Genomic DNA, 61,204 nt, shown 5'->3' with positions numbered 1-61,204 from the left:
AGATGTAAGAAATACAAACAAAAATAGCAACATCAAATGACTGACAATCAAAACAACCCTATTCCTACGTAGCCAATTAAACAAATGGTCGTGAGAGATCAGCAGCAAGAACGAGGGGAAATAAATGAAGGAGATTTATCAGTTTCAATGTTCTTGATGCCTGTAGCAGCGTCCATGCGTTCCAATATAGTGTATCCAATTTTTTGGGATGAACAATTTTTAGATAAGGACAGATTGAATCAATTTGATAATTAATACTCTAAATTCTACGGGCTATCTCACGAGAATCCAAAAACACATACCTCCAGATTTGTTAAGAATTGTCAGAATTGTCATGCTTCAGGGGTTAATAAAGATGCTATCAAGTTACAGTTAGTTCCATTTACGTTGCGAGATGCTACATTAGAGTGGTTAGATGTCGAACCTCGTGGAAGCATTACTACATGGAGATTATTGACTATAAAGTTTTGTAGCAAATTCTTTCCACCGGCTAAGGTAGCAAAAATCAGATTGAAAATTTATACCTTCCAATAGAGAAATGGGGAGAGCTATCACGAGACATGAAACAAGTTCAAGGAGCTAATGAGGAAGTGTCCAAATCATGGGATCACCATTGAAAATCAAGTACAGTATTTCTATACCGGACTTTCTCCATTGTCAAAATTTCAAGTAGATTCCTTTGCTGGCTGATTGATCATAGGAAAATCAGTGCAGCAATGCATATATTTGTTTGAATTAATTGCCACTACACATTCAATGTTATCGTCAAAAAGAGTGGTATCACCGAAAGCAACTGGAATGTATGGATCAGACATCACAACTCCACTAATGCACAAATTGCTGCTTTGACAAAGCAGGTAGAATTACTTGTAAAATTGCAAACACATACACCAAATGCAGTGATGTCCAGTTTAGTTTGTAAGAATTGTGGGAGAAGTCACGTTACAGAAAATTGATTGATGCTTACTTCTTCGGAGGAATAAGTAAATTTTATTCAAAATGGTTCCCATAATTTCAACACATAAGTGAATAATTTCCAACAAGAGTGAAGACCAAGTTTGGGGGAGATGATTTATTAAGATGTACAGAACACAGAAAAAGTATTCCAACATATTGATATTAATTTTCAAAATCAACAAGTATCTATCAAGAAGTTGGAAACGTAGATTGAACAAATAGCTCAACAACTTCCAATGCATCCATAGGGATCATTGCCAAGCAATACAATGACAAATTTTAAGAAGCGGATGATAGCAATAAGAGTAGTGGAAAATGATCTGCCTCAGGCCCCCGTAAATATTAAAGCATATGTACCCCCACTTCCATTTTTCCAAAGACTTCAAAAGAAGTCAATAGAGCAGAATATTTATGCTATAACTACAAAGGATGAGATACATTCGCTAGAGATTATTGCAAAAAGATCATAAAGAAAAGATGAACGGGAAAAATTTGATAAAGCTACAATAGAAGGAAAATTTGTACAATTCTCAATTGAAAATGAAAAAAGTATAGAAACATCTACTACCAAGGCACCGAGTCCAGTCAAAGCTTACGTCCCTCCCATTCCCTTTCCTCAAAGACTCAAGAAGAATAAACAAGATACTAATTATGAAAATTTTCTCGGTGCTCTAAAGAAGCTCTAGATCAATCTTCCATTGGTTGATGTAGTATTACAAATTTCAAGCTACGCGAAATTTTTTAAAGAGATGTTGACAGAAAAGAAAGCTTTGGAAGTTTCAAACTGTGGCATTAACTGAGGAATGTAGTGCAAGAGTGCAGAACAAACTACCTCCCAAATTGAGAGATCCAAGGAGTTTTACTTTATCAATTTCAAAAGGAAATTTCTGTTCTATTAATGCATTGTGTGACATAGTTGCTAGTATAAATCTAATGTCATATTCCATTTACAGGAAATTGGGACTGGGTAAAGTCAAATCAACATCAATAACGCTACAACTAGCTGATAAAATAATTTCAAGGTCACGTGGCAAGGTTGGGGATGTACTCATAAATGTAGAAAATTTCATATTTCTTGTGGACTTCATTGTTTTGGACATATTAGAAGATTGAGACATCCCAGTTATATTCAATTGGTCATTCCTAGCAACGGGATGAACCCTGATTAACATGGAGAAGGGTAAGCTAATATTGATGGAAGATAAGTAAAAAATATTCAATATTTACACCCAATATGAGCAACCTCCCAACATTAGAAGTTGTTGTAGAGTTGATGAAGAAGAGTCACTTGATCAATGAGGCTATCAGGAAAAAATCAAATTTTGGTGGATTTCTTAGTAGGGATGCAAATGAAAATATCAGAAACTAGAGAGCAAAGAAAGGGTGCATAAATGAGAATTGTACAACGTGCAAGTATGACATAATTTGGTTCGAGCCACCATAATCAATCGTGACAACAAGTCAAGCTAATGACTTTAGAGAAGCGTTTCTTGGAAAACAACTCAAGCTCTATCATTTTCTTTATTATTACTACTTAGTTTTTAGTTTTAGGATTGTTTAATTTATAGTTATAACATTCATTGGTGTGTTGTTTGTAGGAAGATTCTCAAGTACATGCCAACAATGTAATTATCCAGCTAACCAGGATCCATCTCACTAAGGCAATGGTGATGACACCAACTGGTGATTTTGGGGAAGTTTATACCTCCTTTGAATTTATTTCCACAATGGGGACAATGTATGTTTTAAGTTTGGGGGGTGAATCATTTAGATTAATTGCTATTGTCTTTTGTTTAGTAGTTTTGTTTGTGTGATTGGGTGATATTGTTGAATTTCGTGTGAATTTATTAAAAAAAAAAATTTGCATGCTTGTGTGAGTTAGATGGTTTTGTCAGCTATGATGAATATATTTAAGAGCATGTATTAGTTTGTGGACTGTGGAGGATTTATATGCTTAAATTGAGTTTTTATCGATCTATTTCAAGCAATACAATTTTTATGCACGATTATTAAGTTTAGCGTTGTACAAGAACAAGAGGGTTCATATGCATAGGACCTCTTAACCTATGATTCATAAAATTTCCTTAACCATATACATAATAATTTGAGGCGTTATAACCGATGAAAGAAATAATTTAAGACCGTGGTAATTCCATGCATGTAAAAAGATCGTGTGGAGTTTCTTTGACTTTCTAGTATAAGATTGGTAATGATCAAATGCTAGGAATCTAATCCCTATAAATTTTCCTTCTATTTTATAGAAAAGAAGAATTGCTTATTCATCTATGCCTCAAGTCTGCACCTTTTTTACCCGAGTTATTAAGTTCGTAGGGGTATCTTGAAACATGGTACCAATTGGTATCCAAAAATCGAGGAGATACTGACTCGGCACTCGCTGTAAGGGCCGAGAAGAGGACAAAAGGGTGAAGTGATAGCCGAAAAAATTGTATACAAGTGCGTAAAAGAACTGATCTTGAGGGCCTAGATAACTAGTGTGTCTGAATCACTTAGTATAAACTAGATTGTTGAAACATTTATAACTTGGGAGAATCTTCATATGAATGAATTGTTGAAGTCACTAGTTGAACTAAACCAAATTAGAGCGGAGTGAAAAATTGATAAGATTAAATTTTAGAATTATGCTATTGTGAGAGAATAAAAGAAAACAAGTTTAGGGGTGTGTGAATCTCACAAGCGAAGAAGTGAAATAATTGATCACCGAGACTTGGAAAGTGAATCAACTTGTGAATGTACGACATTGCACTTGATTCTTCAACACACATACACACACAAAATTGTTTTGCATTGAAAAAGTGGAAGGTTAGTTGTTGCATTGCGATCTTGAAACCATTCATGATTGTCATTAATGTTATCAATCCCTACCCAAAAGGCAAGCCATTTGAATGAATCACTGTTTATGTCCTTAGTTATTTTCTTTTTTCTTGTATTTGTTCGAGGATTTGCAAACTCTTAAGTTTGGGGATATTTGACGAGTGTGTTTTACTCACGCGTTTATGTTATTTTTAACTTGATTGTAAGCTATATTTTAAGAGTATTGAACGTTTTTAATGTGTTTATTAGTGTTGTTTTATATGAATGTTGAGATGGTGAAAGATTCGAAAAAGTTCATCTAATAAAGCTATTGACATGGATTGAGAACAAATTGTGAATAAAGGGGCAAAAGAGGCAAAGCAAAATAATTGGACGAGTGGCGTTGCGACGGCGAGGAGTCACGAAAGGAGGAAGAAACAGAGACTTGGCACCCCGACGCCTCTTAGCGTCGCGGCGCCATCCCTCCGGCATTGCGGCGCCACCTTCTGATACTAATTAGGGCGCAGTTTGGCCTGTTTTGAAGTCTATGAAAATCCTACTTTTGACACAAGCGTGAAGGCACCTATAAATACAATTTTTTTCACACTTTTGAGCGGATTCCACACATTGAGAGACAAGAACACAAATTGAGAGTTAGAGATCAAACTCAAGAGGAGAAAATATAATGATTCAAGGGTTAGAGATCAAAATTTGGAACGAGAAAAAGAAATTGGCACAAGATTCATCCACTCCTTCACATCTAAATTCAAAACCCGGTGATGGACTTCACTATTGTTATTTGTTTTTCTTCCTTTATTATGAATAACTAAATTTCTTGATAGGGCAATTTAAGATTCTTGTTCTTTATTAGTTTATGTGTTGATTTTATTATGAGTGTAACACATTGAATTACTTGATCACTAATTTGATAATTCTGTGAATCTTTTACCAGTCAAGAGGTGAGTTTAGGATTTTAGGATTTAGACTATATAATAAAATTTGGTAAATTAGTATAATGTATAGAGATACTTATACTAATTAATGCGATCATAAGTAAATTCCTAGAACCAGTATTTTGTTTAACTAAGCTTGATTCGCATAGAAATATGAAATTGAATTAGTTAAATAGGCCCAATGAGAACTCGAAATAGGTAAATTGAATCAATAAGTGAATTCGACTGAACACTACATTAGATATGAATCTTCACTTAAAATGTAAAGGTGATTATATTTGTTTATTATTTAATCTCTAAACCAATCTTTGTGCACATCCACGTACTATTACGCATTTAAATTAAAACTCAAAACATACAAATTTTTATTTGCTTCTATGGAATTGTAGTTAGAAAGAAAGTAGATTAAGTTTTAAAATATAGTTCTTGTGGAAACGACAATTTGTCTCATAGATCCGTTACAACAATAGGACATTAACTTTTGATGCCCAGATTTGAAGTACAAAAAGCATGGAATGACGTTGTAAATTTCGAGGGCAGACACAACTTCTTCTACCCTAACCGAGAGACGGTCCAGTGCATCTACAGGTTGCCAAACTGCTGGCAGTGCCAAATTATTTCGGGCTCTTAACTATTTCCTTCCTAGGAAATCCTTGACTGTCAGAATCTGGTTTTAGGACTTGAATATCATGAATCTTGGTTGGAATGACTTAAAGTCTCTCGAGCAGATATCAGCTACTTACAACATTATCCCAAGTTTCTGATGAATCTTCATAACCATCTTCTAGCCGGTAGAACCCATTCCGGGCCAATCTGCTCATCTCTGCAAGACCTGAAAGGAGACCAATATGGATCAGCTAAAGAAATTCACAAACGTGCTTTCTGTTTTTATAATAATTACGAGAAAGCACACTCTGTTCTTAGAGTTGAAGAAGCTCAGAGCAAGAATAAGTTCTCTTCTACTTGGACTATATAACACAAAAATTTGAAAATATGATTAAATTCAATCTAGTCCATATCTAGATAACTTCAGAAAAAGAAGCCAGTATTTGAGGATGTTTGGAGGAGTAAAAGAAGCATTGCATCGAGTCTTTATTTATGAATGGAAGAAATGCAAGACGATATTCGTGTAGAAAATTTAAATATCACCTTCAATGACTCTGTAGAGAGCTGACCACCAATTGTCTCTTGGAACATTGACATGATGTAGAGTCTCGTTGATCACACAGTCATGTCTACCCTCCAAAACTTCGGACAAAGTTACTATTGCATCCTTTGTTTTGTTGAAGATATTGTTCCCCTCTTCAAACTCTAATACTTGAAGGTCCTTTACTGAAGAAGTAATATTGACTGCAAGAGCAAACTGTGTAGCGGCATTCCATTGCGAAGATAATCGCCATCTCATTTGCTCATTGATATGCATACCCCCTCCATTTTTGAACTTATTCTCTTCGATATTTCTTAATACTAAACTGCGCAAGTACTGAGCATTTGCAGTCCCTGTACTCTGAACCATTTTATAGAAAGCACCTCCTTCCTTTTGAAGAAGTTTTTCTGGAGTATCATATTCAACAACCTGCAAAAGAAAGATTATGAACTCACACTTACAAACAGAAATATTAAATTCTCATCAGTTTTCGATTGTTGATTCTAGCATTTGGATTCAAACTTTGTTAACCAAACAGAGATTTCAAGTGGAGAAGGGAAGTAAACCACAATGTTACGGTGACATACCTGACCAGCATCAAGAACTAGAATCTGGTCACTGTCGATGATAGTATTTATTCGGTGAGCAATGATCAGCATCGTGCAAGATTTGAATTCTTCTCGAATGGTTTTCTGTATAAGAGCATCAGTTCTAAAGTCAACAGCTGCTGTTGCTTCATCAAGAACGAGGATCTTTGATCTTCGTAGTAATGCTCGAGCTAGACTTAACAGCTGCCTCTGTCCAACACTGAAGTTCTCACCTCCTTCTAAAACCTTGAAACAGCCAAGAAAAAAAAAATTCAGCAATCAAAAGCTTTTGAGTTTTATGCTACATTTACTTTTCCAAATACGAGAAGTGGAAATGACAAACTAACTAATTATTTGGATCATCCTGGCATATTTTATAACATAACAATTATAATCCCCTGATCAAACTGGTTGACGTAAGAGAATTTATTGTTTTACCTCAGCATCCAAACCGAAGGCATTCCTTTTGATGACATCCTTTAAATGTGCCCTCTCCAAAGCCTCCCAGAGATCAGGATCATTGTGTTCACAGAAAGGATCAAGATTAAACCGAACACTTCCTATATACACAACGCATAAAGCATTGTTGAGCATAGTTTTCTTTGAACACTTTTGCGGGACATAATTTCACAGTACTTCACTTAAAGCAATTATATTCAGGATGTCTACGAACAAAAAATTGACAAACATAAAAAATATGATATTATAACAAGCCATATGTACCTGAGAAAAGAACTGGAGATTGTGGTATGATACCAAGAACCTTACGTAGATCCGTCAATCCAAACTTCGCAATGTCACAATTATCAACCAAAATTCTTCCTCTTTCAAGCTCCACAATCCGGAACAATGCATTAAGCATGCTAGATTTACCTGCACCAGTTCGTCCAACTATGCCAATCTTCTGCCTTGGGGATATAGTGAAGGACAGGCCCCGCAGGACAGGAGGAAGTCCAGGTCTGTAACGCATAAAAACATCTTCAAATTTGATCAATCCAGACAAAGGCCATCCCGGGGGTGGACGGCTGCCCTCAATGACATCTGGAGCCTCAGAGTGTAAGTCCAGGTACGTGCCCACACGTTCAACAGCATTTAGACTATTTTCTGCTCTGCTTGCTTGTCTAAGGACGTTACTTAGCAAATTTGTGATATTCAATGAATAACTTAGGAGCAGGCCCATGGTAGATGCAATTGCAACCTGATTTTCCGCTCTTTCATTTTGCATTACAGCAAACGTTGCTATCAACCAAATCATGATGCCTCCTAATGTTTCCAGCCTTATGGTAAGCCAGCGATTTGAACTTATGTTAGCTAAAGTAAACCTCACATTATTGTCCATAGATTTCCCATTAACATTTGCCATCCTATCGTATGCTTTATACGCACGAATTGTCGACAAACCATTCAGTGCTTCTCCAAACTGGGCATATACGGGAGACATGGTAATGGAATTCAGACGTTTTACTTCACGGGATGTGCTCTGTAATTGATTTGTTTGTGAGTATATGATCAACAATCAAACATTGAAACATATCATGTCAAAAACAATTGAGTTATTACTAAGCCAAAGAAAATCGTGCTAATCTCTGCATTTAACAGGACATGTATGGATAAAAGGAACTATGAAAACAATTCCCTGCTTGCCTTCCATAATGGTAATCAGCTAAAGAGAAAAATTAGAAGATACATGGATGAGGAACAGATGTTAGACACACATAGAAACCGAACATGTAGGCTAATTTTCTAGGGTGCCGAAACTTGAAGAATTTATCATTATTCGAACTACATATATTCACTTTCTTTCTAACCAACATCATTAACAGTTTCCTCAAGGTCAAACACCATAATTCTAATTACAACCCTTGTCTTTTTTCCTTGGCTATAAAGGTATTTCATACATCCATATGCACTAATCTTTTACTTTATGGAATATTGTCAGCTCAAAATCCATACTATCACTTGTTTTTGTTCTTAAAGCTAAATTCTAATCATAAATCCTGCAATAAAAACTTGTACTGACAAACACATGCACAGAGAGAGAGAGAGAGAGAGAGAGAGAGAGAGAGAGAGAGTTTGAAGAACCTGATAATAGAGATAGGCTGCATGAAATAAGATGAGAAGGGGCATTATGCCCCAGAGAGATATAGTGCTCACGAGACCTATGAGCACAAAAGTTGAAAGCAGCTGCCACATTTGGCTTAGAAACGCATTAACAAGGTTGGCAACATTGCGGTCAACATCACCAAGATCCTTGGAAAATCTATTGATGATTCGTCCAGTTGGATTGGTTTGGAAAAATATCATTGGAGCTTTGAGTATGGAATGTAACATTGAATCGTGAAGTCGTTTTGCAGCACTAAGGCTTGACATGATCAACCAAAAGGAGTTTACCAATGTCACTATCACCTGCATATATGACTCTTAAGATGAGACGGAAATGAATGAAAAATAGACATCATGAAATATTATTATAGATGAAAGAACAACAATATTAACAGAAGAGAAACATATATGTAGAGAATCAGAAGCCTACATGTATGGACTAAAAGAGTGAAATTTTCCAGACCCTCTGAATATCTCTCTACAGCTAAAATTAACAATCATGGCATGCCAGTAGAAAGTTTATAGCATAACTATCGGACATAATAACACATCTTACATATGTACAAATACTATCTTTACCTTCCATCCAGTAAAAATCTTAAAAAATTCCATAACTAAAATAATAAAGAAGATCTCAATCCTTTTCATCAAGTAAAAATGGTAAAAACTAAAAAAGGAAAGACAGACAAGGTTTCACAGTTACGAAGGATATTAACATAAAATTTTCAAATGAAATAACAATTTACAGTAATGTGGGGTTTTCAAGCCAGCAATCATCAGGAAGCATACCTGCCCGGAGGACAAAATTGCATAAACCAGAATATAGAAACCAGGTCCATAACTCCTTGAAGTGCTCTTTTTCGTCCAGACACTCAACCATGTGCTACTTGAAACTCGCAGAACTTCAGTCAATATGTAACACAAAAACAATATTATTACAACCCATGAGCCTCCTAAAGCACTTGTGTACCTGAACAAAGCGGAAAACCAAAAGCATGAATCCAATGCAGTATCATGGGGATTCTATTTAATATGTCATGCTATGAAAAATATAGGATTAGTTTAAAATGACCAAAATAGTCCATGGACGATCTACCAATCTCTGTAAAATGTCATAGAATCAAAGTTTGGACAAGTTCAATGGTAATTGAAAGTGGACACTAGATTTTGTATCCCATCTCAGTATCCCAACTCCAGAGAAGTATTGGTGGCCTATATTATTAGATTTGAGACATAATTTTGGTTATGACCTCATCAAAACGTTCCAACTGACAATGCCGGTCTCTCTCTCTTCCTGCTTGATGAGAACAGATTTGCCTTCTTTCCTTTTATTTGTCAGGATTGCATCACTTGGCAAATCATATAGCACACTATTAGAAGGAAATTGTGAATGTCCAATGGCAAGATTCTTCCCATCTCCATTTTCATGTATATGGTCTTCCATTTTCCCCATATTCTCCATTAGGTCCTTAAAAAGCGTACCATTTTTTGAAAGCTCCTCAAAGGTGCCCTCCTCTTTTACCATACCTTCAGAGACCAGAATTATTCTATCAACTTGAGGTAGAAAATGTAGCTGATTTGTGACAAGCACTCTTGTTTTTCCTTGCAATTCTTCTCTAATGCAATTGTTAAAAACCTGGACATATATAGTAGGAAATTCAGACGAGAATCTAAATATTTACAATGGATTATAGGGGAATAGGCAATATGAAGCATACAAAAGTTCTCCTACATAATATAAAACTAAGTTCAAATTCTTGGTTGAGCATAAACCAAAATTTATTAAGCATAAAAAACATCTACATAGATGTAGGCTTTAGATAAGTTTTCATTAGGTAAATTTCTGGAAGTTAATGGTTAGGATTTTTACCTATAATATGTCCCATCAATGTACGATATATCCATTCATTAAAAAATAGCTTAAAAGTGTAACTAGGAAGTAGAATTGTAGAAACATACGCGTACTATTATTATCACGTAGTCCACAGATTTGAGCTCTCAGAAGTTACAAAAACCAACGTAGAAATACGGTAAAAGATGTTATCCCAGGATATAAGAAGCATGCTTAGTTAACCATAAAATGTTCATATATAAAGAAAATAAGTAAGTTTTGAAATTTATAAATTTTTATTTGTCAATAAGTTGAAAATAAGTAGTTACTTACTTTGACATAGAACCAAGAGTTACTTTTGAAATAAGTACTGTTTTACTTAAAGACTAAAGCCCCTATCAGAACATGTTTGATAACAACAATATAGCCAAACACGCTAAAGGCCAACAACAATGGCTATCAGTTATCAGGAGGTATCTATCCTACCTTTCTTTGCACAATTACTTTCAACATGAATTTAATTTCTTCTCGGTAATACTGTAAGGGCATAAGTAGTTTTTTTTTTGGATAAGTAATCAAATATTTTATTAATCATGGAATAAGGGTATAAGTAGTTTTAACATTCAGTAAGTACCTGCTGGCCAACATGAGCATCTAGAGCACTTAGTGGGTCATCAAATATATAAACATCAGAGTCGGAGTACACAGCCCTCGCTATGGAAACCCTTTGCTTTTGTCCTCCACTAATATTAACTCCCCTTTCACCAATCTCAGTTAGGTCATGACCCTGGAATTGAACCAGAAGTCTAGTCACAGATATGATAGAATAAAGAATGTAGTAAAAGTCAATTGCGTAGAACATGAATATATGACATTCCAACTCTTACAGGAAGTAATTCAAGGTCATGGTGTAATGCAGTGACACCTATGACTTTCCAATATCGTTCTGCATCAAAGCAAGATCCAAATAATATGTTTTCACGTACCTGTGGACAGCCTTTGAGAGTAAGACATTCACAATCAAAAATCAATTGCTAAAATTCACAATGTTTAAAATCATTGAGTTTCCATATGCTTGTGAGTGTTAAAATTATGAATGACAGAACTGTGAAGGTGAACTTTTAACAACTAATTTAGTAATGGGCATATTTAAAGAATATGGACACATAAGCTCACCGTTGCATTAAAAATCCAAGAAATTTGAGGAACATAAGCAACAGTTCCTCTAATGACAACGGTTGCATCTCTCAGAGGAGGCAGCTCACCAAGCATTGCCGATATTAAGGATGTTTTTCCTTCTCCAGTACCACCTACTACTGCAATTAGGCTGCCAACCGGGATATCCAGGTTTATATTCGATAATGTGGGCCTTGCAGCCTGTAAACGAGCAATTCAGAGACTTTGAACTGTGCATAATATATCAATTTCAAGAATATCTTTTAAGTCATCAAGTGATGGGGAAGGGGAAGGGAAGATGAAACAATAGAAATAGTGCAAACAGAACAACAAACTCTCCACATCTATGTTAAATGTCCAGGAAGCAGAATGGTTTGTAAAATTAAGACGTAAGGCCATGCCTCCCCCACTATGTACTTATGGGTTATTAATCTACAGGTAGGGGATGAAGCCATACCCCCTGCATTGCTAGGAGCTTAAAAACTCTTGCACCAGCACAAGTGGATTTATAGGGAAAAAAGAACACATTCCACATCAAAAATCTATTTTATCACATTCCACATCAAAAATCTATTTTATTCTTCTCACACTGAATAATAATTATTTGAAATTGATACCCAGGCATGCAAAAATGTACAAAAGAGGACCTTAGAATCCCATGAAAAATTTCCGCCCCTGATTGATATGGCTGGAAGTCTTGGTTCAAGAGGTGGATTAGGTAGAAGAATTCTCTCTTCAGAAAGTAACAATTCTTCCAACCGTTGTAACGATACATTTGCATTCACAACCTGCAAGCATTGACAAGCTATAAGCGATGAGAATTAAGATTATTATGATGCACCTGTACATACTATTTAACCCTTTAATTAGGCCCAGATGGGTTCGCCGACCACATTAAACCAGACTGGACTGAATACAACCAGTTCCAGTTTGCTTTGCTCCAGTCTGGTTTTTTCTTTAAAGAAAATAAAAAGGTTTCCCATGAAAAGAACTGCATTGTTTCCAGTTATGTCTTTTCCTGCTGAACCTGAACCAAAACGGTGCCCAGCTCTAGATGAAAGTAGAGTATGTTTATAAAGTAATATTAAATATATTCAGGGTAAACAATTTTTCTGAACATGTCAAATCAGGATGAATAATGGCATCCAAAATTTAAATATACCCGTAAGCTGAAAGAAATAAAGAATGAACCTGAGTAATCAAGTTGGGAAGCAAGTTCAGGGGAAACCGTAGAACAGCAAATAAAGAAAGAGATGTAAAAGCTCTTGCAGGTGTCAAATCTCCACCAAGGAATGAAAACATCCCAAATGAAACCACTGTTACGATAACTGGAATGCTGTTTAGAATGAAACTGTTGCACTGTAAAGGCATACAAGAAATATACACACAATAAGTTGTTGCCTGACTAACTAATTTATTTTAGAGCAATGGAACTCAATGATCACAATTTGTTATACCGCTGAGAGTAACTGGGCTTTCTTGAACCACAACAATTCATCATCCCTCACACTTTGCACTTTTGACTGGAAACTTTTTTCCCATGCATAGTATCTGTTGTTGATTGAGAACAAAGTCAGAATTATTAATATTAACCACTCATGAGGTGAATTAAACCATAGGATAATCTAGCAAATTTGATAGATACTTTACGCTATCCATAGCGGCCAAAATTTCATTCGTCAAACCAACTCTCTTGTCAGTATATATCAATCCCTCCTTGGATAGTTTCCGCATCTTGCTCACAATAAGTGTCTGTTTGAAAAGATAAACTAACACTGTCATAGCATTGGTTATAAAAATATGATTACCTACAGAACAGCATAGATTCTAGCCTTCTAACCAAGCAGTTTCAAAGATTCCATAAAACAGGCAAAATGAGAAAAAAGCATAAAAGCAGAACAAGTATTTACCAGGTGTATGCCAGTAACTCAGAAACAAAAAATATATAAGGAGCCAAGAAAAAGAAAAAAAAAATTCACTTACTTGGACTGGAAACATGAGAACTAACATAATGGAACCAAGAAGTGAAGCCACACCCAATTGCTGGTATAGAAGAACCATGGCCATGATTATTCGGAATGGGGCTGACCATAAACCATGTAGTTGTTGGCATATTTGCTAGGCAATTCAAGGACAAAATTGTTGAATTAATAGCTGCTTTGCTAATCTTAAGAACTAAAACTTGAGCTTTCCAAAGGTAGATAAGTACTATATCTACATTTAAAAGCATGTGTAAGGAAGTATTTATAAATAGTTTAAATTATAAATAGATATAAATGACTGATGGATATATGTGTAGTACATGTGGGTTCCTTGAAATGTGCGGATAAAAGTGGCTTGAGTGTTTATAAACAGTTTACAAATAAGAACCAAACACATGCTATCTAGTTGTGTGTCAGGAAGATTTTAACTAGACTTGCATGAAATGGTATTGAAATGAACATGGTGAAAAATATTTGTGTGAACATTGAACTGAAGAGAAAACATACGAAACAAGAAAAATGTAGTCTTTTTAGGTCCACACTCCATTGATGCCAGAACAAGGTCAGTACAATGTAATGTAATGGTTCTTCAAATCATACTATGAAACCAGTGATTGTTTAAATACGACACAGATGACATTCAGAGCAATAAGTTTATAAAAGAAACTAAAAATTTCAGTTTTATCTCTGTTTCAATTTTGGCATTATGTCTGTCAATTTCAATATAGTACAACTAAATGCAGAGTAAGTTTACCCTCATGTATACCTGAAGTGCATTAGCATCTGTTGTCATCATATTTGTTATTTTTCCAGAAGGGAACTGCTTGCGACTCTCATGTGTTAGCCACAAGGACTTGCGAAATATAGCAGCCACCTAAATGTAACAAAAAATTAAATTTGTCACAGTGTAAACATAGAGGCAGAAAAGTAGACTATCATCATTCACCACTAGGGAAATTACCAGAGTTGATCTTAGCCTGAAACCAACACGCATGACATTCTGAAAGTACTGAGCCTCGCAAAGCACTCCCAATGACTGATAGAAAGTTTGATATTAAAAATACAAGCAGAAACTGAAATTGCTAACAGGTCAACATTCAGACCTTGGTTTTAAATAGCATATAGAAGAATGCTCAGACAAGCACATGTTTGAATCATCTATTAATAGTTGTTTTCAAAAAAAATTTAGATTTCTCACATCATAGAAAACAATATACCAGGAAGAAATTATATAAAAGTTGTTACAAATATGTCTTTTCTCATAGGTGTTTAATACGTGATATAGATAGTTCCTTTCTAATGGTATTTCTGCAATTCTCTCAAAACAATTCTCAAGCTTGAACACATTTTAGCATTAATCAATCTATCAAGCTTGAATTGAATTCAGTTCAGTAACTTAATAATTATTTAGAAAAATCACCACTTGAGTTCAGCTTCATTTATGCAAGAATTCCTAAGCTCGTTCAAATTTCAAGACAACCCTTTGCTGAACTCGACTTATCTAATCCCCTAGTAATCCCAGGGAAGGGAAAATAATTTAATAAACACTTTTTCTGTGTAAAAGAAAAAGAAGTATGCTATGCCTCGAACCATACCACTGCAACAAAAATTGAAAATGCATAGACATAACCAAACCAAGCTGGATCGCTGCATTCCAGAGACTGCAAGCAATATTATGTTAATTAGAAAAGAAATACAACAATATAGCAATAGATTATCTACAGAAAGAGATAAAAAGAAACAAGCAGTTTAAAAGAAGAACACAGATCACATCACTCCTGTTATAGGTTATACACCAAGTTAGAATTAGTTAACTTTATGCTAGTAAAAAGGGCAGATGAGAAAGCTCTATATCAATATTCCATGAATAGGCCATAAGAATACAAGAAAACAATATAAATGGGGATTGCACATGTGATGGATGCATTAGAAGTCCAATATTTGATTTTTTATCTCGTCTGTCTCTTTTCCACCCACATCATTCAGATTTTATGCAGCAGCAAATTCGGCGGGTAGATTTCTGACTAAAAATTGCCATAAGAAAAATTTGATGTATGGCATAAAGCATATAGAACTTCGGCTGCAAAAAAATTAATTTATAGATCATATCTGAAATAGAGTTGCAATACAACATGGGATGCTTCACTCCAGTAAAGCATTTCAAGATTAGAAATACCTGTAAAAGATGGTTCAATAAAACGGGTCCTGCAAGCTGGGAAAGGTCATTTCCAATCTGTAGGTGAACCGAAATAATTTATGTAAGTTCCAATAATAATTTAAAAGACCCCCAAAGGGCAAGAAAGCATGGGGGTGCATAAAAGAACTGTCACTATTTTGGTCATGTAGAGTCCATTGTTTTTATCAATTTTTTTTTCTTTTCTTTTCTTTTCTTTTTTTTTTTTTTTTTTTTTTTCATTCAAAGAAACCATGTCTCCATGCTGAATTTCTAACTTCTATACAAAACAAAACTATGCCATTAATAGCAATGCGCTTGAAGCATACTGAGACGAATAGTGTATTTAAAGTAGGGCACTACTTAGTCATTTCTTAAAACCTAGTCTATACAAATTTAAAGTAACGAATGAAAAACCATTACCGAACACAACTCAACTAACGGCGCACCAAAACCTGACTAACCCACATATTCACAGTGCAAAATTAAACTAATTATGAACATAGTCCATAGACAAAATTGATTGCCTAAATATGGATATATAGGAAATTTCAGATTTATCTAAACAGTATTAAAAAATTCCATGGAAAAAATAGCTCATTGCTTATTCAAATAGTTGACACTAATGAGAAGTTCTGGAAACTACTCATACTTTGAAGAAGCCTCCGAACCAGAACCTGCAAAAGAAAAACGAAGAAGTCACAGAATGGAAATCGCCAACTACATGATGGAGCAGCATTCTAAAAATATCATTCAGTTGTTTCTTAAGCTCAAAAAAGAATAAATCTATACCTGCCTCCAAGGGAACTATTTAAAGCACGTAAAAGCCAAGGCTTTGATCTTTGAGCTTCTTCCGCCCAAGAATTCCGGAATCTAAAACATCCACACCAAATGTAATGTCATAAAACATTGAAATTTCAAAATATGTACAAATGAACTGAAAAAGAAAAGACCAAATACAAACTTTCTACTTAATGTCTCGGTCTGATCCCAGGAGTCCAACTTCCAGACATCCTTTTCAGTAATGGGTCTTTTGTAGCCTTGACGCATAAGGGGAGTCATCCATCCAAAGTAAATCCCTATCACAGGGAAAAGGCACCGAGTTATCAAAAAGAGTAGCAGTGGCATTACACACTATGTTGTTTTGATTTTATATTAGGTTACAACAGTAGAAATATTCATCTGACTGTAACATTAGTTTCCATTAAAGATGTAGCAATATCTTGCAAGTTCTTTACTATGCAATAAACAAGAGATAGATCTTTACCAGATTTATATATTCTCAATAGAAAATGACAGAAATTATAAAATCTACTTACTGGAAAATATATTGGCGTATCTCTCTGGACAAACATGATCTCCTAGAGGTTTTTTATCTTTGCTTCCATCAAGAGACTCGGTTGAAAGCAGCATGTAGCCCGGATAAGGATCCAAATGAGGAACATAAAAAAGAAGAAGGGCTCCAAACAGAAGCTGCATTTGACCAATTTTTCAGACATGCAACTCGTGGATAAAGATGGTTATGCAACAGTTTTTGGAGTCACTACTTTTATGTTAAACCAAGATCTGGGCATCTTGTGTTCAACAATAAAAAACTTGGCATCTTGCTCCATACTATGATGCTCGGACTCGGGTACGGGTATCAAGTACGTATCTAAGTGTCGGATCTTTTATTTTTTAAAATATAGGATACGTGAAAATGGATAAAAAAGAGTCCAAATTTCGGATAAGGGTACGTGAATACGTCTTTCAAACTTCAATTTTTTTACTAATCCAAGATGTCATTTGAATAGACCAAAATCAATTATTTACAAAGAATGAATGGATATTGAATAAGGAGTTAAGACGAATAAAATAAAATTTTGGAGTTAAGTTTTCAATTATAGACATTACTAAATGTCAGATAAAATAGCAAATAATGGACTTGATTGCAATTTGGACTTAGCGGCGAACTAAGTAGCACTATATGGAACCCATTTTCATTTTATATCAACAAAATCCTAAACCACTGATACAGAGAAAAAAAGAAGGAAAAAAAAGAAGAAAATGGAAAGAGAAAAGAAAGAAGAAGAAAAAGAAGGGAAAATTTAGCGCCGCTACCTTTCTCTATCTTCTTGGTGGTGACGTTAGGTGTATAGAGAGCGGAAACAGAAAAGAAGAAAAGAAAAAGAAAAAAGGAAAGAAGAAGCAAATACGACGAAGTTTCAATTGAAACTTTGAAGACCGACAAATATCCTATACCCATACTAATGTCATGTCATGTCCGACACGGGTACTCCGACTATTTCGAAGAGTCCGAGCATCACAAGCTCCATATAGCCATAATTACTCATATTTCAGCATATATGGCGAACATTAGCTGTTAGTTATGTTCATTCAGACCAAGTCTTGTATCTATGCACTTCTACATGACCACATATTCACGTTAACACATACTCATAATTTCCCTATTGAAGCAAAATAATATTGTCTGGCTATATTTTATACATCTATCAAAGTATATCAATTTCCAGTACGCATATTAATATAGAGGTTTACATTCATAATGCCTATCTAAACAAAAGTTATGGATTTCAGATCTAGACAAAGAGATACTGCTTTACCTGGAAGAAAATTGAACTGATGTACAAATAGAGGATAGACCTACAAAAATTAAGAAGATAACATGTGATACCCCGAAACATCAGTTATATCAAAGTCTGATGATTGCAGTACACTAACAGAGACTATGACTGAGTTAGTGATTTGAAATAGAAAAAACCTAACCTGTCATAGAAATCTTTCAGCGGAAGTATGAAACCGAAAATTACAGTATCTCCCACCAAAACGTAGATTATCCCGAACCTGACATACCATCGCAGTTCTTTGACATAGGCTTTAGATTCAACAGCAAGCATGACAACAATAGAGCCCCATGCAAGAGCTTCAATGCCCAGATTAACCATCTGTAGAACAAGAAAAATTAACTGATTTAACAAACAAAGTTGCAACCAACCTCGTCAAATAGTTGTCAAAAAATTAAAATTGTTACTTGAATGTGCCGATATAGTTCCAAGCTATGATACTCGGACTCGGGCACGGTTATTGGGTACGGAAACGTACCTAAGTGTCGGATATTTTATTTTCTAAAATGAGATATACGGGAACATAGTTAGAAAGAGTCTTAAGTTTTGGACACGAGTACATGGGTACGTCTTTCAAGTTTTAATTTTTTTACTAACCCAATATGTTATTTTGAATAGACCAAAATCAATTGTTCACTAAGAAGGAAATGAGTATTGAATAAGAGGTTTAGACGAAAAAAATAGAATTTTGGAGTTTAGTTTTCAATTATGAGAAGTTAATTATTAAATGTTATATAAAATAGAAAAATGAAAGACTTGATTACAATTTGGATTTAGTGGAGCACTAAATAACATTATATGGAACTCATTTTCATTTTCTACAATAAAACCATACACTACTAATACAGAGAGGGGAAAAAAGGGGGGGAAAAGAAGAAGGAAAGGGAAAGAAAAATAAAAGAAATAGGAGAAGGGAACACCAAGTGCCGTCACCTTTCTCTATCCCCTTGGAGGCGGCGCAACGTTTACATAAAGCAAAAAGGCAAAAGAAAAGGAAAGGAAAAGAAGAAGAAGAAATAAGAAAAAGAAGCAAAAAATGATGATGTGTTCGGTTGAAATTTGAAGAATCCGACACATATCTTATATCCATACCCGTGTCATGTCGTGTCGTGTCGTGTCTGACATGGGTACTCAGACTATTTCAAAGAGTCCGAGCATCAGAGGTTCCAAGAACCAAAGATCTCTATAATGATGACATTTGGTTTCTAGTTTCTCCACGTTCCAATTTATTTCCCAACTAGGAGAGAGCAGACAGGGGGTTGGAATGTCCGAAGGTATATTCAGGTCCAAGTAAATATAAAATCCAAAAGATTGATATTATACTCCCTTCCAAGTCTTAGTTTTGATCTGCTACTCATCAGACTATGAAAGCATATGATTTCACTACAGGAAGTAATCATAAATATTTATAAGTAAATTTCTTAATTTCTATGTTAAGTCCTTGAAGATAATTGTGACAGACCATGTCAAAACGGCAAGAAAACAAGGATCGGATCGAATCATTCTACTCAATGAAATATATACTTCGACCTCCCAAAGTGATAAATTGGACATATAAGGTCATAAACGAATCAAGTCGTCAGATATTATACTCGAGAAGTATAAAATGTTCATTACTTTTGCCAGGTGTCTATTATTCCTTAATTGAAAGAAATGATAGTGAAGGCAAAGAGTTACAACTACTTTCTAAAATCAGACATTCTAAACGAGCCAGTACACAACTAAAAACAAAGCACAAATATCATATGAAGATTGCATATTTGACCTAAGCATAAATAGTAATACAAAGAGAATCTGAATGCATAAGCCATCAAAAGATTAGATAGCACACCTCAAAGGGAGCAAGACCTGTCTCTGCATCAATATTAAAGATTGAAATGCCCATAATCAATTTGAACAAGGGCTCGGCAGCACAATAACTGGCTAACAAGGCCAATATATAATTGTAACGATTTGTTCTCAAGCAAAATCGCCGCACTTTGGGGCTTATCTTGATGAGCCATATTCTACATAAGCATAATCCCAGAATAAGCAAAAGAGACACATTGCCCACAACAGATTCAATGGCACAAGGTGTATATGAACCAAAAGCACTGTGTGTTTCACGCTCCCAAATCCCATATTGTACTGGCCGGCAAAACCAAACTAAAGGCTCAAAACCCATTGTTCAGACACCTACCAACAAAAATTTGGTCAGTAAAATTAAACTTAATCTTCTTACAAATTTATATCTTGGAACCTTTAATTAAGTTGACATCAGTTCAACAGTTCATCACCTCACTTATTCCACCAATGTGGGTTTCTTGCACAATGTGTACCTGCAATTAAAACCACAAAAATTAACTACAAAAATTGCAGAATGGTAACTTCACAATCTTTAGACTCTCACAGTAGATTAATGAGTTTAATTATTACAAGTTTATACACCCTACGTTAAGCCGAGAGACGTTATCACTGACCATCTATATGAAAATGCTATGATAAGTTGGACCTTAGAATAGGGCCTTATGAATATTGTAACGATTGTGATCCTCAGTACAGATTTTCTAATAACAGTAGGCATAAGAACAGACTACTATAATTATGAAATGGGTAAAAATGGAGAAGCCCAATAGTACAGTCATTTCTAAATATTAACAAGAAATCAGAGGCAATCAGAATCTTGTAATAGTAATACAATCCAATTCAAGAAAAGAGGATTGAGATACTCAGGGATCAGGAGAAGTACCTCTCTGCTTGTGGAACTTCGGTTTTTTTGCATGAGAAGTGAACCTAACATATATATTATATATATAAAATAAGCAATCATATGAGAAATCAAGAAACCAACGACAAGACAGAAAATGGTCACATTTGCAAGCGTCATGGCTTACGACTCGAGAGTTGAACCCGAAACTTGCTTCTTCGCCAGAGAGAGACTGGTATATTATAGTCCAAAATAAACGAAAAAGAGGTATTCATAGGGGGTGTGTCTAGATTTGATTCTCCAATAATTGACTCTTACGGCAATAGAAAATGACTGGCTTTCGACTTTCTATTTTAGTAGAGGAAATGCATTAACGTCATTCACAAAAATTAGCAGAAAACTCTACTAATTTTTTGGTGGTTATATTCACGAGTTCTGTTTACTAATTTTAATTATGTCAATCTTTGTTTTACTATTATAATAATTATATCTTTAACTTTTTCTATGAATTCTTATCCAACTTACTCTTGATAATAATTTATGTCAAAATATACTTGATATATTTTGAACAAAAATTTTGAGTGTACAAAATTTTAAGTTTACAGACTGTGTACAGAGTTTCACAAACGGTGGACCCCACATGAATATTTTATTTTCAAAAAAATCACCCACCCTCCTTAATGTGTGTATTCTGTACAACATCTGTACACTTAAATTTCCGTACATGTAGACTAACTCTATTTTGAAATGAGCGAAAAATGTTTTGGTGCACTTCTATATTTATTTTTTTAAAATTTATTTTTTAAAAAGTATATAGAGGCAATAAGCAATTTCATAATTTATGCTCGTCTGACAGACATTTTAGACAAAAATCACTATAAAAACAATATGTATTAATTAATGAACGTTAATAATAGAATGCAATAAAAGAAGTTGAAGACATAAAAGTGACAATCTATGAAAACAAGGGGACCTTACTTAGAATTAAAATATGGTGCCAAAAAATAAAAAATTATGGTTTGTGGTTAGAATTATCTGAATTATTTTATATACCTAGGGATGTCTACATGCTAAGCCCTCACATGCATTTTCAAGCTTGCACTAAATTTTCTATTGTTGTTTTTATTTTTAAACTTAAATAATAGTCAAAACTAGTATCGCTAAAAACAAATAAAATAAATAAATAATTAAATGAGACAATAAATGAAAATATTTTAATTCAAACTGCTATTATTTACCCCCGCTTCCCTAAAATTTTTCCATCCCTATCTTTAACCAACTCGATAAGTTATTGTCACTACTATTTTTGTTGTTACATTGCTTTTCATTTGCACTAAAAATCTCAATATTTGCTCGTTATCATACTAATGTTTATAACTCTTTTATCATTCTTATCGTCAATCTTTTATTATTAGCACGTCTGATTCATATTTACTATTTTCGTCTAAAAAATTCATAGGATGTCATAAAAATGCTTGGCCCTTGTTTATTTAGTTGAATATTAAATTTCAGTAGATTTCGATAAAAGTTGATAAAATGTGCGATTGGAACGTTGATAAAAATCGTAAATCCAATTAAACACGTGGTTGAAAATAAATTTAAAAATTGAGTGTCAAATAGGGATTTAGCTGCCGTATCTTATATATGAAAAAATACAATTATGAAGGTTCAACATAATATTAATAACTCATTTCAATGTCCCGTTATATAAAATATTTGGATAGTAAATACTAAAATATCATAAATAGAAGTGGGCGCAATCTAGTTTGATTCAATTTCGAAAGAAATCGAACCGAATTGAGTATCAATGAGAATTTTTTAAATAAAACTAATGGTTCAATATCCAACTATGAAATCAAATTGGAACTGAACCAACTGATTTTGATCTCGATTCGATATTTATATTGAAAATTTATAAAAATAAAAGTATGAAACTACTTTTCATATTTAAAATAGATAAAATAAAATATGAAATAACTTGTTATTCTTGTAATCTAATAATAATTAAAAAAAAGAAAAAGAAAAAATGTAAAAAATCCAACTTCAAAGCTCAAGATTAATTGATAGAGATGGGAAGCACGACAAACTATTAAAAATCATCATAAACTTTAAAATTTGGATCTAAAATTAATTATTAAGAAAAACCATACAACAATATATAAATACATGTAGTATTTATAACCTAATCTATCTTCAATAATTCTCAAGGAAAAGATCATGAATCTTGATGGTCAGTCACTTTGGAAATAACAAAAAATTTGAATTTTTACAAATAATTGAGCTAAAAATTTAATTTTTCCTACTGAGGTTTTATTAAAGTAATGAACTTTTAAAGTATTTATAAAATTATTTATATTTGAATTTTGATTACCCATTAGGCTTTGCTATAAAAGCAAAAAAGAAACATGTTCAAATATCTGGTGTATCTTGGTGCAATGCACTAGCAAATGGAGAAATTCGGGAAAATCAAATTCACTATATTAAGGCAACATCAAGAGTCAGATTCGAACCGACCGGTTCTCAATGCATGTCCCAAAACTAACCCATTTAATAGAGGAACCGAAGCCAGTTGGCTAGTTCTACCTAGTTCTTGTTTGGTTTCATCGGTTCTGAAAAAAAAATGTCCATAGTTAATCATAAATAACTAAATATGTTAATCAATGAAAGATTAAATATACGAATGCAACAAAAAAGGCAAGGACGAAATCGCCACAACAAGTAAAGATTTGAGAATTTTAGTGCAATTAAATAAAATTCTGATATCAATATAACTATCATAACCAATGTTTTAAAACCCAGCCTAGGCATCAACTGGGTAAAGAGAAAGGGTCGAGAGTCAAAAAGGTTTAGCTAAGGTCGAACATGGGGTCAAATCGAAGGTGAAAAATAAACATTTAAATTTTATTTTCACAACAATATGGAATTAGATTTTTACACCATCAATTTGAAATAAATACAAATATGTCAAATGTATGTTTTTAATATAAATTTTAATAGTTTTTAATTTTTTAGATCACTTAAAAACTTATTTCAGTGTTACTAAATAATTTATAAGATTAAAAAAAATATTTAGCAATCTATAGAAATTGAGTAATTTAATTTTGTAGTCATGCACTATGTGGCCTAAATAATATTGAAAAAGTGTGCTTTATTGAAATTTGTCAATCCCACATTGAAAGTGTATTGGAAGTGTGTGTTATTAAATTTTGTCAATCCCAAATTAGAAGTTTATCAATTGTGGGATTCAAGAAATGGCTATAAAAGAGCTCCATAAGTAAAAAAGTGGGCAAATGGGTTTCCATCTCTAAGGTGGCCTTATTTATTATATAATAATTTTTTTTTAAAAATGTTTTGGAAACTGGTCCAAAAACGGTAACTCCTGATTTTCGGTTTAATTGATAGGTTTTCCAGTTATTTGACCGATTATTAATTAACTGATTTTGGTCTGGTTCTCCATTTTATCGGTGGAACCTATTAGTTCAATCCGATTTTATAAACATTGATCATAACCAATTTCATTTCTAAAGTAAAAGTAAATATATATACTTCTCTTTTTACCCTTCTGGTTTAAGGATATTAAAAAAAAAAAAAAAACATATTATTGAGTTTAGTAAATATCATTTTTATCTTTCTGGACTCAAGGAATATTTCGTAAGGGGTATTGAATGTGGTGCAAAGTGCTAGATTTAATTCATTATACATTTTCCTAATAAAATAATGGTGGATAAATGTCATCCATGGTCATTGATTTTTCACCAAAATCTTAATTAAGTTAATAAGCTTTAATTTATTTCAATTGAGTAACGAAAAGATTATTTGACAGACACGTCAGAAAATAGTGTTGCATCAAATCCTTCAAAAGGTTAAAACTGAACCGAAGAGTTGAAAAGCGAAAATGATTTGAATTTGTTGGGAAAAAAACTCAAATCTACAAAACTACCAATTGAAGCTCACCTTATAAAGGAAAAAAAGGATGAACAGAATGTCCGAAAAAAAAGAACTAGCCAAGCTTCTTCACAAGCGAAGAAAGGGAGACTAGACAGCAAGAAATAAGGATCGTCGACGACTTCCCTGCGTTAAGCACATGAATCAATAAAGGAAGAAGTAAATGAACCATGATCCCATATGATGTGACAGTGTGAACAAAGGCCAAGACCAGAACAGTAGTTTACGAGGTTAAAAAAAAAAAAAACCGATCATTATAAATAAATTTCGTCTATTTTGAATACAAATGAATCAGAATTTGCACAAAATTTTGCTCCATTTGTTTTCAAAATAAACGGGCCATAACTTTTTTATTGACATTCAATCTAATAATCATGGGTTTGAGAAATTTGGGGATTGGAGAGTATGAATCATCCAAACTCAAAATTGTTTTTATTTTTCATTTTTTGTCAGATGTTAACATTGTTGGTGACTAAATTGTAATACTAACATGTGGCAAGTATGCCATTAGGCCCTGTTTGATATTCATTAAAAAAGAGTTCTTTTGAGAAAAATAAATTTTGGAATAGTGATTTTTTTGAGAATGTTGCAAAATATTTTATTGTAGGAATGTATGGTTGAAAAAAAGGTTTAACGGAAAAAATTTTAAAGAATGGTGGACAAACATGGGGCTTAATCTTTCCGTGGTCCATATAGGAAGTCCATTAGGTTTTGGGAGGATTAACAGGTACAAATTGTTAAGTGGAAGGACTAAGAAAGATATTATTAAGTTTAACCTTTTGCATGCGAAGTGTTTTAAGTCAAGACTCATAGACGAACAAGGTTTATTATCCTACCACATAATCTTGACAACGTAACACACACTGTTAAGTTTTCGATGGCTAAAAATTTACTTTTCAAAAGTTTCGACCTTCTACAAGCCAAGAGTATAGTTCAAGGACTATCAGATTCTTTACCCGATGCATTGATATTCCATGAATTTGGCATTTTAATAAGCAAATTTCTATTGAAAGCTTGTTTCATTTACATTATTTTTAAAATACATTTTTTTTTCTTCTTTTCAACCACACATTATTCAATAAAAGAACATTACACGAAAATTCAAAACTTTTTCATATTTTTTAATCATACATTCGACATTAATATACTATTTCAAAATATATTATTTGCTTATAAAGGGGCTCGAACAAGCACTAAGCTTATTAATTGGGCAGTTTAATTATAATTTTCTTCAACATTTTAAGTTTCCATAATAAATTTTGGAGCTCAATTTCTAACTTCTCAGTTCTCTACTTTAAAATCGGTGACTTGGGGTCAAATTCTTCTCTAAAAACTTTTTGCAACAACATTACAAACATTTCAAGTACACCCACCAAACATATCGATGTGAAAATTTTAGTGTTCAACAAATATCTCAAAAAATTACAGTTAAGTAGTCTATAGAATAAGCATTGATTTGATAAGTTGGATGCCTCGAGACAAGCATTGAGCACAAAGTTATGACTTCAAAGTTTAAGAAGTTCTGCCCAAGAGGATGGTCATGGTTTCAACTACGACACCTTCTTGAATACATTTTTTACAAAACTTTAGAGAAAGGAGCATATCTATCTCTAAAGAAGAGGCAAAATGTTGTAATCTTGCTATTCAAAATCAATTTGGATAAATTAAGAAAATCGAGAAAAAAAAAGGGAAAAATCATACCATGTATATGACTTATGTGACCACTTAGGATTTTAAGGCATGCTGTCGCATGTGGCCCCTTAGAGCCAAATGTGGCAGCCGCCGCATGGCTATACCTTATGCGGCCATATGATTTTAAAATCAAGCCGCTAGCCGGAATTTTTTTTTTTTTTAAATTTTCTAGTCGTTTTTTGGTGAGTCAATGTATCTTTTCTTAGTGAGATGGAACCATTTCGTGTAGGGGTGATTGAAAACTATATTCTTCCCTAAACACAATGAAAAACATTCTACTATTCATCCATACATTGAAGAAATTATTGATCCTTGACATATTCAAAACCTTAGTTTTCACTTGTTCATTTGAATAATTACTTTACTTTTGATGTTCTTCATTGAAGCTTGATAAAATCTTACAAACTATTTGCTATTTCAATCCTTTAAAAGCATTTTGAGAATAGACAAATATCGTTTGAGGACAACGATCTTTTCGTGGTCAAGTCTTCTTCGAATATCACATCAACCTTTGATCGTTTTTCATCTTCTCTTTCATTTCTTTCCATTGGCGTATAATTTCCAATAATTCTTAAACGATATTCATCATTTTACTGCGACTGAGATGAAAACTACACTTGCTACCATAAGTTGATTTGGTTTTCTTGGATAGATTTGATGAATCAAACTTCACAAGATGGCAAGACAAACTGAAATTCCTTCTAACGACGTTAAAAATCTTCTATATGCTTGATCCTAACTTGGAACCAATTGTCGACGTAACCAAAGAAGATACTGAAGAAGTTTGTACCGAGAGAAAGAAAATGGAAGATGGCAAATTGAAATGCCGCGGTCACATCCTACATGTTCTTTCTGATCGGTTATATGATCTCTATACCAACACCACTTCAGCAAATGAAATCTAGAATGCATTTGATAACAAATATAAGGCCAAGGAGAAATTTTTAATTTCTAAGTACTTTGATTTCAAAATGCTCTATAATATTTCTTTGTTGCCTCAAGTTCATGAATTGTAAATCATTGTCAACAAATTGAAAGTGGTGAAAATCGAACTTCCTAAATCCTTTCGAGTAGGAGCAATTATTGCTAAACTCCAGGAGACTTAGAAGGGATACAGGAAGAAGATTATTAATAATTTCGAAGACTTCTTTTTGGAAGACAGTCAAAAATATTTTCGTAGAGGAAGAATCAAAAGCAAGAGATAAGATCGAAAGTTCTTATGATGGCTCTTCAAAAGTCAATGTTATTGATAGTGTGGATAACTCTAACAAGTACAAAAGGAAAGGAAAACCTCTTGATCCCAAAAGGGATCAAGGGAAGTTCAAACTAAGCCCAAATGACCTTGCTATGTTTTTGAAAATGGGGCACTATTCAAGAGATTACATGCATAAAAAAACAATAAAAGAGGAAGGACAAGTAAACTCCATTTATGAGATTACTGTTATGGTGAGCGAAATCAATACAATCCAAAGCAAGGTTTGGGGTTGGTGTTATGACACCTATGCAACTATGCATGTTTATTATGATAAGTCTATTTTCAAAACTTATCATGACATTAAAAATGGTTAAGAGATCTAAATGGAAAATGAAAGAAGATCTAAAGTCACTGGCAAAGGCGATGTTTAAATCATTTTCACTTTAGGAAAGAAGATTACTTTGACCAATGTCCTTCATATACCAAAAATGAATAAAAACTTAGCAAGTGGAGTTTTATTAGGAAAATCAGGAATTAAATCTATTTTTGAGTCTAGAAAACTTGTACTAACCCATAATGGGTATTTTGTTGGAAAGGGTTATTCTACTGAAGGAATGGTTAAACTTTGTACTCTTGAGAATGATTCTAATAAAATCAAATCTTATGGTATCGATTCATTTAATTTGTGACATGGTTGATTGACATACATAGGAGTTAGCACTATTAAAAGTATAGCTAAATATGGATTAATATATGTGAAGTTGATAACTTAGAAAAATGTGAAACATGTATTAAATCAAATATGATTAAAAGATCAACAAACTTACTTGAACTTGTTCACTCCGATATATGTTAATTAAATGATATGCTAATAAGATGTGATAATAGATATTTTATTACTTTCATTGATGATTGGTATATGTATTCTTATGTATATTTGTTAAAGCATAAAGATGATACCTTTAGTGCCTTCAAAATATATAAAGTTGAATATTAAAATCAATTTCGAGGAAAAGTAAAGACTCTAAGAAGTGATAGAGATGGAGAATACTTCTCTAATGAATTTAATATGTTTTGTAAACAAAATTGAATAATACATCAATGTTCTGCACCATAAACATGGAACAAAATGGTCTAACAGAAAGCAAGAATATGATATTCTTAGAAATGATAAATGCTATGTTATGAAATTTTGAATTATCATTTAACCTATGGGTTGAAGCTTTACTTAGTGCTTGTCATAAATATGATTCCTTTGAAAAAGAATAATATCTCTCCATATGAAACATGGAAACGAAATATTAATTATTTTAAAGTGTGGGAATGTCTAACATATTGTAAGAACACAAATCCTAAGAGAACTATATTAGGTACTAGATATATCAAATGTGCCTTTGTAGGATATACTCTAAATAGCAAGGCCTATATATTATTAAACTTAGAGTAAGATGCTATAATAGAATCAAGGGATGTGGAGTTTTTCGAGAATGTATTAGTAGCAAGAAATTCTCAAAATAAAAATAATGAAGTTATTCTAAATTCTAGAGAATCACAAGAAGAGACATCTACAAAAAATGTTGAAAGTGAACCTCGAAGAAGTAAAAGCACTAGAAAAAAAAGATCTAGGATCGAATGAAATAGATTCCAAATACTTAATATAGAGAAATAAGAAAATGTTCTAAGAATAATTCATTTTGCTCTTCAAGTGGAAAATGATCCTAAAACCTATTGTGAAGCAACGTTTTCTAGAGGTTGTATATTTTGGAAAGAGGCAATAAATGATTAAATGGATTCTATTATATCAAGGGACATTCGCAAAAATGTCCAATTTCACATATGTCAATTCAAAAATGTCTACTTTTGATAATCTTTGCAAAAATAGCCAAATTTGATATCAAAATCTCTATTTTACCCCTAATGAAAGAATAAATGATTCTTAACTTTTCTTTTGCAAGTTGACACTGATCTCGAGAAGAGCAATGGCATGGGAAGCCACAATAATTGTTGCTATTACCTATGATTGTCCACTTGCTTGCATTTTTCTTTAGATATTAACAAATTATTTTAGGAAAAATGAAGAACATAAAATAGCAAGCATTAATAACTAGAAAGAAATCTATGATTCCAACTCCAAAAGAAGAAATAATTACTTCATGTTGAGAAAATTTAATGTCATCGAAATTTGAAGTTGACTAGGCTTTCCTTATTTCTGGGCAGAAGGCATTTTCCTTTGATATCTGATCTTTATTGAGAAGTTGTGTAGTAGTTGTTACATATTTGATTTCAATGTGGTAGATTGTCCAAACAAGTAATAGATATTTGTCATAACCTTCTTAAACAACTTAGTTGACTAATAATTCAAGGTACTCATGTAGTTAAAATGTCATTAATGATAGCATAAATTCTTTGCAAAATGGAGATTGAAGATTAAAAAGATGATAAATGCATATGGTAAAGTGGAATCTTGTCATGTTACTCTCGACATTTTACAGCTGTCAAGATTGGTACTTGAAATGTCATTTTCAACAATTACAAACATCGAGAATGTTATTTTTAATGCCATCCTCAACATTTGATAATATCGAGAGTAACATTACAAGTACCATGACAAATTTAGGGAACATTTTTTGTATATTGCTTGCGGGTAGTTAGCATATTCATTTGAGGTATTGATTATTAGTTGATACTATTTTTTGTTGTTTATGACATACAGATATGGTTGATGTTATGAGATTCGCTGTCTCCTATGGTGGTACATTCGTCAACATTGATGATGAGTAGAAGTCGTTAGGCAACCGAAAAACATCAATTGTTGTTCAACATGATATTGAGTATGAAGAGCTTGTATATAAATTATTTGAGAAGCTCAACGTTGACAAACTGCAGTTTCAGATTTAACTAAAATTTAAAGTTCCAAACATGAACGTACCCTTGTTGATGTAGCTAACGCTGAGGCTTTGCAATGGTACATTCTGTTCACACACAAGCAGCTTTGTGTGTAATTGCACGTGAATATGATGCTGAGGAGCACGAAATGCATGTCAAAGATGACCCTTTCTCGCCAATAAAAGATGCACGCGACGAAGTCAGTGTGTGTGAACTACAAGAGCCAGAAATGATTCATAACACGGGTATAGTTTAGGTGAAGGAAATTCGTATATCGAAAATACAATTTAGTCGATCGATCAAGAGGAAATTCATGAGAATCAAATCTTCCTTACCAAGAAACAGCTACACACAAGGCTTCGATTAAATGCTTTAACAAAGAAGTTTCATTTCCAGGTTAAAAAGTCCAATCTCAGATCTCTTACTGTGTGCCGCATCGACACCACGTGCCATTGGCTACTACGAGCCTCTAAGATAAAAGTACAGACTTCTTTAAGATTCGAAAGTACATACCTGAGCACATATTTTTTTGGACGTTCGACGGAATGCGCGAATTCATGCAACGAGTGCACTGATTGGACATCACATTACTCGATGATTGGACCGATGAAAACCAACCCTACGTTCCAGCGGGCATTGTCGGGAATATGCAATGTGAGTTCGATGTACGAATTAGCTACAGTAAAGCGTGGCGGGGTAAAGAGAAGATACTTCAAATTCTTCACGATTTACCTGAAGAGAGTTATCAGAAATTGCCGTCATAGTGTTATAAGTTAACTGAGAGAAACTCAGGAAACATTACACACATTGAGCTCGACTCCAATAATAGGTTCTTATATTTCTTCTTAGCATTCTGCTAAGCATACGTGGTTTTTGATAGTACATGAGGCCCGTAATTTACGTTGACGGGAGTCATTTGAAGGGTCGGTATAAGGGAACACTGCTAGTAGCTGCAGCGCAAGATACCAACATCCAAATATATCATATTGCTTAAGGTGTTGTCGATGGGAAAATAAATGTATTGTGGTATTGGTTTTTCACGAAGTTGAAAGATATTGTCAATGACTCAAATCAGCTAGTGTTTGTGTCCGACAGGAAAAACAACATTAAGCGAGCAACTATGATGCTATTCCCACTTTCATACCACGGTGCTTGCATATGGCAAATCGAGAAAAATCTCATTGCTAGGTATAGCAGTCAAAATGTCATATTCCTTTTCAAAAGTGCAGCACTCGCATACCGTGTATCCGAAGTCGAGCAAATAATGAGATAGATTCGGACCATTCAGTCAACAGTTGCTTCTTATTTGGAACGTGTTGGTCCATCCACTAGGTAACGGGCAAATTTTGTTGGTAATCGGTACAACGTCATGACTAGTAACATTATAGAGCCATTGAATTCAGTCCTCGGGCGACAAAGAAATTTTCCTATAACCTTGTTGGTCCAAAACATTACGACATTGATGCAACAATGGTCCTACAAGCGGAGAAATACGTCTACCAATTATCATATTGTCCTAACATAAAAAATGAATGGGAAATTGAGACAATCTTTTGATGCCGGTACAACCTTGGAAGTACGAAAGTTGATGAACTCATTTTTGAGGTTGGTACAGGTGTAGAAATATGTACTGTCGACCTTGTAGGTAAGACATGCTCATGCCGAGAGTTTCAAATACGATAAATTTCATGTGCACGTGCGTTCTCCGCTGCTAGCTCAAAAGGTATATCATAGTACGACTTGTACTCCGGTTACTACACCATAGGGTGTTGGTAAGTTTCGTACACCGAACTTCTTTACCCCGTTGGAATGTGGTCAGATTGGGTTGTTCCTGATGCTATTAGTTCCTTCAATATTTTTCCTCCATATATATGTATAGCGCCAGGTCGACCTCCTACCCAATGTAAAATGTCAAGAACTGAATGGTCTACTAGCACCCGAAAATGTGGTGGTTTTGAACACAATAGGCAAACATGTAAAAACCCGACACTATCAAGTAACACATGCACTTGAATTTCCACATGTATTTTGTGTATGAAATGATTTGCTAACATGATTATCCATGTGTTCAATAGGTTTCTATGCATTTTATGCTTTCTATCATTTTCTTTTCAAATATAATTGGTAGGGTTTGATTTTATAGATGAAATGATATATTCGCTAACATCTATTATCTATGTGTTCAATAGATTTCTCCGCATTACGTGCTTTTTATCCTTTCCTTTCCAGATGTCATTGGTAGGGTTCAATTTTATTACCACGTCATTTCATGAGGACAAAAGTCAATAACTGCTTCATTACTACAATTTTCTTCATTATTATATATACAACTTGGAAATTGATACAAAAGGAAGCCATGCATAACTAGCTTTTCTTTCTTTTTTTCTTTTTTTTCTTTAAGTCATTGGCCATACTAAATAGTCATCACAACAAAAAGCATGTCAACAACTATGTGCATGTTCAAAGTCACTGTACACACAAATTGGTCGTCACCACAAAAATTATTCATTATCCATATACCTATACATATGTCACTGGATATGCTTAGACATTTCAATTATATGATCGAACCTTCTCCATGTCCTCCACAACCGACAAAGAGGACATAACATTGTCATCGTCGTCGTCAGAGCTTATCATGATCACATCATCATTTTCTAGCTGGAACCGTCCCGAAATCGTTGTCCACCAAAGCTTGGTCTGCTTCCGTTAGGACCTCCATTGGTACTTTTCTCACGATTGACATTATGATCACTAATTCCAACTTCAAAAGGCTTAATTTTGTTGATTAGTTTTGGAAATGAAATGGGGTGAAGGCAAACCCAACGATGGTAGTCATTGTTTGAGGAATATATGGAACAACGACATTGATTTCTTCGTCATTTTCTAAGTCGATGATGATGGGGTTGTTTGTTGAAGAGCCAGGCAGTGATACGTTCATGACAACATCAATATGCAGAGTCCATTCAATTGATGAAGACATTTTAACTGGAAGAACATTTTCACGTTAGTATTTTGTTGAAAGAACCATACTTGCATGTTGATGCCAATTTCATTATTTTATAGTGGACAGTGACGTGTGCATTAATGCATTAAAAGTCCTAACACCAATTTCACCTACTTATATTTACATTTGATTGACATGTTATATCCCCATAACATCTTGTGCTTGTCATATCAGTCTATCTTAGCCTCCATTTGGCTCAGTTTCTTTCTATTGTTAATACTTCGAATAGTATTTATTGGAGAATGGGTAGTCCAAAAAGTAGGAAAATATTGAACGACAAAGGAAAATCGATGCAATTCATGACATTTCATGTTGTTCCAGCACTTTAAAAGTTGTTATCGACATTTGTAATCGGATTAGATCGACACTTGACATTACAGTCACATAGCGTTAACATTTGTACCGAAACAGGAAATTTCTCGACATTTCTTGACATTTGACGTATAGTTCTCAACATTAAATGCCTGCATATCTCGATACTTAACATTACATTTGTCTAGAATGACAGTACGAGTACGAGAAAAATAAAAATATAACAATTAACACGGTACATGGACATTGGTGGTGAAATCTAATCAACGGTCACGTAATTAAAGTGAACATGCCACTATGACTTTTTCACTATCTACCAATAAAAGCTACAAACAATTATCCTAACTAAATTAACAAAGGCATGTTCGAGTTAGTATACCCTGCTTATCCACTACAATCATTCATTACAATCAAGATAAACGGGGATGAAGAAAGAATTCATTATAACAAAGATCTACGCAATCTTTCATCTGTATAGAGTCATCCTGTCTGATGAATCTGATTCTATTGGATGCCTTAGAACGAAGCATTCTATATATTTGAGTACAAAAATTACACAATTTGGCCTATAGAACAAATAGTTTTACGTTAGTCTAAATTAGTATTTATGAGAAATTATATATTATAGTAAATAACAAGCTGCTGAAATGCTCACCCATTGTTCGCACATGGTAGATAAGTTATAATTTCCTGCTTCATTTGTTTGTTTATATGTTTCTTCATATCTCGTCTGGTGGAAAGGACTGAAGACAACAATAATGCTTGAACCAAACTGAATGTTGCTTTTGCGTATGCCTTAACTGCATCTGCTGTGTGAACATTATTGCTACAGTCATATATCTGGACTTTCCAACTCCGGGATTGCATTATACACCCACAACTGCAACGCATGTCACATAGTGGTCACCGTATATGGACAAAAATAACAAAGTGCAGTGATTGTGAATGAAATATACGGACATACCTAAATAGTAAGAGATCATCCGTACATCGTATTGGACATCCTATCACAATCGTTGAACTTGCCAAGTCTGCCTTTCTTTCCCATCCATGGAGTGTGATTTGACGAGAAGTTTAAAGCACACAGTCCCCCGTGGTTAGGCGTTGAAGAAATCTAAGTCGTCTACAATGGAGAGAGTTACCATATAAATCCCCACATTTCGATCTCTCGAATTGAAAACTCCTTCAATGATTAGTGACAATTCAAGCTTGTAACAATCGTTATGGTTGCCACATTTTAGGAAAACCTTCTCCAGATCGCTACAAGTTATTCGTTCTTTACTGGGAAACATTTTGTCCCATAGCCGAGTTTTCTCTACGATGCTGTCAGAAGTAGACCCTCTAGGCAATTCATCACATTTCAAGCTAGCAATTAGTGTAATCTCCGGCCTTCCAAATCTTGCAAATTGTTCATTCACATTGAACCAAGCCTCAAAACATTTTCTACAAATGACTGATCTATTAACCATTTCATTAACTAATTTCCCAAACAATTTGAGCTATAGCAACTTCTCAACATGTCCTGAACAACTTTCCTTGAACACAGTCTTCTGTTGCACATCTAATTTGTCGAGAACAAGTGATATATATTTGGTATTGCTCACCTGCGAAACCTGGGCCGGAACCCTCTCTTCCTCTGGAATTTTGTATCGGTGTAAGAAGAAACTCATCTACGGATAACGACAAACGAACATGGCAAAAAATATAAGAGTCTACTAAGTACATAAAATAACCTAATAAATATATGAAATCACAAAGACGAATAATATTTCATCTTATTTTTCGACATTGAAAGGTGCAACTCCGGTAATTAAATAATGTAGCAATATCTTATTGAATGATATTAATGTAATGTGTAAGAGAACAGAAACATGTAGAATCTACATTCTTATATAACTGGTCAAAAAAACCAAAAAGATAATAATGGACAATAAATATATATATATATAAGACAGAGAGTTCACATGCAGGCATGGAGATGTCGAGGCAAAAATCGTTCTACTCATTTTGGCATCTAGCTAACAGTTAATAATGTAAAACTAAGGATCGAATGGAAACATGATATATGCATAAAAACTAACATTTCATTGCATAATACCAGATCACTACCAAATCGAGACGTCTAAGTTGGCTTAATTGCATCTTTTGTTTGTGTGTTTTAGAATATTCTTTTTTTTTCTTACAGTTAAAATAGGAATTAAAAAACCAAACATTTTATTACATTGTTTGTGATCATTCTGTCACTGTTCACTCCTAATGAAAGTAATGACAGGATCCTGCTTGAAAATCTTAAAAGCACCAAGCTAGAAGACAAAAAAGTAAATTTACATATATGCATGAAGTAGACGTGTCAAAAAGAAATACAGTGTTGATGTTGTATATTCAATAAGCTCTATTATTTCCTTGAAAAACAATGTAAAGAAGAGCATAAAGTTTCAACTACTTCTTTTCTGCCCTGAAAAAATCTCACATGGGAGCTTTATCAATTTGTATGCAAACTGCATTGAATATTTTGGATTTTCAATAAAATGGTTGGTTCGAATGATCAGTAAAAAAAAATTAAACAACCAAACATTGCATAACAGTCATTGAACCATTAATAACCCTAAACCAGTTCGAAGAAACCCATCACCCTCACTATAAATTATACTAATTTTTTAACACATTAATCAATAGTGGAACACGTCAAATAACAAAAAACCCATGAAAAAATCAAAGAAAGAACAAACTTAATGAAAATAAGTCAAGAATTAACCCAATAGCTACCACTCCGCTACGATTCTTGCAAAAATTGGAGGAGATTCACTATTGACTGGCCGTGGGATACTAGCGACAACGTTCGACAACTAGAAAATGGAAATCTTTGTAGGCAATGGAAGAGTTCTAGAGTTGAGAGGGTAGGGCTTTCAGAATGCCTTTTGCTTTATTCACGGTTACTTCGTCCAATACCAAGTTTGAATCTTTACTTGATTGAATTCTTGTAAGTCCCCTTCAATTTTCTCACAAAAACAATGAATTCTCCTCCTTTGATGATTATAATTGATGAATATTGGAGTATATTATATATAAGAGATATGTATGAGAGCCCCCTTCTTATATTCTCCTCTTGGGTATTTGTAGTGGTCGAAAATTGGTGAACAATCAGACCCAAATTGGTTTCCAAAAAAGTTCCAATCGAATAAGGAAAGTTACACTCGCGCGCGGATTTTTTGTATCTACACAGCAGTTAGTATTTTGATCATAACTTTGTCTCCTAATATCTGATTGAGTTGATTCAAAATGAATTGGAAAGATAACTAAAAGGGATACAATTTTCCTAGAGATAGATATTTTCCAATTCGGACGTTTACTATGCCAAAAATTGGTTGCGATCTTTGACTAAAAATCTAAAAGATATATCATATGATTGGAAGTCGATTTATGGTAATATTATGATAATTTGCCATTGCTTTTTTACTTCTAATTACATCCAATTGACTCCCATCAATCTTTAAAATATCTCTTATGGTCCAATTCAACCATTGAATATTTGCAATTTGGTCCTCAACTTTGTACTTCGCCATTTTTCTTCGTTTTTCACTTCTTTCTTTCAATTTAGCTTCCAACTATCGAGTTTTACCTAATAAATGAAATATACAATAAATTAGGCTATAATTTATTTAAAGAACTATTAAAATTCTATATTTTTAGGTCTACATAAGTGTATAAAATACACTTATCATTAACCATTGATCTCCTATCCGATTATACAATCGATTCTTGACAATCTTCATTGCAGAAAATACTCTCTCTACTATAGCAGTAGCAACTGGAAGAATTAATGCCAATGTTACAAGCATGTAAACTAATGGGTATACCTCATTTTCTTCATCACAACCAACTTTTTTACAAGATCATTAAGGCCTCATAACCCTTCAAAATCTTCGTGAGTGCGCATATCAATAATATATATTTGAAGTTGCTCTTCAAATGTCAAGATCTCTATTGGTTTAAAATCATTGGGATAAAACTCACACAATTGAATCAACTTGTCCTTGTCGAAAGCAAAAAATGAATTATTGAGACATAAGCATACAATACAAAGGAGTAAGTCGCTATTTGCCTTGGGGAAGTGATCATTCAATTCTTGAATTTGCAAATCAATGATAGCATAGAAAAAATCCACACGAAAATGATGCAGATTTGTCATTCCTTGATTATTACACCGTGAGCGACCTAGGGGCATAAATATATCATCCATGTTGAGAACATCAATGTTGTACCTTTCACAAAAACAAGAAATTGTTCTTAAAAATGAGTCACATTCATTGTCTCTCGTTGTTTGGAGCTGTTCTTTGCATATTTTCACTAATTTCATAGCATTAACAATGTCTTGATCTCTTCTTTTTAATTATTTTGACTATTCATCTAAAATACCCAATACCTTTTTCATGAGATGCAGACTACATACAAAATCAAATGTCAACATAGATCCCAACAAAATACGCACTTCACCTCTCTTTCCACAACTAATATCATAGTGGCAATCATCTCAATGACATCAACTATAGCAGAAAACATGAGAATCAAGCTAAGTAAAGAATTACAGTGAGATCCCCAACAAGTATCATCGGGTTACTTCAGATCAGTTTCTTGATTAAGGCCCTTTCCACTTGAGATTTCACCAATATTTAATGATTCAACAACTTCAAGCCTCTTTTTCTCTGCTGATCCTCCTACAACATTCACAACTTTATTCACTAGATTAAAGAATGTTTCAATATCTGCATGCTTGTTTGCCACAGCTACAATTGCTAGTGTAACTGATGAGCAAAACAATGAATATAGAAAGCACTCAGATTCTCTTTCAAAATAAGTGCTTTAAGACCATTATACTCACCTCGCATATTATTTGCCCCACCATAGCCTTGATCTCTTAAACTAGATATACTTAAGTTAAATCTAGAGAATAAATGATCAATAGCATCCCTAAGTGAGAGAGCCGTGGTACTTGAAACATGTTCAATACCGATAAAACGTTCCATTGCTCGTCCTTTCTTATTTACATAGCGTAAAACAATTGGCATTTGCTCCTTTACTGAAACATCACGAGATTCATCAACAAGAATAGAAAACAACCATCACCAATATCTTTCATAATAACATTAAGTGTTTCAAATGCAATAACACTCACAATATCCTTTTGAATACTAGGTGATATTAACTAAAGATTTTCAGCTTCGAAGAAACAGCCTTAATCTCATTATTATGATCGCATAACCACTTCAATAGTTCAAGAAAATTCCCTTGATTTCTTGAATCTTCAGATTCGTCATTTCCACGAAATGAAAGCCCTTGCTGTAGAAGCAATCGAACACAATCAATTGAAGCATTCAGACGAATCAGGTACTCATCTTTAGTTATTTTCGACTTTTTAAAGAGAACACAATCAATATTTTGTTTCTAATTCTCAACAGCCTCATATTTAATTCGCGCTTGATTGAGTGCACTACCACTTTTCCCAATATGAGTTTGAAGTCTTCCTTTCTTTTTCCAATTTGAGAACCCTCCATCAACAAAAGAATCACCACCACCATGTTCTTCACTATTTGGTTTGAAAAGATAACAATAAAAGCAAAATAGAGCATCTTTTGCTATACTGTATTCCAACCAATTAGAAAAGTCATTAAACCAAGAAGGTTTAAATCGCCTTATTGACGAATCTCCAAATTCTTTCTGTGGATACATGTGATTTCGAGGCTGATACGGACCCCTTTGTACATATGCTCTTCGAATTTCATCCCGAACATTAACATTATAATTCCTAATTGGCTTTCTTCATCCAAGATCTGAAGGAAGTTGTGCTAAATCAATTTGATCTTGAACATCTCTTTTATCCCCAATATTTGTTTCTTCTCCGCCGTCTATTTTATCTTGAACACTTACACTCGTTTCAACTATATTTTGCTCTCCACTCGAAAATGCAGATTTTCGTTTAAAATATCTCTCCATGACTGTAACAAAATCAAATTCAATACATAAATAAATACTATATTTCATTTTTCATCAAAAGACAATATGAAGTTCATAAATCATAATAGACAACAATTAATTTCATAAATAATCCTAGATCATCAAGTTAGAGAAAGCCATTACTTACTTGAATTGGAAATTGAAAACAATGTTTAAACTTGAAATTGATAATAATTTCTTTTGAACAAACAATGTATATCTCCGCAATCACCTGTCAAATAAAACATACAAGTGGAGGAGAAAAATAAAACGCTTTGTCCAATCTCATAACACATCAAATTTCTAATGTGGATAGTAGACAGTAGACAAATTTGAGGGAAAATGAGGTCTTGAAAAACAAATGTCAAACAACTAGAGGTAGATTTGTTACCTAAATGGAAATTAGCACAACAAAAGAAAATCCCAAAATATGAATTTGAACCTTTTGTGCCGGCAAATTTTCTTTCTCTTCTCTGAGTTCTCTTTGACCGTGGGGCTTTGGAGTTTGGATAGCGCAAATGATGAAATGAAATGGATGTTCCAAATAAGACAAATGCAAATTAATTGATCAAAAGCAAGTTTTGGTAATGGGTAATTCAATTGGGCTTGGCAATGGGCTTGTGCAATTGGGCAAAGTTTGGCTTAATTTACATATTAAAAAAAATAGTTTGGCAACAGGCAATAAGTCTGAATAATTTACAAAGAAAAAAAAAAGAAATTTTTGTGGTGTCAATTGACTCCACATGACCCCATGTGGGTCCGTCTATGCATGTAGGGATGATTGAAAACTACATATACATGATAGTATTCATCCCTAAACACAATGAAAAGCATTCTACTATTCATCCAAACATTGAAGACATTATTGATCCTTTACTTATTCAAAACCTTAGTTTTCACTTGTTCATTTAAAGAATTACTTTGCTTTAGGTTTTTTTCATTGAGACTTGATAAATCCTAAAAACTATTTGCTATTTCAATCCTTTAGTGAAGTTAACAAATAAACTGGTAGCTTTTTGTAAACCTTCCTTGGAAAATCAATTGACCTATCAAACAATAACAAAATTTGACAAAAAGCTACCAGTTTAACCCAAGCCATACATGGACTCTTAAACAAGTATATAGTAAGGTTCGAGAGACCCTCAAGAGGGCTATGACCCAAAGAGTCGCAACTTATCATAAATAGGATGGTACAATATAGAGAAATGTATTGCTAGCAACATTTCAAGATTATCCCAATTGTTTGATGCATGCTTAGAACCATTTTGTTCAAGAAGTGATTCGCAATGAAAATGCAAGACATCAAGCAAAACATTTAAACATTAGCTTTGATGATTGTATAGAGATCTAACCACCATTCTAGAGGTATTATGTCTTAGATCCAATCAATTTTTGGATGTAAACACTTTTAATATATAATTTATGCATTTTTTTATTGATTGCAATTCTATTGTTTAATTGAATTATTATTCTGATAAATTAAATTAATAGAGCTCATAAATTCAAGTATGAGTAACATGTTAATCTCAAGACGTTGTATTGCAAGTTATAAATTGCATTTGACTAAATCTAAAATTATCCTTGATCGTAAGTATTAACGAGATACAGATATCGTTATTACGGATATTATCAGCAGGTGTCACATTTCTTACTTACGAAGTGAGTAATTGATTTCACAAGCTAAACTGTTGTTACATCTAAATGGACGTGTGGATGTTTTATCAAGAGAACAAATTTTGGAAATCCGCAATACAGATTCCACGTGAATTATTATCTGAGCATCAGTGGTTAATCTTTAAGATTCGATAGTGAAATTGGTTCTAAGACTTAAAGTTATCATGATATCTTATATGAATACAGACATACTTTGGTGATTTTGGACATTGCTTTGTCAAGAGTCATTAATATGACATTGTTCGGATATGTTAGAATTATATTAAGGTTGTGAATGATTTTAGAGGATTTGTCACTCTTGTTATGATCGATAATCAAGATTCACATGCTTTCCTATTCGTAATTAATCGGATCATATTGATGAAGATATTATAGTTGAAAATTGCCCCACATACAAGATAAATTTCATATCATTCATTATAGTTTCACAATAAATGAATAAGTTTGTTTTGGTCATACCATGTGACATTTTTCGTCACATATATTGCTATGACATATTACTAGATGCCAATTTGAGGTGAGTAATGTGAATTAATTAATATAGATGAATTAATGATTAATTAAAAGGAAAATTTTTAATTTATCCTATTTTGATTAAATTAAAATAATAATTCATGTCGTCCAACATCGTGGTCGAGAACCTAACGGGTTACACAAGAAAGGTGGGAACTTAAAGAATGATGTTAAGAATTAATTAATTGACAAGCGTTAAATATTTGTAAAATTAATTAATTAGATTGTTTATTTATAAGCCAAGTTTAATTAATTAAATTAATTAACTAATGAACCGACACTGAACTGTTCAGTGGTTGGGTCAATTCCACTTAAATATTTATAAGTAAATATCTAGGGTTTGAATTTTTCATTATTACGGGTTCAATAAAGTCCACTATACAATATTTTTGCTAGCACAAAGGAGAGAAACTCCAATCTCTCATTTTTGTTCTTCCATGTGCATTACCATTGGAGATTGGACAAATGGACAGTTGTGGTGTGAAAAAAATAAGGAAGATTGAGACACACAAAGGAGAAAGAGAGATTGTGATTGTTCGTGCTAGAAGAAGTTCTAAGACGTCGTCTCGTCCCTTACCCAGGAAGCCTCGCAGGGATTGCCTGAAAGAGAGATTGTGATTGTTCGTGATCAAAATTCTTAAAGGAGTTTGAAGAATTTACTAAATATATAATTTTAATCACGATTTCTGTTTGAACACAGAGACAATTCTTGAAGGGAATTGAAATTATTTTGAATTTCATTATGCATGTATAAGTGAATTTTCAACAATGGTATTAGAGTCAACTTTGTGTTTGCTTCAAGTTTTTGAATCTTAGGAATAATCAGTGGTTGATTGTTATTGATTTTTTTCTAGATTTTAAGAAAATTGGTTTTCATGTCCGACATCTAATTTTCAAATAAGAAAATTAATTTTGGATCGAAAATTAGATTTGAGTGGCATGTAGGCACGACGACATGCGCGCAATAGCATTAGACGCCGCAAATGCATGGCCAGGCTCTCATCGTCTTTGTTGGGCAAAGCAATGCCATGTTCCACTACGATTGATGGTGTTGCCAGGTGTGGCCCTTGAAAAAGCCGACGTCATTGAGAAGAAAAGGAGAAAATTTTTAGGGTTTAGGTAAGAATTTAGGGAGCAGGGACTTCTAGTGCAATTTGCGAAATTGTAGGCCCTTGTAATTTTAAATTAGGGGGTTAGTTTGCAACTTTTAAGAGAGCGAACTTGGCCACTTGTAATTTCAAATCAAGGGTCAGTTTGCAATTTTTAAGAGAGGGACCTTTGTTGCAATTTGAGAAATTTAAAGGTCTTGTTTGCATGGGTTAGAGTGCAAATTTTAAAAATGATTTTAAATATTAATTTTGAAACGGGTTTAAATGTTATTTTCAAAAGGGTTTGACAAATTTTTTTTAAAAATTTTGATTATACTATATGTATATCATTATTTACATATTTATTTACCAAAAGATGATGTGGCGAAATTTGATTAGATCAAAATCTCATAAACCAAATAAAAGGAAAAAACTACATGTTATCTTTTTGACACCTCATCAATATATAAAAATTATATAGATGGTGATAAATAAGAATAATTTTCCTTAAAATTTTATTTAAAATTTGCAATTTTTTAATTATCATTAAAATTGAATTTTAGCTAAAATTTAGAATTTTAACCTTAAATTGAATATTATTTTTGTAAGAGTTTTATCATAACTTAAAATATTAACTATTAATAGGGCTCGAGCCATTACCGGAAAAAAAAATTGTATTTTTCTGTAACTACTTGGCTTTTATGTTCAAATCGTTATATCATATGCAGCATTCTCTTTAGAGAAAGCCCAAGTCCATCTTATCCCTTACGATTTTCTGTTTCGTTCATGGATTCAAATTCAAGATCTCTGCCTTATGAGAGATTTAAGTTGAATCTTAATACCATCTAAACAACATAAGATAGAGATTTTGGGTTCGAATCCCAGGTTCGTGAGGGATAAGATGAGTTCAGTCTTTTGCAAAAATGGGTAGTGCGTAAGTTAATGACTTTGAACACAAGGCTTGAGTCTTTATGGAAACTCTAGAACCTATGTTCGTCGAGCTCTATGTTTATACTAGGCACTTGTTTAATTCTAATACTAAGAATAATACAAACAGTCTTAAGCATAAGAATGGTCAATCATGAGTTCCTAGTTCTTAAATTCCAAATAATTGTCCCATAGACTCCACTCCTTTTCCTATTTCTGATCTTGATATCCCTATTGCAATCCAAAAAGGAATTAGGAATTGTACAAAATATTCCATTGCGAAATACCTATCCTATCAAAGACTCAAAAAATTATAGAGCATTCACTACAAATGGTTCTCACTTGTTTAATTCTAGAGCTATATAGAAAGTACTAGAACACAAAGTAGAGGCCAAAAGTTTAAGAAGAGATGAGTGCTCTTCAAAACAAAAAAAAAAGGCTTAGAATTTGTTGATCTACCTAAAGTGTTGGGATCCTTGGAGTTCAATCAAACAATAATCATCAATCAATAAAGGATTTCAAGGCAAAATCAAAGAAAATAAAATGGAAAGATGCAACCCGATCTCGGCCGAACTGTCCAGCAACTTCTCCTTTCTCTTATGGCTGATTTAGGCTCAGGAACAGCTCCATGTAATGCAAATCACCTTCCAAAGAGAAAGAGAGAAACCGGCAAAGAACCCACCAACCGGACCCCTTCAACCTTCATCCAAAACCAAGAGCCAAAATAAAGGGAAGAGAGAGTAGACTTAAGAAGGGAAGAAAACCATCTCTCTGCCAAAAAATGTGGGGGGAGCCTTATTGTGTCAACCATCAAGTCCATCAAGTCAAAACATCTCCCCCAAGACAAGGCAACAAAAAATATCTCAAATAGATTAAATCCCGACCGTCGAACCCATCCAATAGTCCAAAATAAAACTGAACAAAATGGAGTTAAGAGAACCATATTCTCACATTCTTCACCTTGGTTTTCATAACACTCTCTCTTGGTTGCGAATTTGCATATGGAAGAACTGTTCATCATCATCGCCCACTACCTGCAAGAAAAATTAACCAGTGTCAATATGTAATAAAGATAAGCACAATTTAAATTTACTTGCAGGTAGAATTTTTGTTCCCACATCAGAGGGATTCCTTTCGGTGTGAATTTTAACAAGATTAACTTCACCTTGAGACAGTTTCTCACGAATAAAATGATACTTCACCTCAATATGTTTAGTTCTTTCATGATAAACAGGATTCCTACAGAGCGACAAAGCACTTTGACTATCAGTAAACATAACAGGTGTATCATGCATGAAGTTCAATTCCTTTAAAATTCCTTTTAACCAGGTACATTCCTTAACCGCCTCGGTTATGGCAACATACTCTGCCTCAGTACTTGACAAAGTAACTAAAGGCTACAGCTGAGACTTCCATGTTATACAATTGTTACCAAGTGTAAAAAAGTAAGCTGTGGTAGACTTTCTGCCATCCTTGTCACCAGCAAAATCAGAATCTACATACCCCTTTAGAGTAAGTTTTTCAGATCTTTTTTCATACACTAGACGCAGATTTAATGTACCAACAATGTACCTTAACAATCATTTCAAACCTGCCCAATGGGGCTTTCCAGGGTTGGACATAAATCTGCTCAGAAAACTTATAGCATAGGCTAAGTCAGGCATGGTTGTTATCATAGAGAACATAACGGAACCTATAGCATTAGAGTAGGGCATGTTCCTCATTTCTCTAAATTCCTCCTCAGTTTTAGGATAATGTGCACTAGAAAGATTCATGTGAGGTACTAAGGGAACATTCACAGATTTTGATCCATTCATACCAAATTTAGTTATGACTTTGTTTAGATAGGCTTCTTGGGAAATGATTAGTCTATTTTCAGCCCTATTTCTCTTTATAACCATCCCCAAAATCTTCTTAGTACTCCCCAAATCTTTCATATCGAATTCTGATTTTAAAAGGTTCTTCATCTTAGTGATTTCAATCTTACTTGAACTTGCTAGAAGCATGTCATCTACATACAGCAACAAGTAGACCTTCCAGCCCTCCTTACTATCATTATAGTACAGGCATGCATCATATTCACTCCTTTTAAAACCTATCTTCAGTACATAGGTGTCGAACCTTATGTACCACTGTCTAGGACTTTGTTTAAGCCCATACAGAGATCTTTCTAATTTGCACACACAGTTTATTTTACCTTTCACGTCAAAACCTTGAGGCTGACTTATGTAAATATCCTCTTCCAATTTCCCATGTAGGAAAGCAGTCTTGACATCTTGTTGTTCCAGTTCCCAGTTGAACTGAACAATCAATGCCAAAAATAGTCTGATAGTTTTGTACTTTATCACAGGAGAGAATATCTCATTGTAATCAACCCCCTCATTTTGAGTGAACCCTTTCGCCACTAATCTGGCCTTATACCTAGGGGGATCACTAGGATTATTTCCTTCTTTCAATTTGTAAATCCACCTACATTGAACTATCCTATGATCCTTAGGTTTGTTAACTAACTTCCAAGTTTTATTCTCCATTAAAGATTCCATTTCTTCCTGCATAGCTCTTAGCCAATTTTTAGAACATTTTCCATTAACAGCTTCTTCATAACTAGCAGGTTCTATCTGTTCAAGGGCTTCACCTGAAAACAAGGCAAAATCAGTCAAGTTTAGGGATTCATATCTAGGATTTGGCCTGATCTGCCTCCTCCCCCGATCCCTAGTAAGCTGATAATCTTGATTATGTGGTTGATCATTAAAATGTTCAACTTCAACTGGTTCAATGTTATCTTGAAGTTCAGTCACCTCTTCAGGTTCAGGTTCAATTTCAATTTCATTTTCATTTTCATGATGTATAAGGTCATTTTCGTCATTCCCAGGTGTAGGTGAATTTAGCCTAGTCAGCTTCACCTCAATCTGAATACTCTTCTCAGTTTCAGATTTGTTAGTTTCTTCGATTTTCTATTTTAGACATGGCATCTCTAATTCATTAAAGACTACATTCCTGCTATTAATAATCTTAATGACTTGGACCCCTAAAACCCATAACCTATAGCCCTTCACACCCTCGGGATACCCTAACATCACACACTCGACAGCCCTCGGCTCAAGTTTCCCTTCAGATTGGTGTGCATATGGAGCACATCCAAACACCCTCAAGTGTTCTAGATTTGGAGGCTCTCCCGTCCACAACTCCTGTGGGCTCTTAAATCCTATACTGCTGGACGGTGACCTATTAATCAAATAAGCTGCAGTACTTGTAGCTTCAGCCCAAAAACCTTTCGCAAGGCTAGAGCTAATTAGCATACACCTAATTTTGTTCATTATGGTCCTATTCATTCTTTCAGCGACCCCATTTTGTTCAGGTGTGTATTTAACAGTTCTGTGTCTTGTTATACCTTTCTGCTTACAGAAGTTGTCAAATTCGTTATTACAGAATTCAAGCCCGTTATCAGTTCTTAATGTTTTAAGTTTCTTGTCTAACTGATTCTCAACAAATTTTAACCAAACTCTGAATTTTCCAAAAGTTTTCGACTTAGCCTTCAAAGGATAAATCCAAACTTTTCTTGAGTAATCATCCACTAAGGACAAGAAATACTTACTTCCACCAAATGTGGAGTGCTTCTCCGGGCCACATAGATCAGCATGGACATAGTCCAATGGTCTGCTGGTCCTATGAGAGCTAGCTTCAAAGCTCACCTTATGGGACTTACCCAAGACACAAGTTTCATAGAATTCCATAGTTTCGATGTCATCTTTTCCAAGTAATTTCTGATTACTTAAAGATTTTAGCCCTTTAAACCCAATGTGACCCATTCTCTTATGCCAAAGTTCAGTTTTGTCTTTACTCACAGTAAGAAGGCTATAATCAACTGGTATTTCAGTTCTACCCTCAAGATAGTACAGATCATTCCTCTTAGGCCCTTTCATAACTATGAGAGAACCCTTCATAATTTTCAAAATCTTGTTACCAGACTTGAAGGTATATCCCTCATCTTCAAGAGAACCTAAGGAAATGAGGTTTCTTTTTAAATTTGGGACATATCTAACATTTCTGAGTTGCGCGACGGCCCCATCGTACATTCTGATGGCTATGTCACCAACTCCAACCACATTTTGAGAATTATTGTCTCCCATGTAGACCTTCCTAGGTTCAGTCTCTCTAGAGTTATAGAACCAAGACCTATCAGGGCACATATGGAAAGTGCACCCTGTGTCTAGAATCCAATTTTTGTCAAATTCTTCCTCAGACACATTCATGACATGCAAACTATTAATTTCAGAAACAATAGCAGCATTATCAACATCAAAATTGTTCGGGTCTTTTTGTTTCCTTTTCCAATCGAAGCAGTCTTTCTTGAAATGTCCTAACTTTCCACAGTGATAACATTTCTTACCGCTTTTATTTTTAGATTTAGATCTCATTTTAGATTTTCCTCTCCCCTTCTTGTTATGGAAGTTAAATTCTTTCTTTTCAGGTTTTCCCCTAACAAATAGACTCTCTTCCCGGGAATGAGTTCTGTTGTCTCTATTTAATTCAAGTTCTCTTGATTTTAAAGCATCAGAAACAATAGCTTGAGTAAAAGTGTCCCTACCATATTTTATGGCATTTTTCATTTCTCTGTAAGATTCGGGTAAAGAGTTTAGCAATATGACAGCTAAATCCTCATCGTCAAATTTTTTATCATTATGAGCTAGACTCTTAACAATTATGCTAAAGTCACTCAAATTTCCCTCGACATCCTTCCCCGGGTCCATCTTAAAATTAAACAACTTTTCCAATAGGTATATTTTGTTAGGTAAAGTTTTAGTTAAGAACAAGGCATCTAAAGCAATCCACAAAGTTCTAGCAGTTTTAGCACTATCAACTTGTCTCACAATGTTGTCAGATAGATGCAAAATTATAGAACTGTAAGCAATTTCATTCATATCTTCAATTTCAAATGGTTTAGCTTTTAACTCATCAGAAAATGTAGCGGGATTATCGAGAGCTTTAGCAACTCTCTGTTGGACCAAAATGGCCCTCATTTTCTGTTTCCATATCGAGTAATCCCCATTTCCATCGAATTGCGATAATTCGACCCTCGAATCCATTACAGATTTTGTAAAAGAGTGGTCTGTACTCATGGACAAAACAGAAAAGGTTTTGAAAATTTCTTTTCCAGATGATCAATATAAAAATATGAATGCCGAGTTTAAAAACAATTTTGGAAATGAAGCACAACAATCACATAATCCGTCCATGAAACACAGGTATATAATGCAAGTAAATATGCTTCCAGGTTACAAATTAATCACAAGAATTCAATCAACGGAATTCACGAATAGGCAACCAAGCAATAATCATGCATAAATCAGTAAGGATACCAAACCTAACCTAACAGAGAGTTTGGAATAATCTTACCAAACTACTGTTGAAAAACAGTATATATACCACCAAGTTTCTGAACCAAATTACTGTAGACGTCAAGCCAGGGACAAAATCGTCCAACTTTTTCTGTAAAACCTGAGTAGAAAACAAACGACATAGTGCGTTCAGGACATTGAAAAAGTAAACTGCCTGAAAAGAGCTCGTCGAAAAGTCCAACCACGCGTCGTCGGTCGTCGGTCCGGTCACGTGCCCCACCACAAGGAGCGCCTTGGTCTGTTGGTTATAGGTCCAAGGTCAGTTTCGCCAAAAGGTCAGTCGTTTGGCCGGAATTTAGAGTTTCAGATTCGGCCAAAAAATGGGAATCGCGATTTCCTTGAAGTTTTTGATCGATTTTTGGATAGATTTCACTCCTCCTTGCTCTGATACCAGTTTGTTGGGATCCTTGGAGTTCAATCAAACAATAATCATCAATCAATAAAAGATTTCAAGGCAAAATCAAAGAAAATAAAATAGAAAGATGCAACCCGATCTCGGCCGAACTATCCAGCAACTTCTCCTTTCTCTTATGGCTGATTTAGGCTCAGAAATAGCTCCATGTAATACAAATCACCTTCCAAAGAGAGAGAGAGAAATCGGCAAAGAACCTACCAACTGGACCCCTTCAACCAAAATCGAGAGCCAAAATAAAGGGAAGAGAGAGTCGACTTAAGAAGGGAAGAAAACCATCTCTCTGCCAAAAAATGTGGGGGGAGCCTTATTGTGTCAACCATCAAGTCCATCAAGTCAAAACATCTCTCCCAAGACAAGGCAACAAAAAATATCTCAAATAGATTAAATCCCGGCCGTCGATCCCATCCAATGGTCCATAATAAAACTAAACAAAATGGAGTTAAGAGAACCATATTCTCACATAAAGAGAAGAAGACAGTGGGATACAAGTAAATTTTCACTATCAAGAGTAAGCCCAATGGTAGCATTGAAAGATACAAAGAAAGGACAGTAGCCAAAATTTTCACACAAACATATATGGAATTGACTATGAAAAGACCTTTGCACATGTTACAAAAATCAATTCTATTCAAGTTTTACTTTCTCTTGCAATTCATTTTAATTAGCCTTTACACTAATTAGATGTAAAAATTATTTTCTTAAATGGCGATTTGGAGGAAGAAGTGCTTATGAATTTGGAAGAGAAGTTGGGAAAAGAAAAGATTCGCAGATTAAAGAAGTCCTCGTATGGACTTAAGCAATCTCCCAAGGCCAAGTTCAAGTGATTTGGAAAGAAAGTCATGCTTCAAGGTTATATTTAAAGTTAACCAGACCACACAATATGTTACAAACACGTGATTTTTAGGGACAGTTATATTGCTCAACTAGGCTACTCAATCGGGTAGAAAACAGGGTTTTGAATTCGTTGATGTGGCATAAGAAAGAAATATAACCAAACAAAAGAAAATGAAATAAGAAATATGAAGAAAAAAAGAGAAGAAAATCGGGGCTGATAAATGAAAAAATCAACACTGCTACTTTTCATCGGGGCTGATAAATGAAAAAATCAACACTGCTACTTTTCTCTCCTGAAGAAGACCAGAAATCAGATTTCCAAACCCTCCATCTCCGCCACCACGCCACACCTTCGTCGAACATCGCCTAAACCCTCCATCTCCACTACAGGAAATGTATGATCACTTCTATTGAGGGCCACATATTTTTCTGAAAAGAATTTTCATGAAAAATACTTCCTAGTTCACAACGCATTTGTTTGTCAAATTTTAGTAATGTTTGATAACATTTTCGACGGAAACATCTGACACATGTTTTAGCATCCAACACTATTTTCATTTTTGTTCCTTGGAAATGGTCCCCTAAATAAGGCATACATGTGTATAGTTGTTCAACGCGCAGGCCTGTCTGATATCCTACATTTTTAGTAGTTTTTTTACGTGTTTTGTAATATAAAATATCTGCTCTTTATATCTGTTATAGCTTCCTTTTGATCCTTGCAGGGAAACTATGAATACAAGTGTTGCATGCTATTATAGTCATCGAGTGTATTAAGTGTTGTGTAATTTTTGTGTAATGAATTGCACATGGAAGACCCAATTTGTCATGTGAAAATGAAATCGAATTGATGAGCACTGTTAACAAAATTAAACCAATCGAAACCCCATTTTTGTGTATATGTATATTGAGCATGGCCCTTTTATTTTTGCAGCAAAATAAAGTATTGATGATGTGCAAGATGAACATGGTGATGTTTTGGTAGAATCTGATAATAAGAATGGTATGGAGTATGTAAATGTAGTCGAAGGTGAAAGACCAGAGGAGAGATGGTGTAAATGTGTATGTTATTTAAAGATGAAAAAAATATGTATGACTTCTACAAAAAAAAAATGCTTATACTATCAGTTTTTCAATTAAGAAAACAAATTTGAAAAAAAGGGATGACAAAGTATTGAAATATGTGACATTGGCATGTTGATGTGAAGGATGAATAAGCGGTAATACTATTGGTTCATTGAAGCCATAACCAACATTTAAGATGGGTTGCAAAGCCAGGATATCTGCATCTTCAGATATTATGGGAAATTAGAAAATTAACGCAGTTTACCTCGACTACAATCATGAAACAAGTCCATCTAAGTCCAGGTTATATTGATACAATCGAACTTTGAGTTCACATGTGAAACGAAAGCTTCAAGTGAATGATTTAGCAAGGATTCGTTGCATAAAAGTTACAACTCTACAGTTGTAGAAGCTGTTGTATATGAGAACATGACTTGCATTGTGGGAACTATATTGAATGAGTTAGGCGATTACGACTTGGAGAAGGAGATGCTACACGAAAACAATCATACTTTTTGAAAATGCAAGAACAATGCTCAGGATTTTATTTCAGTATGAATTTGTACAACAACTCGTGATTTAGAAATGTATTCTGAGTAGATAATTAGTGTAAGCAAGCGCAAAAGAGTTTGGCGATATGTTTACTTTTGATACCACTTATCTTACCAATTACTATGACGTGCCTTTTACTCCCTTTGTTGGTGTCAATCATTATGGACAATCAACACTGCTAGGCTATGGTTTGGTGTCAAATGAAAATACAAATACTTTCATATAGTTGTACAGGACATGGCTTCAGTGCATACAGGACGAAGCTCCACATGGCATAATTATCGATCTAGATAGAGACATGCAGAATGCAATTGAGATTGTCTTTCCAAATACGAAGTATAGATGGTATTTGTGATATATTTTAAAGAAGCTTCTAAAAATGTTTGAACACCATGTGGATAAGGGTTCGATATTTAAGGCTATACATGGATTGGACTATGATTAAAACACATGATTCAAGAATTTGATGAAGGTTGGACAATGAGTATTGATATGTATAGCTTGCATGAAAACGATTGGTCGTCATGATTATATGAGAATAGAGGGTGTTGGGTGCCTTACTTCTTGAAAACTTCTTTTTGGGTAGGAATATCAACGACACAAAGAAGTGAGAACATGAAGGCATTCTTCGATGGTTATGTACATTCGAAGACATCGTTGAAGCAATTTGTCGAGCAGTATGAACGTGCCTTGGGGAATAAGGTCGAAAAGGAGTTCTAAGCTAATTTCAAATCATTCTCCCAAATGGTACTATGTACAACATAATTTTAAACGCAATAACAATATTGATCAGTTTACACCAAAATTCAGGGAAGTTAAAGAAAAGTTCGCAAGGAAAGTCTGTTGCGATGTCATATGTACAATGAAAGGAACTTTTGATATGATGTATGATATACGAGAGACTATTATGTATGAGGGTCATCACAAGAGAAAAACATTCATCGTCTCATTCATAAGAGATGAATGTGAAATTGTTTTGCAGTTACTACTTATTTGAGTTTAAAAGAATACTTTTCAAGCATACGATCGCTGTTCTAATCTGGAATGACGTCACATGTATTCTGAAGAGGTACATTCTGTGGAGATGGATGAGAGATGTTCATAAAGCCCACATTAGGGTTTTCAGTAAACTATGATGAGTTAGTTAGTACTTTTGCATAGTTGAGATACAAAGAGATGTCCAAGGATTATGTGCTGGGGCAGACCTTACTGCAGATGATGAAATGCAGTCATGTGCAATAATGGAGTGAGTACAATGTTAATGTAAAGATCTTATGACCATAAAATCAAGTAGCGGTAGTAATTCTATTTCGTAACATACTATACAAGTATGCAATGACTTTGTTGACTTATCGAAATCTACAAGCGGAAGCGTACGTGATCCGAAATTTACAGGACGAAGAAGGGTGGGCCTGAGAAACTTCGCAGAAGAAGCCCATTGGAGATGACATTGAAGAAAGTAAAGGTATGGTCGAATGTTTACTTCAGATTTGCAATTGTTTCAAATTAAAATTAAGCGATTAACTTTAAATTCAATCATGTGTGACATCAAGCACAATTAAGCACCAGAGAAATAACAATATTAATATGGCTGATGACAGAATGAACTTTGAGTGAAAATAACAATATTCTATGTCAACCCCAATGTCGTATTTGCACAACGCCTGTCGACACCATTCACAACTACCGTGCCCATACCGTTCTCCCTTTTACAACATTTACCCATTGCAAATTTGGTCCATCCGTTTGCGGTAAATGTTAAGTACAATTCGCAAGGTATAAACATGTATTGATAAATGATTTTAAATTTCATTTTGTTCATGAATATATCATTAACTATTTCTTATGGTGTTCTATTGTAGCTCAACGGTTGCCGGACTACTATCAAAATTTATTAGATCACGGTGCCAGGCACTTATGATTTTAGCAATGTGGTTGTATTTTGTGAAAGTGGATGTATTTTGAACTATTCAATTCACTTCACTTCTTTAGTTGTGTTATTAAGAAAGTAATTAAATTTTCTTGGAAGATTTTCGGATTGGGACTCGATGTTTGCTAATTTGGGAATCTATTTGTTGTCCAATTCATACATAAGCAGTCTGCATTTATAGTGTATATGTTCAAACATAGTTTGTACATGCAACCTTGTTTGTATATTTGGTAGTGTAAATGTTCAGTTAATTGAAGAAGGCTAAGATATTGTTCTTTGTTATCCAATTAACAATTTTCACTATCAACTAATGATAATGTAATTAGTTCATGCCATGAGAATATAGTAGTCTGATTAGATCATTCATTTTTCTTGGTATATATGTACACTAATACAGAGCATATAGTAGACTGAGGATATTTCTTGAAATTGATAAGACAGAGCTAGTAGTATTGAAGAAGGCTAAGATGTTGGTTCTAAACATATAATTACATTACAGTAAGGTTTTGTGCCATTTACATATTGAAACATTTCTCAAATACTTCGATAACTATCTTCAAGTCAAGCTAGCCCAATTCCCTTTTGCATTCACTTTCACAATTCTTTTTTTCATCCTGGATCTCACGTTCATTGAAATCTGGAGCTCTTCTTCATCACTTAATCGAATTCAAGATTTGAACATGCGAAACATTTCTTCATCGGTGTCATTCATCACAAGGTTAAGGAGCGTGGCGCAATCAAGACTAAATTGACCACTTGATTCTTCTTTTACAACCGACTCCTAAAATCTACAATTCCGACTGTATCAAAGGAATGATATGTCATTTCCTTCTTCACCATAAAATACTTCTCAAATCCGAGTTTACATCGTGGGTAAGGGCATTTCTTTTTGCATTTGGATAACAAATGGTTTTAGCTCTACAACTATTATAGGTTTGGAAATTCTTTTTGGGCATTCTACGATGGGAATAAAAAGATAGACAACATATGTGAAATCAGTCATTTTACCAATTCAAGACAATACACAAATGAGAATTAATGCGAATACCCAATTGGATAAGCCAATCAGGAGTAACTTTCGAAAAATGAATTATACAAAATCACAACTAAAATGTAGTCACACGAATCTATCAAAGGTACCATATGAAAGAACAAAGCCTCAGGGGAAGGAGAAATATATGGAAATAGCCTTTAGAAAAGGGCTACTTTTCTAAAATGACATTTGGTCAATTTACATACCAAAATGCCCTCCATTTGGATATTACATAATAAGACACTATAATATAGAAATCCTCTATTTTAGTCCTTAAAATTAAATATTGGTTGAAATCTGATAGTTTTTATTTGATTTATTTGATTAATATTTTGAATTTGATTTATTTGATTTTTATTTGCTCTAAGTAGCCCCCTTATTGGTATCAGAGTCATAGAGATCATGAGAAACCCTATAAAAATTAGATTATTTGAAGAAGTAAAAATCTTTAGATTTAGATTAACACTTAGATTTTATATAAGTTTAATAAATAATAGATTAACTATTAGAAAATTAAAGGAATATTTAGATTATACATCTTTAAAACAATAATTGATTATAATACACAATATTTACATCTTGATAAAAGCATAGAGATCATGGAAATTAAAATAAGAAAAATAAATAATTATTGGCGTTTAGAAGAAGAGAGAGGTAGTTATATATTTTTAAAACCTATTCATAATAGATTAAAATGATGACACTAACAATAATTAAAGAGTTGCCTAGAGAAATAAAGGAACAAATATTAGAAAAATTAATAAGAGAAAAAAATAAAGGATATATATACATATGAAAAAATTATTAATATATATGAAGAAAATAATTTAGATTACAAAGAAAAGTATGATTACAAGTGATAATACACATTTTAAATTGAATAAATTACTTATAAAAATGGAAAAAAATACAAGAGAAAATACGAAAAATAATGTTAATACCAGAAGGAATGAAAATATCAAATAATAAACAATTAATAAAATTAAAATGTGAAAGATTAAGACTTGAGAGTAGATATTTTACTATAATAAAAGAAGAATTAGTAGATCCAGGTACAGTTGAGACAAGATTTGTAAAAATAATAGATAAAAAGGAAGATAAAAGATGCAAATTAACCTATGAGTTAGAAATAAAAAAATATTAAGATGTCAATAAGTGAATATATGGAAGAATTAAAAATTATTAATAAAAATGTTAATAAATGATTTAAGAAATGAAGTAAAAAAAATAAGAGACAATATAAATATATTAAAATTTGAAATTGGAGAATTAAAAGAAAATAATAAAAATGAAGATAAAAAACTTATAGAAAAAGAAATAAAAATAGATAAAAAACTTATAGAAAAAGAAATGACTCGAATAAGAAAGAAACATATAGAAAAAGAGAATATAGTAATAGAAACAGGAAGTATAGATAATGAATTTAGAAATAATATATTACCAAAAATATTAGAAGAAGAAGAAGAATCTAGAGAAAAATCATTAGGAAAATTAAAAGTAGAAGAAAAAGAAGATAAAAATGAATGAAGAACTAGATTTACTAATAGAAAATTTTAATCAATTAAGCTTAACTGATATAAGTGAATACCAAGTTTTAATGAATACTGGAGGAGGACATGCTGAAGGAGAATCAATAAGAAAAAAAGATAATACTAGAATAAAATTAATAAATTTAACAATATGTAATATGTGTAAAATTAAAGAATATACTTGTGAATTTTAAAAATTACTATTATGTTCAATTTTATAGTAATGAAAATCAAGAAGTATACCAAGACATGTACTATAATATGTTACCAGGTTCATGGGGAATATATTTTAAAATAGAATTTGAAAAATATGTTAGAAATAATATTGGAATATCTAGAACTTTAAGTTTAAGAATAAAATTTTTATTTAAAAGACTTGCATATATATCTCAGCAAAGACAATTTAATGAAAAATCAGGAAAATTAACTAAAATATGTTGTGAAGATATGGAAACCCTTGTACAATAGGGATATAATCCTGAAAGAAGAATTAATAAAAATTTAAAAATTTAAAATTTAAAAAAATTAGGAATTTTAATAAAAAAAATATATAAAATCTAGAAGAAGATATTACAAAAGAAAAAATAACCCATATAATCAATAGAAGAATAAAAAGAAAAAGAAAAGTCAATGTAAATGTTGGAATTGTGAAGAAATGGGTCATATAAACTCTGATTGTGATAAAAAGAAAGTTAGAATATTTCAAAAAGAATATTTAAAAATAAAATATGAATTAAGTGAAATATCAGATATTGAAGAATACTATAATTAAGAATTATATATAAGTGAAACGAAAGATGAATCAGGATCTGAATAGAGAAATTAAAGAAATAGAAAGTAATAATATAAATATACAAGAATATGAAAGAATAAAATGATATGAATTAAAGTCACTTTTGATAACAACAAATTTAGAAAATTGCAAAAATTATCTTTAGACTTAAAAATATGAAAATTGGAAGTTTTTGATAGAATTTGGAAAAGAGAAAGAATAGCAATAAACGAATATCACAAAATAGAAAAAATCATAGATGTTTGAACAATTTATGAGGAACATAAATTAAATCTTTTAACAAAAAATACAGTTGAAAAACTATTAACAAAGATTAGTAAAAAACAAAGTGAAAAAATTCAATATGTTTATTTAGTAGGAATACAAATAATATTTAAATCACTATTCAGAGAAGGGATAGACTCACCCTTGACTATAACTTTACATGATGGAAGAATAATAAATTTAAAAGACAGTCATTTAAGAACAATAGAAGGAAATTTAGCATATCCAAAATTTATGTTTACGTGTTATCCAAAATATTGTGTATCATTAAAAGATAGAAACTTTAATGAAATTTTAGGATTACATTTTAAGTTTCATAGAGATGATATCATGCAACCAGGTGATCAAATTATGACTATAGAATATAGAGCTTTATATATATTTACTAATTCTAATTATGGGAATATTTATTCCAATAAACCATCTATTGAATTTCATAAAAAATGTAAAGATATTAGTAAAATAATATAACCAAATAAACAAATAAGCTTAATTCGAGAAGAATATGAATTTAGCATAACAAAAAATAAACCTAAAATAACAGAATTAAATGAAGGAGAATGATCTAATAATATTATATTTAAGGATGGAAAAATAATTAAAAGATCAAAAAGTTTTAAAATACCTAATAAAAATCAGTTAGAAGAAATCAACAAAATAAAAGAAGAAAACTATATAGGAATACTGGAAATATGAAAATAGAATGAGAATATTATAATGGAAGAATATATATAAATGAACCAAATATATTAATAGATACAGGAGTTAGTGAATGTCATATAACTTCGATTAGAAATAAAGGTTTAATTACTCATAAAATTGAGCCATATAAGTATGTAAATTTTAATGGACAGGTACATATTACAGATTTAAAAGTTAAGGTACCAATAAAAATAGGAGAAATAGATCTTTTAGTACCATGTTACATAGATAAGAGTATGGATATAAACCCCCATATACTTTTAGGAATGAGTTTTCTAAATGGATTAGAAGATTATAGTATAAAAAGAGAAAGATTATATATTGTTCATAATGGACAAACTACATTATGTAAAAAGAATTAGATCAATAATCATATAAGTTTTCCATTAGCTGTGTATATACAAATTACTATTGAATAAACAAATATAACAACTTGTACTTTAATAAATGCAGGAAGTGATATAACAATATTTAAAAGTTTTTTAATAAAATCATGAAATAATAATAGTAACATAAAAATAACTGGAGATACAGGAAAGAGCACTCAAATAATTAATAGTGCTAATAAAGTTAATATAATTCTTGGAAGTAAACAAGTTACAATAATTAAAGTATATAAATATGATAAATTAGAATGTGATATATTATTAGGAAATGATTTTATACAACAATTTCAATATTATAAACAAAATAATTATATGATAATACTACAAACAACTTGTGGACACTTATTAAAAATTTCTAGAGAATTTAAACCTTAGAAAGTTCACTCAGTACAGCGTGATGATAAATGAGAAAAAAAACAAATCATATATAATGAAATAAAAAATAAAAGAATAATGTATAAAAAAGTTCTAAAAACATGAATAAAAATGAATATAGAAAAAATAATTGAACAACTAGAAAAAGTTTATGGAGACAATTCATTATTATTTTGGAAACTACATCACCCAAAAGTTAAAATAGAATTAACAAAAAATATTATAATAAGAGTCAAACCAATGATGTATACTATAGAAGATACACAAGAATTTAAAAATCAGATAAAAGAATTGTTAGAACAAAAACTTATTAGACCTAGTAACATATTTCATAGTAGTCCAGCCTTTATGGTTATGAAACATTCTGAACAAGTTAGAGGAAAAGTTAGAATGTTCATAAATTATAAAGAATTAAACAAATATACTAAATTTGATGGTTATTTTCTACCAAATAAAGAAGTGTTAATAAATCTTGCAAGAGGAAAAAAATATCATTCTAAATTTGATTGTAAATTAGGATTTTCGCAAATAAAAATGGAAGAAGATAGTATACAATAAACTGCATTTAGCACACCTAAATTAAAATATGAATGGTTAGTTATGTCATTTGATTTAAAAAATGTACCACAAATATATCAAAGAAAGATGGATAATATATTTAAAAAGTTTAATGAATTTCTTATTGTTTATATAAATGATATATTAATATGTTCTAATAGTAAAGAAGAACATAGAAATCATTTAATCCAATTTATTAACGAATGTAAAAAAAAAATGAATTGTACTATTTAAAAAGAAATCTATAATAAAAAAATAAGAGATAGACTTTTTTGGATTATCAATAGATAAACGAGGGATAAAATTACAGACTCATATATTCAAAAAGATTGAAAGTTTTTCAAATAAATTAGAATCCAAAGAACAAATACAAAAATTTTTGGGATGTTTAAATTATGCAGAAGGATTTATTGAAAACCTTTTTAAGAAATGGCATAAAATTCAAGTATTACTTAGAAAAATAAATACTAAAAGATGGAATGAAAAACATACAAAAATAGTTAAATCATTAAAAGAAGAATGCAAAAATTTATCAAAATTAAGATTATCAGATGAAAAATATAATTTGATTATTTATATAGATGCCTCAAATAAATATTGGGCAGCAATATTAAAAGCAAATCTAAATGAAATTTGTAGATATTCAAGTGGAACATTTAACCAAGTAGAATTAAATTATACTACTTATGAGAAAGAATTACTAGCAATAATTAGAGGAATAAAGAAGTTCTCATTATTTTTATTATCCAAGAAATTTACTATTGAGACTGATAATTCTCAAGTTGCAGGATTAGTCAGGAATAAACTACCATCAGAACCCCAATACAGAAGGCTCCATAAATGACAAACTTATTTAGCATTTTATAACTTTGATATTGTTCATATTAAAGGAGTTAATAATTTTCTTACATATTTTCTCAGAAAAAACATAGAATTTGCTGATGGATAAAACTAATGTCCTGAAATTATACCAATATATCCTACATAAACAAAAAGGACAGATTTTCTTAAAGAAGAATCCAAAGATATAAACTCTGGAGCAACTCAGATCTCAGAGATGTTCAACTCAAATATAAAAATATTGTTGAATATCACTGCTGAGCATCATAAAT

The 61,204-nt window shown here is 32.8% G+C and overlaps 2 protein-coding genes and 1 long non-coding RNA gene across 4 annotated transcripts; all 3 read right to left on the bottom strand.

Moving 5' to 3' along the window:
* Positions 1–5,104: 5,104 nt before the first annotated feature.
* LOC111412334 (ABC transporter C family member 12-like) lies at positions 5,105–21,262 on the bottom strand. 2 transcript variants are annotated; one of them, XM_023043222.1, is made up of 30 exons: positions 21,196–21,262; positions 21,073–21,116; positions 20,621–20,662; positions 20,176–20,519; positions 18,487–18,665; positions 18,324–18,363; positions 17,040–17,193; positions 16,685–16,799; positions 16,513–16,593; positions 16,373–16,397; positions 15,724–15,780; positions 15,143–15,208; positions 14,509–14,583; positions 14,314–14,421; positions 13,549–13,683; positions 13,211–13,317; positions 13,023–13,116; positions 12,757–12,924; positions 12,213–12,353; positions 11,566–11,766; positions 11,277–11,375; positions 11,024–11,176; positions 9,809–10,194; positions 9,348–9,528; positions 8,538–8,861; positions 7,179–7,935; positions 6,894–7,015; positions 6,456–6,701; positions 5,871–6,297; positions 5,105–5,553 (listed from the first exon to the last, which is right to left on the bottom strand). In XM_023043222.1, exons 4-30 carry the CDS (start codon positions 20,506–20,508, stop codon positions 5,453–5,455), a joined length of 4,875 nt encoding a protein of 1,624 aa, XP_022898990.1. In that variant the 5' UTR covers positions 20,509–20,519; positions 20,621–20,662; positions 21,073–21,116; positions 21,196–21,262; the 3' UTR covers positions 5,105–5,452. The 2 variants fall into 2 exon arrangements, with proteins under 2 accessions (XP_022898990.1, XP_022898991.1); XM_023043223.1 differs by lacking the exons at positions 17,040–17,193; positions 20,176–20,519; positions 20,621–20,662; positions 21,073–21,116; positions 21,196–21,262 and having other exon boundaries at positions 18,487–18,562.
* A 13,063-nt stretch (positions 21,263–34,325) lies between these two features.
* On the bottom strand, positions 34,326–35,945 carry LOC111412336. Its single transcript, XR_002706041.1, has 3 exons — positions 35,032–35,945; positions 34,723–34,947; positions 34,326–34,633 (listed from the first exon to the last, which is right to left on the bottom strand). It is a non-coding gene; the product is annotated as an uncharacterized LOC111412336 (long non-coding RNA).
* Positions 35,946–36,307: 362 nt separating this feature from the next.
* On the bottom strand, positions 36,308–39,794 carry LOC111412705 (zinc finger MYM-type protein 1-like). The gene is made up of 9 exons (XM_023043628.1): positions 39,522–39,794; positions 39,297–39,404; positions 39,186–39,246; positions 38,947–39,144; positions 38,686–38,869; positions 38,553–38,637; positions 38,484–38,509; positions 38,170–38,329; positions 36,308–36,370 (listed from the first exon to the last, which is right to left on the bottom strand). The coding sequence occupies exons 1-9, from the start codon at positions 39,792–39,794 to the stop codon at positions 36,308–36,310; spliced, it is 1,158 nt and encodes a 385-aa protein (XP_022899396.1).
* Between the last annotated feature and the right edge of the window lie 21,410 nt (positions 39,795–61,204).

Source organism: Olea europaea, chromosome 16 (assembly GCF_002742605.1).
Source record: "Olea europaea var. sylvestris chromosome 16, O_europaea_v1, whole genome shotgun sequence".
In the NCBI taxonomy this organism is placed as follows: domain Eukaryota; kingdom Viridiplantae; phylum Streptophyta; class Magnoliopsida; order Lamiales; family Oleaceae; genus Olea; species Olea europaea.
This window is presented reverse-complemented; position numbering and strand designations above follow the sequence as displayed.

Coding starts and splice junctions, on each gene's coding strand:
- LOC111412334 (XM_023043222.1), bottom strand. CDS start 20,508: ATGGGTTTTGAGCCTTTAGTTTGGTTTTGCCGGCCAGTACAATATGGG. Junction 16,398..16,512: donor AATAGTTCCCTTGGAGGCAG/GTATAGATTTAT, acceptor TTTCTTTTGCAG/GTTCTGGTTCGGAGGCTTCT. Junction 7,936..8,537: donor CAGCCTATCTCTATTATCAG/GTTCTTCAAACT, acceptor AATCAATTACAG/AGCACATCCCGTGAAGTAAA.
- LOC111412705 (XM_023043628.1), bottom strand. CDS start 39,794: ATGTATCCACAGAAAGAATTTGGAGATTCGTCAATAAGGCGATTTAAA. Junction 38,870..38,946: donor TGGGGCAAATAATATGCGAG/GTGAGTATAATG, acceptor TTTGCTCATCAG/TTACACTAGCAATTGTAGCT. Junction 38,638..38,685: donor AATCAAGAAACTGATCTGAA/GTAACCCGATGA, acceptor TTCTTTACTTAG/CTTGATTCTCATGTTTTCTG.